The sequence below is a fragment of the Aegilops tauschii genome, chromosome 7, assembly GCF_002575655.3.
Source record: "Aegilops tauschii subsp. strangulata cultivar AL8/78 chromosome 7, Aet v6.0, whole genome shotgun sequence".
In the NCBI taxonomy this organism is placed as follows: Eukaryota; Viridiplantae; Streptophyta; class Magnoliopsida; order Poales; family Poaceae; genus Aegilops; species Aegilops tauschii.
The window spans coordinates 23,550,392-23,622,480 of NC_053041.3; the positions used below are offsets into that span (position 1 = coordinate 23,550,392).

The 72,089-nt window shown below is 45.7% G+C and overlaps 2 protein-coding genes and 1 long non-coding RNA gene across 3 annotated transcripts; 2 read left to right on the forward strand and 1 right to left on the reverse strand.

Annotated features, from left to right (window-relative positions):
- Positions 1–5,047: 5,047 nt before the first annotated feature.
- Positions 5,048–6,769, reverse strand: LOC109743935 (chloroplast protein FOR GROWTH AND FERTILITY 2). Its single transcript, XM_020303030.4, has 2 exons — positions 6,357–6,769; positions 5,048–6,221 (listed from the first exon to the last, which is right to left on the reverse strand). Exons 1-2 carry the CDS (start codon positions 6,762–6,764, stop codon positions 5,364–5,366), a joined length of 1,266 nt encoding a protein of 421 aa, XP_020158619.2. The 5' UTR covers positions 6,765–6,769; the 3' UTR covers positions 5,048–5,363.
- A 32,364-nt stretch (positions 6,770–39,133) lies between these two features.
- LOC120968238 (uncharacterized) lies at positions 39,134–40,826 on the forward strand. Its single transcript, XM_040394820.3, has 2 exons — positions 39,134–40,257; positions 40,514–40,826. Exons 1-2 carry the CDS (start codon positions 39,153–39,155, stop codon positions 40,543–40,545), a joined length of 1,137 nt encoding a protein of 378 aa, XP_040250754.2. The 5' UTR covers positions 39,134–39,152; the 3' UTR covers positions 40,546–40,826.
- A 612-nt stretch (positions 40,827–41,438) lies between these two features.
- On the forward strand, positions 41,439–42,021 carry LOC120968239 (uncharacterized). Its single transcript, XR_005762512.2, has 2 exons — positions 41,439–41,673; positions 41,770–42,021. It is a non-coding gene; the product is annotated as an uncharacterized lncRNA (long non-coding RNA).
- The last annotated feature ends 30,068 nt before the right edge of the window (positions 42,022–72,089 follow it).

The following is a 72,089-nucleotide window of genomic DNA, read 5'->3' on the forward strand; positions in this document are numbered from 1 at the left end:
GCTCCTTTTGCGCTATCCGGATAAAGGTTGAAGTTGGCTTCAAACCTTTTCCCTTGAGGTGCTTTGCGTCCCTGAGATTGCTGGTACAGCATAGCCAGATGCTTGGGCATTGTGCACTTTTTAGTAGAATGCGTGGAGCATCCACACTTGTTGCAAAGCTTAGATTTATCAAGCCTGGGCTTTGAAGTGCCCTTTCCCTTGCCTGGGTATCTAGATCTCCTGTTCCCATTGCGCTTTCGCTTATACTCGAAATTGGATTGTTTACCCCGAGGGGTACCATTAAACTTTTGTCTATTTGCAACATTCAGATGGACTTCAGGTAAAGGTTGTGCCCCAACTGGGCGCTGCTAGCCATTCTTAGCAAGTAGCTCATCATGCTTTTCAGCCTGAAGTAACATGTGAATAAGCTCGGAATAGACAGTGTAGTTACGAGCACGGTATTGTTGTTGGAGGATCCTATCTGAAGGGAGCATAATAGACAAAGTTTTCTCTATCTTCTCCCCCTTAGTAGGTTCCTTCTCACAAAAGCGCAGTCTGGAACATATCTTATGAACAACATGATTGTACTCACCGATGGACTTGAAATCCTGAAGACGGAGATGAGTCCAATCATGGAGTGCTTCTGGCAGGACTACTGCCTTCTGCTGTTCATACCTCGTTTTGAGGGCCAGAAACAGAGTACTAGGAGATTCCTCCTGTAAATACTCAGACTTGAGATCTGGATGAATATGGTGCCTAATGATGAATAAGGCAGCATAGTTCTGCTGTTCTGTCAGCGGCGTGGCCCCAGCCGGGAGAGGAGTCTCCGGGGGTTGTATTGCACGCGCTATCCCACGGGACGCAAGACTGATCTTGATGTCCATAGCCCATGTAGGGTAATTGTGGCCATTGAGGGCAAGCTCCTCAAACTCTTTGGCAGTCATCTTTGCCTACATGGGAAAACCAGAGATAATTAATTTACAGGTGGTAAATTAAAAACCATCATGGTTCTGTAATAAGAATGCAAAAATTTGATACTCAAGCGTAAACTTGAAAAATTCTCAACCTCAATTGTGTGAACATAACACTCTGAAGATCATTTAGATCTCACAGTAATAGGCTATATCGCCATTACCTTGTGTATGCTACAATTCAGATATAAGGAATACACGTTGGAGGTAATCGCTTGTCGAGAATGACAAAGCGTAGACCTCACAGTAAGAGGGGATAATCTGCAAATGAGCAGTAGATCCCAACTCATTACCTTGTGATTCCAAATATAATGAGGGAGAAAAATATTCAAAAATTTGCAAGTTTGGTGTGCGAGAGAAGATGATCTCGATCGCTAAAACATGTTCAAGAGAACTTGATATGTGGTAAACACATGGAACATGTCATACTTCCCAGATGAAATCCGGTACTTTATTTATATTATCAATCCATTACATAATATAAACACATTAATAATTACACAAGTCCTAGTCAGATGTAATCTAGAACAGGACTAGAATGTAAGTAGCAGTCAAACTAGGTACTAAACAGTACTAAACATAGTCTAAAACTGCACTAATACAATAATTAGTACTAATGATCAATGAAACAGAGAAAAAAAATCATAGCCACCACGAGGACCCGAATGCGCCTGGGCCTAGGCTTGCACGGCCTTTGGCCAGCCCATCCGCCGCCGCACCGCATAAAGCAGAGGGGAGAGAGCTGTTACGGATACGGGTCGGATACTCCGACCCCCCCCACTGCTCGATCCCCACCCTCTGGTCACAGCGCCGCCGCGGGGAGGAGTGGCCGCTGCCGCATCCCTTCTTCTCCAGTGGTTACCGGCGCAGCCCCGCCGAGCTCTCCTCGTCCGAAGATGAGGCAACGACGACGGGGTCCAGGCGGACTCCTGGAGGCGCGGTGCTGGCGAGGCCGAGGCTCGCCGGAGCCCACGAGCCGGTGCGGCGGCCGGGACGGTGGTTGAGGGCTGCTACAACGCGCCCGAATAGGCGGCCGAAGCGCTGCTCAGTGCGGCTGCTCGACCCCGCGGCCGTCTCCTGTTGAGGCGTGGCGGTGGCGTCAGCGTCCTCCATGCCTGCTCCAAGGCGGACGACTCCGGAGGCACCGGTCGGCGCGGAGACGAAGGCGAGCGCCTCCTCCTCGTTCACGACGGCGCGCATCGGCACGGGGCAGTATCCGGGCGGGCCGTCGGCCTCGGCGGCGGGCGTTGGCGTCGACGACGCGAGCCACGCGGCCGGCAGAGGAGGTGGTGGAGGCGGAGATCCAGGGGGCGGTGCAGGCGCGGCTGCAGCCCTGTGCACCATGGAGGCGCTCGGGCCGGCCGCTAGCCAGGGGTCGAACCCCATGGGCGCTGGGCCACGGGCGCCGGGAGCACCATCGTGGGTGCGTCCAGGGGCGAGGGGAGCACCGCGGGGGGCGCGTCCAGCGGCGCGGTGGCGGCCAGGAGCGCCATGTCCAGCGGCGCGGCGGCCGAATCGACGGATGGCTTGCATCCGGCGACGGAAACGCCGGAGTCCACCCACTCCATGGTAACGACGACGGTATCGACGACCATCCTCGCGGATCAGGCGGAGGAAGAAGGAAACGAGGTTAGGCATCTCACCGGCGGCGAGTGCTCCCTCTCTTCTCCTTTCTCTGATGTTTCTTTTGCTCTCGCTGGCTGTTCTACGTGCGTGATAACGTGTTTGAGATCGAAAGTGAAATCTCTGTCTTGATTGATGGTTACAGGCGCTACTTATACCATCTGGAGAGACGCGATCGAAGGGAGGCGTCAGTTCCAGGGGGCAGGAGCGAGAAGCCGTCTGTGCGGGACAAACCGCACGACGGTTTGGGCAAGGGGAGATTTTCCCCTAATTACAAATTGTAATTAATTCTAACAGTTTCTTTCACTATCTCGGGCATTCGCGAAAACATGAAGAATGGCTGGATGTTTATTTTCCTGTAAAAACGGAGGTGGGACAAACTTTTCAGAGGATAGATTAAGGTCTCCTCTGATTCAAAGGAATTTTATAGGATTTCTGAAGGATTGAAATTGATTTTTTCTATGTTGGTTCTTTAATTTATAGGATTGAATCTCATAGGAATTTTTTCTATGAAATCTTTTGTACTACATTTCATAGGGAATCTAACATCCACTCCAACCTCTTTTTACAATTTCTTTGTTTTTCCTGTGCCACCAAACACTCATTGCTAATCCTAGTGGCTCCAACCCTATACTTTTCCTATTCCTATATTTTCAAAATCCTACGAATCAAAGAGGCCCTAAGACAGATTCCTACATGCCGAACCGGATAGAAGGTGCCGATTCCTCAGGAACGCCTTTCCTTTGATTTTTCTCTGCTTTTCTTGCGTACCGAACAGGGCCTTAGTGTGCTTTTGTTTTGCGGAAAAAGTTTCAATCTATTCATATTCAATCACGGCAGTACAGTGAACACCAGAAATAATAAAAGTTACGTCCAGATCTGTATACCCCCTAACGACGACTACAAACACTGAAGCGAGCCGAAGGCGCGCTGCCGTCATCATTCCTCTCTCATCAGAGCCGGACAAACTTGTTGTAATAGACAGTCGGGAAATCGTCGTGCTAAGGCCCCATAGGGCTACCGCACTAGAACAACAACCGCTAACACTGAAGAGTAGCGTAGATTGGAAGGATCCAACCCGAAGACACACGAACGTAGACGGACTACGACCAGATCAGAGCAACCAAGGATAGATCCGCCGGAGACACACCTCCACACGCCCAGTGATGATGCTAGACGCACCACCGGGACAGGGCTAGACATGGAGAATCTTATTCCATCTCCAGGGATCCACCACTGTCTGGTCTTTCTGAACAGGACACAAACCCTAACAAAACTCGAAGTAACATCTAAAACGAAGCACTCCCGCTGGTAAGGGCCGGGATCCACCGCGCCACCATTGCCCTAAGGCCTAGAGACGAGGCTGACCGGCGGCGGCGCCGACGGGAGGCAGAGGATCCCTAGATTTGTTTGTGGTGGTGGTGGTGGCGGGGGGGGGGGGGGGGGGGGGGGTTGAGTGGGAGGGAGGCGTCCGTGTTTTTCTATTAATGCGCTTTTGCCTACGAGGGAAGTTCTAGTATTGTCAACCGTGTGGTGCTACCCTGCTAGCAATATTAAGAGCAATTTCATTTTACTATGAATCAAAGGTGTGTCATCTAATCGAATCAAAAGAAAGATGTGTCACTAGATCAAAGTCCCCGAAAAGGTATGTCATTTTATCAAATTGCTTCAATATTAAGAGTGAGTGCGTAGGTCTCAGTCAATTGATAATTAACTGATTTTTAGTCCATTTACATAAATTTGTCTATACAAATATCAGAAAACACTCAATGCGTTTAAAAAAACCGTCATTTAGTAAAAAATACTGCAGTGTTTGTTTCTAGAGCTCAACAAATATATAAACTCGCACGGATCTCAATGTTATCGATGGTTCCGTGTGTCACATCATAAAACGTGATGGATGGAACATACAACTTGCATGGGTCTCAACGTCAGTCGACTGAGAATTAGCAAATCTGTAAAATTAACCCAAATGATAAGTGCCATACATGTGGCACGAAGCACTCCAGCTCTGACGTTTTCTACAACTAAAGTTGCCATCTAGAAAAAACTCAAAAGAAAACTGAAACTTGCCATCTAAAAAGAAAGTTAACATCCTCACGACACTAAACTTGCCATCCTCGCGTCTCTAAACTTGCTATCAAAATCGTTTGGAGTTGCCGTGTGTTCGTGTCACACGTATGTCACTTATCAAGGTCCAAAACTAATGCTTATAAAAAGTGATGGAGGGAGTATAAATCATGACATCTGTACGAATTTTAACTCTGGCATTTTTTCGTTCCACCAAGCCTTTCTCCCTTTTCGTACCAGAGACAAGAGAAATGAAGCAAGTACAAATTTTAAGCTACCACAAACCTCTGAAATTTGAAGAATACTCTAGAAGCTAAGGCTACGTTCAGGAACAATGTGCTAAGGTTGGTCCATGAAAAACCTCGTCACGGTACAAAAACGACAATTAACCAGAAGCAACCATCACAATAGGAAACGGGGCATTTCCTTGATTTCTTCGGGCCAATCGCTCAAGTAAAGTTGGTAGTGCATCCAGAATTCCAGATCATCATAACAACAATGGCGGCAAATTGCCACTCGTCTCAGCAGCAGCTAAGCAAATTCTAACATAAGATTTCCTTTCTTGAATCGTAAACTACATCCTAGTCGCTGCTGCTCGATCTCAAGAGGAAGGGCATGACGTAGCAAAATTTCCATGGCGGGTTCATTCGTTCGATTCGAAGCAAGGCAATGTCGTCGTTGTTGTTGCAGGCGCAGGGGATGATGATGATGATCAGTGGTTCAGTACAAGCTCACCCCGAAGGACTCGCTGACGATGATGGCGACCCCCATGGAGATGGCGACGAGGGAGGCCGCCCAGGTGAGCTTCTCCGTGATCCGGGGCACCCTCTCCTTGAGCGCCTCGGTGCAGGTGCCGATGAGCACGGTGTAGCTGGCCATGGACAGCACGGTGCCGACGAGGAACATGCCGAGGAAGGCGGCCCCCGCGGCGCGCGACGGCATGGCCAGCGCCGGCAGGATGATCATGAGCGCGTCCGGCTGCAGCCCGTGCACGATCCCCGTCGCGAACGTCGCGAAGCTGATCTCCTTCTTCTTGCCGCCGGCGCCCAGCAGCGCCTTCTCCAGCGCGTCGCTGTTGTTGCCGCCGTGCTGGTGCGCGCCGCCCTCGAGCGCCGCGGCGACGCAGGGCGCCGCCTGCGTGGCCTCCCGGATGCCGATGGCGCCGATGACGAGCAGGGTGAGGCCGACGACGCGGGTGCCCCAGGTGCGGAGCACCTCGATGTGGAGCCGGTCCTTGAGGCCGAGGAAGAGCAGGCCGAACATGACCTGGCCGGCGTCGTGGCCGCAGCCCCAGAGCGCGCCCACCGCCGCGCTCTCCACCGGCGACCGCCCGATGGAGAGCGGCGCCAGCGCGGCCAGGTGGTCCGGGCCCGAGAGCGTGTGCAGGCAGCCGGCCAGGAACCCCGTCCACGCGCTGCCCAGCAGCTCCGACTTGAAGATGCTCCGGCCCGCCGTGACGGCCGCCGAGTGGGAGTGCCTGTGCAGCGTCGAGGCCAGCGCCGGCGGCACCATGGACGACGGCCCGACTGCCGCCACCACCAGCGCCGCTACCAAGGCGACTGCCGCGGCCAACGCGACCTGTGGAATATTCCCGGCAAGAACGTAAATTTCGCCGCCTTATCATCCATTCCACCTCTGGCTCATCGTTCGTTTGTGGCCGAGAATTCAGGTTCAGGGAATGAAGGGAACAAAGCAGAGCACTGGCGCACTGACCTTCTGGAAGAAACGTGTGACTCCGGTGGCCGGAGCCTGCGCAGAGGCGTCGGCGGCCTCGTCATCTTGTTCCGGTGGGGCGGGATTGACGGCGCGGGAGGAGGCGGATGCCGCGGCGAGGAGGGACTGGGGCGGCCTGGGGAGGAGCGGCGCCAGAGGGTGCAGCCTGAGGCCGTGGAGGGGCACGAAGGACCTTGGCGCGGCGGTGGCGGGGAGGAGGTGGTTGTGGCCGCCGGCGCGGGGCCTGGCCCTGGAGGCGGCGGAGGAGGATGGCGCGCGGGTGAGGTGGAGCGGCGAAGAGATAAGCCTGTCCATTGCGGCTGCTCGTGCTGGGGTTTCGGTGTGGCTCAACGGAAGACAGATAATAATAAGTTTCAAAATCAAAAATGAAATAAGAATTGAAGACATATTTGGGGGGCTTTGGACGGGCCGGGTTGGCCGGCCATGTCTAACTGTTGCTGGGCTGAGATGGGCCTTTTTGGCAGTAGAAACTAATTTTCAGTGTCTTCTTTGTGGGACAGGGAAATAAGACCTTCTAACAAAAAGTCCATAATGGCTTTACCCCCTAAAAAAAGTCCATAGTCCGTAAAAAAAGTCCATATTTGTCTAAAAAAAAGTCCACATGTTGCTAAAAAAAGGGTCCATTTATACCCATAAAAAAGTACATATACATATTACCCTAAAAAGAGTCCATATTAGTTTGTGCAATGTAACATTTAAGATTATTTTTAAAAGTGCATTGTAACCGGTTGAAAAATGTTACTCATTTTTTTGTTGGATTTCACTCCACCCATGGTTGGGAAATAGTAATTCCTTGGGTCTACAACGATTTTGGATGATTATTTCACATGAGCACTCTGCAATTTGTATCTGGAAGGCTCACTACGAATCATATTATTGCTGCTTATGAATGTCCACATTTCATGAAGATGTGGTTTCATTTTCTATTGTCCCGGCTAGCAGGCTCCGACGGGAAATATTGTCCCTCCCCCGACAGGTTTGCTCACTAGATGCTGCAAGGTGCAAGCAATCCAGTTCCATCGAAACACATAGGGGCCGTTTGGTTATCTCCCAGAGCAGCCTTGCCAACCAGGGCATGCCAATTATCAGCGGACAAACTGGGTGCCGCTAGCTCCCGGCTTCCATCCAAACAGACCCCGGCACAAGCAAAAAGAGATGCATAATTAGAAAATCATCTTGTGAATTATGACCACCATGAAGCGGCTAGGTGAAGTACAAGTATATCAAATGTCACTTTGCTACTTGTAAGTTGCGTTGGAATTTGCCCGAAAAGGAGAGGATGATGCAGTACAGTAGAGATAAATATTTCCCTCAGTTATGAAACCAAGGTTATCAATCCAGTAAGAGAACCAAGCAACACTATGTAAACATCACTTGCACACAAACAACAAATACTTGCAACCCAACGCGTAGAGGGGTTGTCAATCCCTCAACGGTTATGAGCGAGATTAAATTGTATAGCTTTTGATAGATAGATCTGACAAAAATACAAAATAAAATAAATAAAAGAAAATCGCAGCATGATATTTTTAGTTTTAATATATGATAAAAGATAGACCCGGGGGCCATAGTTTTCACTAGAGACTTATCTCGAGAAAATAGCATACAGTGGGTAAACAAATTACTGTTGGGCAATTGATAGAAAAGCAAATAATTATGACGATATCCAAGGCAATGATCATACATAGGCATCACATCCAAAATTAGTAGACCGACTTCTTCCTGCATCTACTACTATTACTCCATACATCGACCGCTATCTGATGTCTACTACACAACCTTCTTTTTGTAGACGTTGTTGGGCCTCCAAGTGCAGAGGTTTGTAGGACAGTAGCAAATTTCCCTCAAGTGGATGACCTAAGGTTTATCATTCCGTGGGAGGCGTAGGATGAAGATGGTCTCTCTCAAACAACTCTGCAACCAAATAACAAAGAGTCTCTTGTGTCCTCAACACACACAATACAATGGTAAATTGTATAGGTGCACTAGTTCGGCGAAGAGATGGTGATACAAGTGCAATATGGATGGCAGATATAGGTTTTTATAATCTGAAATTATAAAAACAGCAAGGTAACTAATGATAAAAGTGAGCGAAAACGGTATTGCAATGCGTTGAAACAAGGCCTAGGGTTCATACTTTCACTAGTGCAAGTTCTCTCAACAAGGATAACATAATTAGATCATATAACTATCCCTCAACATGCAACAAAGAGTCACTCCAAAGTTACTAATAGCGGACAACAAACGAAGAGACTATTGTAGGGTAAGAAACCACCTCAAAGTTATTCTTTCCGATCAATCCATTGGGCTATTCCTATAAGTGTCACAAACAGCCCTAGAGTTCGTAGTAAAATAACACCTTAAGACACAAATCAACCAAAACCCTAATGTCACCTAGATACTCCAATGTCACCTCAAGTATCCGCGGGTATGATTATACGATATGCATCACACAATCTCAGATTCATCTATTCAACCAACACAAAGAACTTCAAAGAGTGCCCCTAAGTTTCTACCGGAGAGTCAAGACGAAAACGTGTGCCAACCCCTATGCATAGATTCCCAAGGTCACGGAACCCGCAAGTTGATCACCAAAAGATACATCAAGTGAATCAATAGAATACCCCATTGTCACCACGGGTATCCCACGCAAGACATACATCAAGTGTTCTCAAATCCTTAAAGACTCAATCCGATAAGATAACTTCAGAGGGAAAACTCAATCCATTACAAGAAAGTAGAGGGGGAGAAACATCATAAGATCCAACTATAGTAGCAAAGCTCGCGGTACATCAAGATCGTGCCAAATCAAGAACACGAGAGAGAGAGAGAGAGAGAGAGAGAGAGAGAGAGAGAGAGAGAGAGAGAGAGAGAGAGATCAAACACATAGCTACTGGTAGATACCCTCAGCCCCGAGGGTGAACTACTCCCTCCTCGTCATGGAGAGCGTCGGGATGATGAAGATGGCCACCGGTGATGGATCCCCCCTCCAGCAGGGTGCCGAAACAGGGTCCCGATTGGTTTTTGGTGGCTACAGAGGCTTGCGGCGGCGAAACTCCCCATCTAGGTTTCTTTTCGGGGGTTTGTGTATTTATAGGAATTTTTGGCGTCGGTCTCACGTCAGGGGGGGGGGGGGGTCTTCGAGTCATCCACGAGGCAGGGGAGCGCGCCCTCCACCCTCGTGGATGGCTCGGGACTCTTCTGGCCCAACTGTTTTACTCCAGGGGCTTCTTTTGGTCCATAAAAAAACATCAAAAATTGGCATGTCAATTGGACTCCGTTTGGTAGTCCTTTTCTGTAAAACTCGAAAACAAGAAAAAAACAAAAACTGGCACTGGGCTCTAGGTTAATAGGTTAGTCCCAAAAATCATATAAAATAGCATATAAATGCATATAAAACATCCAAGATGGATAATATGATAGCATGGAACAATAAAAAATTATAGATACGTTGGAGACTGATGTCTACTACTCAACCTTCTTCTTGTAGACGTTGTTGGGCCTCCAAGTGCAGAGGTTTGTAGGACAGTAGCAAATTTCTCTCAAGTGGATGACCTAAGGTTTATCAATCCGTGAGAGGCGTAGGATGAAGATGGTCTCTCTCAAACAACCCTGCAACCAAATAACAAAGAGTCTCTTGTGTCCCCAACACACCCAATACAATGGTAAATTGTATAGGTGCACTAGTTCGGCGAAGAGATGATGATACAAGTGCAATATGGATGGTAGATATAAGTTTTTGTAACCTGAAAATATAAAAACAGCAAGGTAACAAGTAATAAAAGTGAGCGTAAATGGTATTGCAATGCTAGGAAGCAAGGCCTAGGGTTCATACTTTCACTAGTGCAAGTTCTCTCAACAATAATAACATAATTGGATCATATAACTATCCCTCAACATGCAACAAAGAGTCACTCCAAAGTCACTAATAGCAGAGAACAAACGAAGAGATTATTGTAGGGTACAAAACCACCTCAAAGTTATCCTTTCTGATCGATCTATTCAAGAGTCTATAGTAAAATAACAAGAAGCTATTCTTTCCGTTCGATCTATCCTAGAGTTCGTACTAGAATAACACCTTAAGACACAAATCAACCAAAACCCTAATGTCACCTAGATACTCCAATGTCACCTCAAGTATCCGTGGGTATGATTATACGATATGCATCAGACAATCTTAGATTCATCTATTCAAACCAACACAAAGAACTTCAAATAGTGCCCCAAAGTTTGTGCCAACCCCTATGCATAGATTCCCAAGGTCACGGAACCCGCAAGTTGATCACCAAAACATACATCAAGTGAATCAATACAAGACATACATCAAGTGTTCTCAAATCCTTAAAGACTCAATCCGATAAGATAACTTCGAAGGGAAAACTCAATCCATTACAAGAGAGTAGAGGGGGAGAAACATCATAAGATCCAACTATAATAGCAAAGCTCGCGATACATCAAGATCGTGCCAAATCAAGAACATGAGAGAGAGAGAGATCAAACACATAGCTACTAGTAGATACCCTCAGCCCCGAGGGTGAACTACTCCCTCCTCGTCATGGAGAGCGCCGAGATGATGAAGATGGCCACCGGTGAGGGATCCCCCCTCCGGCAGGGTGCCGGAACAGGGTCCCGATTGGTTTTTGGTGGCTAAAAAGGCTTGCGGCGGCGGAACTCCCAATCTAGGTTATGTTCTGGGGGGTTTCTGTATATATAAGAGGTTTTGGCGTCGGGAACAAGTCAGGGGGGTCTCCGAGGCGGCCACGAGGTAGGGGGTGCGCCCAAGGGGGTAGGGCGCGCCCCCCACCCTCGTGGTGGCCTCGGGACTCTTCTGGCCCATCTCCGGTACTCCGTGGGCTTCTTCTGGTCCAAAAATAATCTCCGTCAAATTTCAGGTCAATTGGACTCTGTTTGGTTTTCCTTTTCTGCAATACTCAAAACAAGGAAAAAACAGAAACTGGCATTGGGCTCTAGGTTAATAGGTTAGTCCCAAAAATCATATAAAATAGCATATAAATGCATATAAAACATCCTAGATGGATAATATAATAGCATGGAACAATCAAAAATTATAGATACGTTGGAGACGTATCAGAGACGTATCAAGCATCCCCAAGCTTCATTCCTTCTCGTCCCCGAGTAGGTAAATGATAAAAACAGAATTTTTGATGTGGAATGCTACCTAACATATTTATCAATGTAATCTTCTCTATTGTGGCAAGAATATTTAGATCCATAAGATTCAAAACAAAAGTTTAATATTGACATAAAAACAGTAATACTTCAAGCACACGAACAAAGCAATCATCTCTTCTCAAAATAACATGGCCAAAGAAAGCTATCCCTACAAAATCATATAGTCTGGCTATGCTCTATCTTCATCACACAAAATATTTAAATCATGCACAACCCCGGTTTCAGCCAAGCAATTATTTCATACTTTAGTATTCTCAAACTTTTTTCAACTTTCACGCAACACATGAGCGTGAGCCATGGACATAGCACTATAGGTGGAATAGAATTGTGGTTGTGGAGAAGATAGTCTCACATCAACTAGGCGTATCAATGGGCTATGGAGATGCCCATCAATAGATATCAATGTGAGTGAGTAGGGATTGCCATGCAACGGATGCACTAGAGCTATAAGTGTATGAAAGCTCAAAAAGAAACTAAGTGGGTGTGCATCCAACTTGCTTGCTCATGAAGACCTAGGGCATTTGAGGAAGCCCATCGTTGGAATATACAAGCCAAGTTCTATGATGGAAAATTCCCACTAGTATATGAAAGTGACAACACAAGAGGCTCTCTATTATGAAGATCATGGTGCTACTTTGAAGCACAAGTGTGGTAAAAGGATAGTAGCATTTCCCCTTCTCTCTTTTTCTCTCATTTTTTTGGGGGGCCTCTCTTTTTTTTGGCCTATTTTTTTTTCGTCCGGAGTCTCAACCCGACTTGTGGGGGAATCATAGTCTTCATCATCCTTTCCTCACTGGGGCAATGCTCTAATAATGATTATCATCACACTTTTATTTACTTACAACTCAAGAATTACAACTCAATACTTAGCACAAAATATGACTCTATATGAATGCCTCCGGCAGTGTACCAGGATGTGCAATGACTCAAGAGTGACATGTATGAAAGAATTATGAAAGGTGGCTTTGCCAAAAATACGATGTCAACTACATGATCATGCAAAGCAATATGACAATGATGAAGCGTGTCATAATAAACGGAACGGTGGAAAGTTGCATGGCAATATATCTCGGAATGGCTATGGAAATGCCATAATAGGTAGGTATGGTGGCTGTCTTGAGGAAGGTATATGGTGGGTGTATGGTACCGGCGAAAGTTGCGCGACACAAGAGAGGCTAGCAATGGTGGAAGGGTGAGAGTGCGTATAATCCATGGACTCAACATTAGTCATAAAGAACTCATATACTTATTGCAAAAATCTACAAGTCATCAAAACAAAGTACTACACGCATGCTCCTAGGGGAAGGGTTGGTAGGAGTTAACCATCGCGCGATCCCGGCCTCCACTCATAAGGAAGATAATCAATAAATACCTCATGCTCCAACTTCATCACATAACGGTTCACCATACGTGCATGCTACGGGAATCACAAACTTTAACACAAGTATCTCTCAAATTCACAACTACTCCACTAGCATGACTCTAATATCACCATCTTCATATCTCAAAACAATCATAAAGAATCAAACTTCTCATAGTATTCAATGCACTTTATATGAAAGTTTTTATATCCCTCTTGGATGCCTATCATATTAGGACTAAATTCATAACCTAAGCAAATTACCATGCTGTTTAAGACTCTCAAAATAATATAAGTGAAGCATGAGAGTTCATCAATTTCTTCAAAATAAAACCACCGTCGTGCTCTAAAAAGATATAAGTGAAGCACTAGAGCAAATGACAAACTACTTCGAAATATATAAGTGAAGATCAATGAGTAGTCGAATAATTATGCAACTATGTGAAGACTCTCTAACATTTAATAATTTCAGATCTTGGTATTTTATTCAAACATCAAGCAAAACAAAAGAAAATAAAATGACGCTCCAAGCAAAACACATATCATGTGGTGAATAAAAATATAGCTCCAAGTAACGTTACCAATGAACGAAGACGAAAGACGGGATGCCTTCCGGGGCATCCCCAAGCTTAGGCTCTTAGTTGTCCTTGAATATTACCTTGGGGTGCCTTGGGCATCCCCAAGCTTAGGCTCTTGCCACTCCTTATTCCATAGTCCATCGAATCTTTAGCCAAAACTTGAAAACTTCACAACACAAAACTCAACAGAAAACTCGTAAGCTCCGTTAGTATAAGGAAATAAAATCACCACTTTTGGTACTGTTGTGAACTCATTCTTTATTTATATTGGTGTAATATCTACTGTATTCCAACTTCTCTATGGTTCATACCCTCCGATACTACTCATAGATTCATCAAAATAAGCAAACAACACATAGAAAACAGAATCTGTCAAAAACAGAATAGTCTGTAGTAATCTGTAACTCTCGAATACTTCTGTAACTCCAAAAATTCTGAAATAAATTGGTGGACGTGAGGAATTTGTCTATCAATCTTCTGCAAAAAGAATCAACTTAAAAGCACTCTTCTGTCAAAATGATAGCTAATCTCGTGAGCGCAAAGTTTCTATTTTTTACAGCAAGATCACATTAACTTTCACCCAAGTCTTCCCAAAGGTTCTACTTGGCACTTTATTGAAACAAAAGCTATAAAACATGATTAATACAGTAGATTAATCATTTGTACACACAAAAACAGTAGGGTAAATATTGGATTGTCTCCCAACAAGTGCTTTTCTTTAATGCCTTTTTAGCTAGGCATGACGATTTCAATGATGCTCACATAAAAGATAAGAATTGAAACATAAAGAGAGCATCTGAAGAATATGACTAAGACATTTAAGCCTAACCCACTCCCTATGCATAGGGATTTTGTGATCAAACAATTTATGGGAACAATAATCAACTAGCATAGGAAGACAAAACAAGCATAACTTCAAAACTTTAAACACATAGAGAGGAAACTTGATATTATTGCAATTCCTACAAGCATATATTCCTCCCTCATAATAATTTTCAGTAGCATCATGAATAAATTCAACAATATAACCATTACATAAAGCATTCTTTTCATGAGCTACAAGCATAGAAAATTTACTACTCTCCACATAAGCAAAATTCTTCTCATTCGGAATAGTGGGAGTATCATAAGAAACTCGAATACTATAAATTGTTTCCACATTAAAAGAGTAAAGTTCAGAAAAAGGGTAATCATAATCATGACAAGTTTTATAAATATAATCATCACTACTTTTTATAGCATAAGTATCATCACAATAATTATCATAAGTAGCAACTTTGTTCTCATCATAATCGATTGAAACCTCTTCCAAGATAGTGGAATCATTACTAAATAAAGTCATGACCTCTCCAAATCCACTTTTATAATTATCACAATAAGATTCAACACCCTCCAAAATAGTGGTATCATTACTTCCTAAAGTTGGCACTCTTCCAAACCCACTTTCATTAATATAATCATCATAAGTACTCCCTCCGTTCCGAATTACTTGTCTTCGATTTGTCTAGATACGGGTGTATCTAGCACTAAAATGAGTCTAGATGCATCCGTATCTAGACAAATCTAAGACAACTAATTCGGAACGGAGGGAGTAGGAGGCATGCTATCATCATAATAAATTTGCATATCAAAACTTGGGAGACTAAAAATATAATATTCATTAAACATAGCATCCTAAAGCTTGGGAGAAACATTAATTGCAGCAAATAAATTCTCAAACATGTCATTCTCATCAAACATAGCATCCCCAAGCTTGGGCCTTTGCATATCATAAGCATAATCACTCTCATCATTAATAGTATGGATAGCACCAATAGTATAGAGGGATACCTTTTTACCTTTGCTTCTCCGTATTTTCTTTTTCTTCTTGACATTATGTGTGGGTTTAATCCTCTTTTTGGAGCTCCTTATTAATTTGATTGGTTGAATAGAAGGCTCCTCCTTGTTACCTGATTCAACATAAAAAATAATAGGAGGATATTGGGAAGTCTCTTCCCTTTCATTAGTATTCTCTTCATCTTCTATTTGTTTTCTTGTCTTTATGTAATTGGCAATATAACGATTTTCAATGCAATTCACCGCACAATACATATAAATTTCCTCTAGATCAATATCAAGAAATTTCTCAAGGTTATATTTTGGAATATCCTTAGTTATATGTTTCATTTCTTCATAACCCAAAAGCAAACTAAGTTCATTATGATGTGCAAGGGAAATCAAGTCATCATAATTTTTGGACACGATTCGATCATGAAACAATTTGCATTGGAGATTTAAATGATCACGTTCATTGCAAAGTTCAAAAGGATGGAAAAGAAATTTTAAATTTTTAGCACAAACATCTAGCCTCTCTTGCAACCATTTAGGTTCTAAATACTTATGCCTCTCGCAAAATCTATCTACCCTATTTGGTGTGTACTTGCAAACTCTATGCACTCCACAAAAGTTGACATGCTTATAAGAGACATTTTTATCATGACTAGTGCAATCATCATTAGTACTATGGATATTCAAAGAGTTCATACTAACAACATTGCAATCATGCTCAACATTCAAAGATCTAGTGCCAAACATTTTATTGCATTCTTCTTCTAAAGCTTTGGCACAATTATCAGAATCCTTAATTTCATGAAAGACATTAAAAAGATGGAGCATATGTGGCAACCTCAATTCCATTTTTTTGTAATTTCCTTTTATAAACTAAACTAGTGATAAAACAAGAAACTAAAAGATTCAATTGCAAGATCTAAAGATATACCTTCAAGCACTAACATCCCCGGCAACGGCGCCAGAAAAGAGCTTGATGTCTACTACACAACCTTCTTCTTGTAGACGTTGTTGGGCCTCCAAGTGCAAAGGTATGTAGGACAGTAGCGAATTTCCCTCAAGTGGATGACCTAAGGTTTATCAATCCGTCGGAGGCGTAGGATGAAGATGGTCTCTCTCAAACAACCCTGCAACCAAATAACAAAGAGTCTCTTGTGTCCCCAACACACCCAATACAATGGTAAATTGTATAGGTGCACTAGTTCGGCGAAGAGATGGTGATACAAGTGCAATATGGATGGTAGATATAGGTTTTTATAATCTAAAATTATAAAAACAGCAAGGTAACTAATGATAAAAGTGAGCGAAAACGGTATTGCAATGCGTTGAAACAAGGCCTAGGGTTCATACTTTCACTAGTGCAAGTTCTCTCAACAAGGATAACATAATTAGATCATATAGCTATCCCTCAACATGCAACAAAGAGTCACTCCAAAGTCACTAATAGCGGAGAACAAATGAAGAGATTATTGTAGGGTACGAAACCACCTCAAAGTTATTCTTTCTGATCAATCCATTGGGCTATTCCTATAAGTGTCACAAACAACCCTAGAGTTCGTAGTAAAATAACACCTTAAGACACAAATCAACCAAAACCCTAATGTCACCTAGAAACTCCAATGTCACCTCAAGTATCCGCGGGTATGATTATACGATATGCATCACACAGATTCATCTATTCAACCAACACAAAGAACTTCAAAGAGTGCCCCTAAGTTTCTACCTGAGAGTCAAGATGAAAACGTGTGCCAACCCCTATGCATAGATTCCCAAGGTCACGGAACCCGCAAGTTGATCACCAAAACATACATCAAGTGAATCAATAGAATACCCCATTTTCACCATGGGTATCCCACGCAAGACATACATCAAGTGTTCTCAAATCCTTAAAGACTCAATCCGATAAGATAACTTCAAAGGGAAAACTCGATCCATTACAAGAAAGTTGAGGGGGAGAAACATCATAAAATCCAACTATAGTAGCAAAGCTCACAGTACATCAAGATCCTGCCAAATCAAGAACACGAGAGAGAGAGAGAGAGAGATCAAACACATAGCTACTAGTACATACCCTCAGCCCCGAGGGTGAACTACTCCCTCCTCGTCATGGAGAGCGCCGGGATGATGAAGATGGCCACCGGTGATGGATCCCCCTTCGGTAGGGTGCCAGAACAGGGTCCCGATTGGTTTTTGGTGGCTACATAGGCTTGCGGCGGCGGAACTCCCCATCTAGGTTTCTTTTCTGGGAGTTTCTGTATTTATAGGAATTTTTGGCGTCGGTCTCACGTCAGGGGGTCTCCGAGCCATCCACGAGGCAGGGGGCGCGCCTAGGGGTCGTGGATGGCTCGGGACTCTTTTGGCCTAACTATTTTACTCTGGGGCTTCTTTTGGTCCATTAGAAATCATCAAAAATTGGCACGTCAATTGGACTCCGTTTGGTATTCCTTTTCTGTAAAACTCAAAAACAAGGAAAAAACAGAAACTGGCACTGGACTCTAGGTTAATAGGTTAGTCCCAAAAATCATATAAAATAGCATATCAATGCATATCAAACATCCAAGATGGATAATATAATAGCATGGAACAGTAAAAAAATTATAGATACATTGGAGACGTATCACTATCCAGCATGCATCTAGTGTATTAAGTCCATAGAAAAACGGAGTAATGCTTTAATGCTTTAAGCAAGATGACATGATGTAGACAAGATAAACTCACGTATGAATAAACCCCATCACATATTTCGTGGACTCCTTGGTAAGTTTCCTGAATTTAGAGTATTTAATTATTTATAGAGCGGAGTTAGGTCAAAAGGAGGCTTGTGGGCCCCATAATGTACCAGGGCGCGCCCCAAGCCCCAGTCGCACTCTGGTGCCCAGTGGGCCACTCCTTCATCTTCTCGTTCCTCCCTGAAGCTTCCAGGGTCTCTTATTGCCAGAAAAAAATCTCCAATTTTTTTTGTGGCATTTGGACTTCGTTTGGTATTGATATTCTGCAAAGTAAAAAACAAGCAAAAAGCTGGGCCCTAAGTTAGTAGTTTAGTCTCAAAAAATTATATAAAGTTGCTTGTAAATGTATATAAAACATCCAAGATTGATACTATAATAGTATGGAACAATCAAAAATTATAGATACGTTGGAGACGTATCAAGCATCCCCAAGCTTAATTCATGCTCGTCCTCGAGTAGGTAAATGATAAAAACACAATTTTTGATGTGGAATGCTACCTAACATATTCATCATACATTCTTTTCTTTGTAGCACGGACATTTATACTTGAATGATTCAAAGCAATAGTCTATAATTTGACATGAAAACATCAATACTCAAGCATATCAACAAGCAACCATGTCTTTCAAAATATCAATGCTAAAGAAAGCTATCCCTAGCCATTATGCTCAATCATTGATCCATTCATGAAACACACTCAAATATTAGCTACATCCAATGCACAAGTATGACAATAGTGTTCCCTAGTTGGTGCTTTATAAATGAAGATGGAGACTCAAAATAAAAATAAAAATTGCATAAAAGTTAATAGATAGGCCCTTCGCAGAGGCAAGCAGAGATTTGTAAAGGTGCCAGAGGCATACTTTATAAATTGAGAGATATAATTATTAGAGGCATGCTTTATAAATTGAGAGATATAATTATTTGAGAGGCATGCTTTTCCTGTCAATCAAAATGGCCGAATTTCAAATATCTTCCATGTTAGACAAATCATAGGCGGTTCCCAAACAGAAAGTAAAGTTTATTTCATTTCCACCATTCTTACACAATCCATGGCTAGCCGTATCCACGGGTGCCTTCCATACCAACACTTTCAAAGGAATTTATTATGAACAACATTTTTTTTTCATTTCGGGACTAGGCATCCCTATTACCTGCCACACTCTCGTGCAATGACAAGTGAATAAACACTCATCGGGAGAATAAAATACCTAACATGGAAAATATTGCCCACCCCCTGCCGCTTCATGAGCGGTACGTGCACAAAAACGGAAATTCATTTTGAAAATTAAAGTTGGCACATACAAATTTACTTGGAACAGCATGGAAATACCACATATAGGTAGGTATGGTGTACTCATTTGGCACAACTTTGGTTTAAGGAATTGGATGCACAAGCAGCATTCCCGCTTAGTACAAATGAAGGCTAGCAAATAGATTGAGAAGCGACCAACCAAAAATTGAAAACGGTCATAAACACACATTAAACATAACTAACACTGAATAATGCTCCACAAGTAGGATATAACTTCGTTGCATAACTATTGACTTTCGTGCTTGCATAGGGGATCACAAACCTTAACACCAATATTCTCACTAAAGCATAATTACTCACCAACATGAGTCACATATCACTATCTTCATATGCAAAACTATTGCAAGAAATCAAGTTTATAATATCCAATGATCTTCATGAAAGTTTTTATTATATCCCTCTTGAATATTCATCACTTTGGGACCAAATTCATATCTCGTGCAAATTACCATTACTATTATCAACTCTCAAAAGATTTAAGTGAAGCACGAGAGCATAAATATTTCTTTAAAATTTATCATATCAACTCTCAAAATAATATAAGTGGAGTATGAGAGCATATTTCTTCAAAATATAATCACCACCGTGCTAAAAAACAATTAAGTGAAGCACTAGAGCAATTGCCTAGCTCAAAATTTTAAGTGCAGCACATAGAGCAATTCTAACAAATCATGATAACAAATGGCTCTCTCAAATAGGTGTGCCCAGCAAGGATGATTGTGACAAACTAAAAAGAAAAACAAGCAAAGACTCATCTAGTACAAGACGCTCCAAGCAAAACTCATGATATGTGACGAATAAAAATATAGCTCCAAGTAAAATTACCAATGGTCGTTATAAGAAAGAGGGGATGCCTTCCGGGGCATCCCCAAGCTTAGTTGCTTGGGAGTCCTTGAGTATTACCTTGGGGTGCCTTGGGCATCCCCAAGCTTATGCTCTTTCCACTCCTTATTCCTTCATCCATCGTGATCTCACCCAAAACTTGAAAACTTCAATCATACAAAACTTAAAAAAACCTTCGTGAGATCCGTTAGTACAATAAAGCAAATCACCAATTTAAGTATTGTTTTAAACCCATTCATATTTTGTTATTATATTATACCTACTGTATTCTAACTTTACCATGGCTTATACCCCCGATACAATTCATAGATTCATCAAAATAAGCACACAATGCAACGAAAACATAATCTATCAAAAAACGGAACAATCTGTAGCAATATGAACAATGACCATACTTCTATAACTCTAAAAATTCTGAAAAAATACGACACCATGGGAAATTTGTATATCAATTATGTGTAAAATATTCATAGCAAAAGCACGTTTCTGTGAATTTATAAAATTCCAGAACTGGGCGCAAAAGTTTCTGTTTTTTAACAGAATCAAGTTAACTATCACCCAAACCATCCTAAAGGCTTTACTTGGCACAAACACTACTTAAAACATAAAAACCACAATCATAACAGTAGCATAATTGTGTGCTTATTGAAAACCAGAAAAAGATAACTATTGGGCTATCTCTCGATAAGCTCTTTCTTTATAGCCATGAAGATAGGCTTGAGATTTTATTGATGCTCACATGAAACATAGTAATTGAAACGCAAAGAGAGCATAATAAAACATGTGACAAACACATTTAAGTCTAACATACTTCCTATGCATAGGAATTTTATAAGCAAACAAATTATCAATACAAGAAATATCTAGCATATGCACAGGAGAGGAATAAAACATTGTCAATCTCAACATAACGAGAGGTAATTTAGTAACATGAAAATTTCTACAGCCATATTTTCCTCTCTCATAATTATTACATGTAGGATCTTAATCAAATTCAATAATATAGCTATCATACAAAATGTTCTCTTCATGATCCACATGCATAAACTGTTGGAAATATGCCCTAGAGGCAATAATAAAATGGTTATTATAATATTTCCTTGTTCATGATAATTGTCTATTGTTCATGCTATAATTGTGTTATCCGGAAATCCTAATACATGTGTGAATACATAGACCACAACATGTCCCTAGTGAGCCTCTAGTTGACTAGCTCGTTGATCAATAGATGGTTACGGTTTCCTGACCATGGACATTGGATGTCGTTGATAACGGGATTACATCATTAGGAGAATGATGTGATGGACAAGACCCAATCCTAAGCATAGCACAAGATCGTGTAGTTCGTCTGCTAAAGCTTTTCTAATGTCAAGTATCATTTCCTTAGACCATGAGATTGTGCAACTCCCGGATACCGTAGGAATGCTTTGGGTGTACCAAACGTCGCAACGTAACTGGTTGACTATAAAGGTGCACTACAGGTATCTCCGAAAGTGTCTGTTGGGTTGGCACGAATCGAGACTGGGATTTGTCACTCCATATGACGGAGAGGTGTCTCTGGGCCCACTCGGTAAGACATCATCGTAATGAGCTCAATGTGACTAAGGGGTTGGTCACGGGATGATGTGTTACGGAACGAGTAAAGAGACTTGCCGTAACGATATTGAACAAGGTATCGGTATATCGACGATCGAATCTCGGGCAAGTGTTATACCGGTAGACAAAGGGAATCGTATACGGGATTGATTGAATCCTTGACATCGTGGTTCATCCGATGAGATCATCGTGGAACATGTGGGAGCCAACATGGGTATCCAGATCCCGCTGTTGGTTATTGGCCGGAGAGATGTCTCGGTCATGTCTGCATAGTTCCCGAACCCGTAGGGTCTACACACTTAAGGTTCGATGACGCTAGGGTTATAGGGAATAGATGTACGTGGTTACCGAATGTTGTTCGGAGTCCCGGATGAGATCTCGGACGTCACGAGGATTTCCGGAATGGTCCGGAGGTGAAGATTTATATATGGGAAGTCCAGTTTCAGTCACCAGAAAGGTTTCGGGGTTTATCGGTATTGTACCGGGACCACCGAAGGGGTTCCGGGGGTCCACCGGGAGGGTCCACCTGCCCCGAAGGACCTAATGGGCTGTAGTTGGGTGGGAACCAGCCCCTTAGTGGGCTGGTGCGCCCCCCCCCCCAAGGGTCCAAGGCGCCTAGGGTTGGAAACCCTAGGGGGCCGCTGCCCCCCCGGGGGGCGGGCACCCCCCAGTTGGAAACCCTAAGGGGGCCACTGCCCCCCCGAGGGGCCGCCACCCCGGGGGCAGCCGCCCCTCCTCTAGATGGATCTAGGGGGCCGGCCCCCCTCCCCTTCCCCTATATATAGTGGGGGTTTTGGGGCTGCCAGAGACACGAGTCTCCCTCTCTCTTGGCGCAACCCTACCCCTCTCCCTCCTCGTCTCTCGCAGTGCTTGGCAAAGCCCTGCTAGAGTGCCACGCTCCTCCACCACCACCACGCCGTCGTGCTGCTGCTGGACGGAGTCTTCCCCAACCTCTCCCTCTCTCCTTGCTGGATCAAGGCGCGGGAGACGTCACCGGGCTGCACGTGTGTTGAACGCGGAGGCACCGTTGTTCGGTGCTTAGATTGGATTCGGCCGTGATCTGAATCGCTTCGTGTACGACTCCACCGACCGCGTTCTTGCAATGCTTCCGCATCGCGATCTTCAAAGGTATGAAGATGCACTCCCCTCTCGTTGCTAATAAGCTCCATAGATTGATCTTGGTGATGCGTAGAATTTTTTTAATTTCTGCAACGATCCCCAACAGTGGCATCATGAGCTAGGTCTATGCGTAGTTTCTATGCACGAGTAGAACACAAGTTGTTGTGGGCGTCGATTTTGTCAATTTACTTTCCGTTACTAGTCTTATCTTGATTCGGCGGCATCGTGGGATGAAGCGGCCCGGACCGACCTTACACGTACGCTTACGTGAGACAGGTTCCACCGACTGACATGCACTAGTTGCATAAGGTGGCTAGCGGGTGTCTGTCTCTCCCACTTTAGTCGGATCGGATTCGATGAAAAGGGTCCTTATGAAGGGTAAATAGAAATTGGCATATCATGTTGTGGTTTTGGCGTAGGTAAGAAACGTTCTTGCTAGAAACCTATAGCAGCCACGTAAAATTTGCAACAACAATTAGAGGACGTCTAACTTGTTCTTGCAGCATATGCCGTGTGATGTGATATGGCCAGAAGGATGTGATGAATGATATATGTGATGTATGAGATTGATCATGTTCTTGTAATAGGAATCACGACTTGCATGTCGATGAGCATGACAACCGGCAGGAGCCATAGGAGTTGTCTTAATTTATTGTATGACCTGCGTGTCAATGAAAACGCCATGTAATTACCTTACTTTATTGCTAACCATTAGCCATAGTAGTAGAAGTAATAATTGGCGAGACAACTTCATGAAGACACGATGATGGAGATCATGGTGTCATGCCGGTGACGATGATGATCATGGCGCCCCGAAGATGGAGATCAAAAGGAGCAAAATGATAATGGCCATATCATGTCACTATTTGATTGCATGTGATGTTTATCATGTTTTACATCTTATTTGCTTAGAACGACAGTAGCTTAAATAAGATGATCCCGCGCAATAATTTCAAGAAAGTGTTCCCCCTAACCGTGCACCGTTGCGAAGGTTCGTTGTTTCGAAGCACCACGTGATGATCGGGTGTGATAGATTCTAACGTTCGAATACAACGGGTGTAAGCCAGATTTACACACGCAATACACTTAGGTTGACTTGACGAGCCTAGCATGTACAGACATGGCCTCGGAACACGGAAGACCGAAAGGTCGAACATGAGTCGTATAGAAGATACGATCAACATGAAGATGTTCACCGATGATAACTAGTCCGTCTCACGTGATGATCGGACACGGCCTAGTTGACTCGGATCATGTATCACTTAGATGACTAGAGGGATGTCAATCTGAGTGGGAGTTCATTAAATAATTTGATTAGATGAACTTAATTTTCATGAACATAGTCTAAAAACTTTGCAATATGTCTTGTAGATCAAATGGCCCATGCTAATGTTGCCCTCAACTTCAACGCGTTCCTAGAGAAAACCAAGCTGAAAGACGATGGTAGCAACTACACGGACTGGGTCCGTAACCTGAGGATCATCCTCATAGCTACTAAGAAAGCATATGTCCTTGATGCACCGCTAGGTGAGGCACCTGTTTTCCCAGCAACTCAAGACGTTATGAACGCCTGGCAGTCACGTAGTGATGATTACTCCCTGGTTCAGTGCGACATGCTTTACAGCTTAGAACCGGGGCTCCAAAAGCGTTTTGAGCAACACAGAGCATATGAGATGTTCCAAGAGCTGAAAATGGTTTTCCAAGCTCATGCCCGAGTCGAGAGATATGAAGTCTCCGACAAGTTCTACAGTTGTAAGATGGAGGAGAATAGTTCTGTCAGCGAGCACATACTCAAAATGTCTGGGTTACACAACCGCTTGTCTCAGCTGGGAGTCAATCTCCCGGATGACGCGGTCGTTGACAGAATCCTTCAGTCGCTTCCACCTAGCTACAAGAGCTTTGTGATGAACTTCAATATGCAGGGGATGGAAAAGACCATTCCTGAGGTATATTCAATGCTGAAATCAGTGGAGGTGGAGATCAAAAAGGAACATCAAGTGTTGATGGTGAATAAAACCACTAAGTTCAAGAAAGGCAAGGGTAAAAAGAACTTCAAGAAGGACGGCAAGGGAGTTGCCGCGCCCGGTAAGCCAGCTGTCGGGAAGAAGCCAAAGAATGGACCCAAACCTGAGACTGAGTGCTTTTATTGCAAGGGAAACGGTCACTCGAAGCGGAGCTGCCCCAAGTCCTTAGCGGATAAGAAGGCCGACAATAACAAAGGTATATGTGATATACATGTTATTGATGTGTACCTAACCAGCGCTCATAGTAGCTCCTGGGTATTTGATACCGGTGCGGTTGCTCATATTTGTAACTCAAAACAGGAGTTCCGGAATAAGCGGAGACTGGCGAAGGACGAGGTGACGATGCGCGTCGGGAATGGTTCCAAGGTCGATGTGATCGCCGTCGGCACGCTACCTCTACATGTACCTACGGGATTAGTTTTAAACCTCAATAATTGTTATTTAGTGCCAGCTTTGAGCATGAACATTGTATCTGGATCTCGTTTAATGCGAGATGGCTACTCATTTAAATCTGAGAATAATGGTTGTTCTATTTATATGAGAGATATGTTTTGTGGTCATGCCCCGCTGGTCAATGGTTTATTCTTATTGAATCTCGAACGTGATGTTACACATATTTATAGTGTGAATGCCAAAAGATGTAAGGTTGATAATGACAACCAATTTATTATTGCCTCTAGGGCATATTTCCAACAGTCTCCCACTTGCACTAGAGTCAATAATCTAGTTCACATCACCATGTGATTAACACTCACTGGTCTCATCACCATGTGACCAACATCTAAAGAGTTTACTAGAGTTAACAATCTAGTTCACATCACTATGTGATTAACACTCAATGAGTTCTGGTTTGATCATGTTATGCTTGTGAGAGAGGTTATTAGTCAACGGGTCTGAACCTTTCAGAACCGTGTGCTTTACAAATATTTATGTCATCTTGTGGATGCCACCACGCGCTATTTGGAGCCATTTCAAACAACTGCTCTACTATACGAATCCAGTTTACTACTCAGAGTCATCCGGATTAGTGTCAAAGTTCGCATCGACGTAACCCTTTACGACGAACTCCTTTTCACCTCCATAATCGAGAAATTTCCTTAGTCCACTAGATACTAAGGATAAGTTCGACCGCTGTCATGTGATCCATTCCCGGATCACTATTGTACCCCTTGACCAACTCATGGCAAGGCAGACTTCATGTGCGGTATACAGCATAGCATACTGTAGAGCCTACGTCTAAAGCATAGGGGACGACATTCGTCCTTTCTCTCTCTTCTGCTGTGGTCAGGTCTTGAGTCTTACTCAATACTCACACCTTGTAACACAGCCAAGAACTCCTTCTTTGCTGATCTATTTTGAACTCTTTCAAAATCATGTCAAGGTGTGCGTTCTTTGAAAGTATCATCGAGCGTCTTGATCTATCTCTATAGATCTTGATGCCCAATATGTAAGCAGCTTTATCCAGGTCTTCCTTTGAAAAACTCCTTTCAAACAACCCTTTATGCTTTCCAGAAATTTTACATCATTTCGGATCAACAATATGTCATTCACATATACTTATCAGAAATGTTGTAGCGCTCCCACTCACTTTATTGTAAATACAAGTTTCTAACAAACTTTGTATAAACCCAAAAACTTTGATCACTCCATCAAAGCGTACATTCCAACTCCGAGATGCTTTCTCCAGTCCTTAGAAGGATTGCTGGAGGTTTGCACACTTGTTAGCATCTTTCAGGATTGACAAAAACCTTCTGGTTGTATCACATACAACCTTTCCTCAAGAAAATCTTCGAGGAAACAATGTTTTGACATCCTATCTGCAAGACTGCTAATACAATTCCAACAGACTCTTAGCATCGGCTACGAGTGAGAAAGTCTCATCGTAGTCAACTCTTTGAACTTGTCGGAAAACATCTTAATGACAAGCCGAGCTTTCTTAATGGTGACACTTACCATTATTGTCTGTCTTCCTTTTAAAATCCCTCTGCACCCAACAGCCTTACGACCATCAAGTACATGGATCCTCTCTCGGATTTTATGGCTTCTAACCATTTGTCAGAATATGGGCCCACCATCGCTTCTCCATAGCTCGTAGGTTCATTGTTGTCTAGCAACATGACTTCCAAGACAGGATCACGTACCACTCTGAAGTAGTACGCATCCTCGTCGTCCTACGAGGTTTGGTAGTGACTTGATCCGAAGTTTCATGATCACTATCATGAGCTTCCACTTCAATTGGTGTAGGTGCCACAGGAACAACTTCCTGTGCCCTGCTACACACTAGTTGAAGTGTCGGTTCAATAACCTTATCAAGTCTCCACCATCCTCCCACTCAATTCTTTCGGGAGAAACTTTTCCTCGAGAAAGGAACCGTTTCTAGAAGCAATTACTTTTGCTTCCAGATCTGAAATAGGAGGTATACCCAACTGTTTAGGGTATTCTATGAAGATGCATTTATCCGCTTTGGGTTCGAGCTTATCAGCCTGAAACATTTTCACACAAGCATCGCAGCCCCAAACTTTTAAGAAACGACAACTTAGGTTTCTCTAAACGGTGTCATCTCAACGGAATTGCGTGGTGCACCTTTTAAAGTGAATGCGTCTCTAATGCCTAACCCATAAACGATAGTGGTAATTCGATAAGAGACATCATGGTATGCACCATATCCAATAGGGTGCAGTTATGATGTTCGGACACACCATCACACTATGGTGTTCCAGGCGGTATTAATTGTGAAACACTTTCCACAATGTCTTAATTGTGTGCCAAACTCGTAACTCAGATATCTCTATGATCATATCATAGACATTTTATCCTCTTGTCACGACGATCTTCAACTTCACTCTGAAATTACTTGAACCTTTCAATAATTCAGACTTGTATTTCATCAAGTAAACACACTCAGCATCTACTCAAATCATCTGTGAAGTAAGAACATAACGATATCCACTGCATGCCTCAGCACTCATTGGACTGCATACATCAAAATGTATTACTTCCAATAAGTTGCTCTCTTGTTCCATCTTACTGAAAACGAGGCCTTTCAGTCATCTTGCCCATGCGGTATGATTTGCATGTCTCAAGTGATTCAAAATCAAGTGAGTCCAAACGATCCATCTGCATGGAGTTTCTTCATGTATATATACCAATAGACATGGCTCGCATGTCTCAATCTTTTCAAAAACGAGTGAGTCCAAAGATCCATCTACATGGAGCTTCTTCATGCGTTCTATACCAATATGACTCAAATGGCAGTGCCACAAGTATGTGGTACTATCATTACTATTTTATATCTTTTGACACGAACATGTGTATCACTGCGATCGAGATTCATTTTAGGTGCAAGACCATTGAAGGTATTATTGTGATAAACATAATCCAATCATGTTTATGCTCAACGCAAACACCAAATAACAATTATTTAGGTTTAACACCAATCTCGATGGTAGAGGGAGCATGCGACGCTTGATCACATCAACCTTGGAAACACTTCCAACACATATCGTCATCTCACCTTTAGCTAGTCTCCATTTATTCCGCAGCTTTTATTTCGAGTTACTAACACTTAGCAACCGAACCGGTATCTAATACCCTGGTGCTGCTAGGAGTACTAGTAAAGTACACATTCATATAATGTATACCCAATATACTTCTGTCGACCTTGCCTGCCTTCTCATCTACCAAGTATCTAGGGTAGTACTGCTTCAGTGACCGTTCCCCCCATTACAGAAGCACTTAGTCTCGGGTTTGGGTTCAACCTTGGGATTCTTCACTAGAGCAGCAAATGATTTGCTGTTTCATGAAGTATCCCTTTTGCCCTTGCCCTTCTAGAAACTAGTGGTTTTACCAACCATCAACAATTGATGCTCCTTCTTGATTTCTACTTTCGCGGTGTCAAACATCGCGAGTTGCTCAAGGATCATCTTCTATCCTTGATATGTTATAGTTCATCACGAAGCTCTAATAGCTTGGTGGCAGTGACTATGGAGAACCATCACTATCTCATCTGGAAGATTAACTCCCACTCGATTCAAGCGATTGTGGCACTCAGACAATCTGAGCACATGTTCAACGATTGAGCTTTTCTCCCTTAGTTTGCAGGCTTAAGAAACTTGTCAGAGGTCTCATACCTCTTGACGTGGGCACTGGTCTGAAATCCCAATTTCAGTCTTCGGAACATCTCATATGTTCTGCGACGTTTCAAAAACGTCTTTGGTGCCACAATTCTAAACCGTTAGCAATACGCACTGAACTATCACGTAGTCATCAAAACGTGTATGTCAGATGTTTCGTAACATCTACAGACGACGCTGAGGTTCAGCACACCGAGCGGTGCATTAAGGACATAAGCCTTCTGTGCAGCAATGAGGACAGTCCTCAGTTTACGGACCCAGTCCGCATAATTGCTACTATTAACTTTCAACTAAATTTTCTCTAGGAACATATCTTAAACAGTAGAACTAAAGCGCAAGCTATGACATAATTTGCAAAGACCTTTTGACTATGTTCATGATAATGAAGTTCATCTGATTATTGAACTCCCACTCAGATAGACATCCCTCTATTCATCTAAGTGATACATGATCCGAGTCAAACTAGGCCGTGTCCGATCATCACGTGAGACGGACTAGTCATCATCGGTGAACATCTCCATGTTGATCGTATCTGCTATACGACTCATGTTCGACCTTTCGGTCTCTTGTGTTCCGAGGCCATGTCTGTACATGCTAGGCTCGTCAAGTCAACCTAAGTGTTTCGCATGTGTTCCGAGGCCATGTCTGTACATGCTAGGCTCGTCAACACCCGTTGTATTCGAACGTTAGAATCTATCACACCCGATCATCACGTGGTGCTTCGAAACAACGAACCTTCGCAATGGTGCACAGTTAGGGGGAACACCTCTCTTGAAATTTTAGTGAGGGATCATCTTATTTATGCTACCGTCGTTCTAAGCAAATAAGATGTAAACATGACAAACATCACATGCAAATCATAAAGTGACGTGATATGGCCAATATCATCTTGCGCCTTTGATCTCCATCTTCGAGGCGCGGCATGATCACCTTCGTCACCGGCATGACACCATGATCTCCATCATCATGATCTCCATCATTGTGTCTTCATGAAGTTGTCTCGCCAACTATTACTTCTACTACTATGGCTAACGGTTAGCAATAAAGTAAAGTAATTACATGGCGTTTTCATTGACACGCAGGTCATACAATAAATTAAGACAACTCCTATGGCTCCTGCCGGTTGTCATACTCATCGACATGCAAGTCGTGATTCCTATTACAAGAATATGATCAATCTCATACATCACATATATCATTCATCACATCTTCTGGCCATATCACATCACAAGGCACATGCTGCAAAAACAAGTTAGACGTCCTCTAATTGTTGTTGCAAGTTTTTACGTGGCTTGTATAGGTTTCTAGCAAGAATGTTTCTTACCTACGTAAGACCACAACGTGATATGCCAATTTCTATTTACCCTTCATAAGGACCCTTTTCATCGAATCCGTTCCGACTAAAGTGGGAGAGACAGACACCCGCTAGCCACCTTATGCAACTAGTGCATGTCAGTCGGTGGAACCTGTCTCATGTAAGCGTACGTGTAAGGTCGGTCCGGGCCGCTTCATCCCACAATGCCGCCGAAACAAGATAAGACTAGTAGCGGCAAGAAGAATTGGCAAAATCTACGCCCACAACTGCTTTGTGTTCTACTCGTGCATAGAAACTACGCATAAACCTGGCTCATGATGCCACTGTTGGGGAACGTAGCAGAAATTCAAAATTTTCTACGCATCACCAAGATCAATCTATGGAGTAATCTAGCAACGAGGGGAAGGGGAGTGCATCTACATACCATTGTAGATCGCGATGCGGAAGCGTTGCAAGAACGCGGATGAAGGAGTCGTACTCGCAGCGATTCAGATCGCGGTTGGTTCCGATCTAAGCACCGAAGAACGGTGCCTCCGCGTTCAACACACGTGCAGCCCGGTGACGTCTCCCACGCCTTGATCCAGCAAGGAGAGAGGGAGAGGTTGGGGAAGACTCCATCCAGCAGCAGCACGACGGCGTGGTGGTGATGGAGGAGCGTGGCAATCCCGCAGGGCTTCGCCAAGCACCGCGGGAGAGGAGGAGGAAGAGAGGTAGGGCTGCGCCAAGAGAGACAGGAAAACTCATGTGTTGGGCAGCCCTAGACCTCAACTATATATAGGGGGGGGGGCTGCGCCCCCTCTAGGGTTCCCACCCTAAGGGGTGGCGGCCAGCCCTAGATCCCATCTAGGGGGGCGGCCAAGGGGAGGAGAGAGGGGGCGCCACTAGGGTGGGCCTTAAGGCCCATCTGGACCTAGGGTTTGCCCCCTCCCACTCTCCCATGCGCCTTGGGCCTTGGTGGGGGGCGCACTAGCCCACCTGGGGCTGGTCCCCTCCCACACTTGGCCCACGCAGCCTTCTGGGGCTGGTGGCCCCACTTGGTGGACCCCCGGGACCCTCCCGGTGGTCCCGGTACATTACCGATAGCACCCGAAACTTTTCCGGTGACCAAAACAGGACTTCCCATATATAAATCTTTACCTCCGGACCATTCCGGAACTCCTCGTGACGTCCGGGATCTCATCCGGGACTCCAAACAACATTCGGTAACCACGTATATCTATTCCCTATAACCCTAGCGTCATCGAACCTTAAGTGTGTAGACCCTACGGGTTCGGGAACCATGCAGACATGACCGAGACGTTCTCCGGTCAATAACCAACAGCGGGATCTGGATACCCATGTTGGCTCCCACATGTTCCACGATGATCTCATCGGATGAACCACGATGTCGGGGATTCAATCAATCCCGTATACAATTCCCTTTGTCTATCGGTATGTTACTTGCCCGAGATTCGATCGTCGGTATCCCGATACCTTGTTCAATCTCGTTACCAGCAAGTCTCTTTACTCGTTCCGTAACTCACATCATCCCGTGATCAACTCCTTGGTCACATTGTGCACATTATGATGATGTCCTACCGAGTGGGCCCAGAGATACCTCTCCGTTTACACGGAGTGACAAATCCCAGTCTCGATTCGTGCCAACCCAACAGACACTTTCGGAGATACCTGTAGTGCACCTTTATAGTCACCCAGTTACGTTGCGACGTTTGGTACACCCAAAGCATTCCTACGGTATCCGGGAGTTGCACAATCTCATGGTCTAAGGAAATGATACTTGACATTAGAAAATCTCTGAGCAGACGAACTACACGATCTTGTGCTAGGCTTAGGATTGGGTCTTGTCCATCACATCATTCTCCTAATGATGTGATCCCATTATCAACGACATCCAATGTCCATGGTCAGGAAACCGTAACCATCTATTGATCAACGAGCTAGTCAACTAGAGGCTTACTGGGGACATGGTGTTGTCTATGTATCCACACATGTATCTGAGTTTCCTATCAATACAATTCTAGCATGGATAATAAACGATTATCATGAACAATGAAATATAATAACAACCAATTTATTATTGCCTCTAGGGCATATTTCCAACACTTACAAAAAAGCACACAAGTGCAGAAGTCATAAAATAATTGAATGTTCCAACAACATAACTAGAGATGTGAATTCAAATATAAAATTTAACAAACAACATCCACTAGGGTTGGTCCGCAAGCACGACACCAATAAAAATGATCTAGAGAACACAAAACAACAAGGCATGGTTCCTTTGGCTGTTGAAATGACATGGGATATTATCCTTCGCCCACCATGAATGCAACAAGTCATCTCATGGGGATGTTGATCCAGGAAGCAATCACATTGTGGATATTCTGCAATGCAGAAATATGGAAAGGTATGTTCTAAAAAGAACATGGGAACCAGAGGGAAAGGGCGTCAAACATTTATGCAAAAAAGGGTTGAGATAAATGGCAATACATATAGCAATTTACCATGGAAAAAGGGCTGATGAAAAAGATAAAGAAGGGGTTAATTAACGAGAAATACATGTAAAGAAAGACAAGTAAAAAATGGATAATGGACATGTACTTTGTCCGCTGAGTATTCATACTCCCACACCACAACACCAAACGAAACATTTTGTATTGGTAAACAGGCCAAAGAAAAAGAGAAACAACCATGAAAAGAAACATGAATAGGATTAGGGGGGCTAACCTACACGAGGTAAAGGATTGCGTTCTACCTCAGGTCAACTCTCTTCTCCATGCACGAAAATCGTTCTGCTATCAAAATCCTGATCTGCCCCTCGAAAAAGGTATATTAAAAGCATGGTTGCCGACATAAAAGAATAAGTAAATCATATAAAAACCATTTTAAAAAATGTTTTAGATAAGAGAGCGTGAAAAAAAGGGTGAGATGGTACTGTTTAGATTATGACACAATTCTAGTACCATTACGAATAAATGATTATTGTTAAGTATTGAAAATAAGTTAATGCTAGATGACAAGTACTGACATACTAACTAAGGAATAACTAGGACCCTCTGATACAACAAACAATGAAATAACAAAGAATAAAGGAAACAAAAAGTGAAGAACAGTGACCGATGACTGAAGGATGAATCCCGAGAAACTAAAAAGTAATTGCACAAGAAGGAATGAGGAAAGAAAATGAAGACTAAAGTAGTTAAGTAAGACATGTAGAGACTGCAAACTATCCGAAGAAAAAACTGAGCAACTGAATATTGACAGAAGAAAGGGGCATACTTAAAACCAAGGAAGGGAAACTAAAGGCAAACACATAAGAAGAAATCAAAGAAAGAAAGACTGAAAAATTGACTAAAAAAATATTAAGCAAAGAAATGATCATATATAGAATAAAATGATTGACAAATGGAATAACGGGAAAAAAATGAACAAACATTGACTGAGAATTTACATTCTAAATGATCATTCATACCAATGAACGAACATTCAACCCTTGTACTAAAAATATGATAAGAAAACTATACCTTATAAATGATCATTATAGAACAGAAAATAATATGAGAACAATGAAAAAAAGAAAACTTAAACATGGAATAACTAAGGTTGCTTGAACATTGATGCATCAGTACGCCATATTGTTTTTACAGCACATTTGTACCACATCCATCCATAACTGAAAAAAATGTAGATGGAACAATCACTAGACTGTGTTGTACACATTGAATCCTAATAAGTTTCACCTATTTTTGTTTATCTGGCCAGCAAAATGAAGATAAAACCGAAAATGATGGAGAAACAAAGTACCAAAAACAAAAAAGTAAAATAAAAATGAAAACCTAAAATCCATTCTCTCCCTGCATCCGAAACACCACACTTCCGGGTCCCATTTACACATTCCACCACACGGATCTCGCTTGAATCCTTGAACCAACACAGAGCAAAGATCATTTGTGTACAAACAAATTTGTATGCATGCATGCACACACACGTAGCATGCGATTCGGCTCACTGGGTCAAATTGCAAAGGGCATCAGGCAAGGCGGTGAATCACCGAGGGAGCATATCAGAGCAAAAAAAATCGATGGAAAGGCCTGCTTGCAGGTCGACACAAAAATGAGGGTAGTTGGTGCTGTCGGTGCTCCGGCATGATGACTGATGTATGAGACGAGGAACTGAGTGGAGGGTGGAGGGGGGCGGATATTAGGAAAAGGACGAAGCTCGCTGTACATATATCGCTAGTGCTGCCCGGTGGTTTCGCCCTCGTGGATCACTCGCTCTTGGCAGGCTGGTGGGGGAGCCCCGCCGGCCTCCGCTCCATCTGTTGCCAACCTCCGTCGCCACCTCTTACCTTCCTCCACCGCCTCCCCCTCTCCTTCCCAAAGCTCTAGGACACAACAAACTTACCCGTTCCCCGGGTAATTCACCGCCTCATTTTCCCATGGCTTGGGAATCTGACCCGTTTTCCGTTTTTCCAGGGAGCGGTGGCCATTTGTTCACCCCGTTTGGCAACCCAACCCATTTTTCATTGTTGATGATGGGTCGGATTCCTAAACCAGATGAACAAAAGGCCACCCCGCAAAAAAAAAAAAAAAAAGGCCACCCAAAAACCCAAGCCAGCCCCTCCCCGACGGACGACACGCGCTGAGTGTCCAACGGACAACAACAATTCGACTGAGAGTGAAATCAAAATCCTGTCCACTGAAAATTATGGGACGGAGGGAGTAGTAAAAATGAATCCTAAACTTACGGAGTACGGGAAAAGCGCTGCTGCGCCGCGTGGGCGTCCGCACGCGGTCTCTGTTACGCCGATCCGATTTCATCGCCTGTTCCATCGTTGCAGCGATATAGCATACGGCAACCAATCCACAACCCCATTCCTCGGGTCCTCGCCACCGTGATCCTGTGTGCTCTGCTGCTCACAAGCCATATAATCTGCCGGGATGACCGACGGCGGCGACCCCGGCGTCTGCGACGAGTGCGTCGAGGCGTGCTGGCTGGCGTGCTGCTGCGCCTTTTTCCTGGACGCCATCGGCGGCAAGGCGCTCACCCGCGTCGCCTGCGCGCTCGTCGCCTTCGCCGTCCTCGCCGTCGGGGTCACGCTGCTCGCCCGCCACCACGTCTACCGCCCGCCCCTCGGGGTCACCGTCGAGGACGCCGCCCTCGCCCGCCTCGCCCTCGCCGACCGCAACGCCACGGACACGGCGCTCGCCTACGACGTCTCGCTCGCCGTCGCCCTGCACAACCACCACTGGCTCAGGCGCGCCCTGCACACCGCGCCGCTCGACGCCGAGCTGCTCTTCGCCGGCGCGCGCTTCGCCCGCGTCGAGCTGGCCGGCAAGGGGGCCGCGGTCCGGGCGGGGAACTCGGAGGCGTACCGCGCCGTGGCCGCGGCCGACAGGGCGGGCGTCGCGCTCGGGAGCGCGGGGGTGGCCGAGTTCGTCAGGGAGAGCACCGCGGGGGTGTTCCGGCTGGAGCTCAAGGTTGTCGGAGAGCTTAGGTTCCCGCCGGGCCGCCACCTGCAGAGACTGGACGCGGTTTGCCCGCTGGAGTTGCCTCTGTCAACGGCCACGTCGCCGGCCACGTTCAGAAAGATCAAGTGCGCCGTTTTTACTAGCTAGCTCCTCGATGACATCTCTTCATGCCAACCAATTTCTCTCTAAGAATAATAAGGTTCATATATGTAGCTAGCTGATCGATGACATTTCTTCTCGTGCTCGCCTCTAGCTAGAGTCATTACATTACATCCCCCCCCCCCCCCCCCCCCCCCCCCCTCTTTTTCTACTAGAACGATCAGATGGGCTAGCTAGTTAGCTAGTCTCTTTTCCTCTTTTTAATGAGGTTTTTAATTTGGAGGCGAATTAACTACGTTATTGGGATGACATTGTTTTCTTCTCGAGAATAATAAAGAAAGACCTTTTATATACACCATTTGTTTAGTGTAGGTTACCTAGATTTTCTTATGTCACCTAATTTTGAATATTGCTGCGTTATTTTTTTGCCAATCTATATTGCTACGTCTAAAACCGCACTTATCTAACATGTGCAACTTTGTAAGATAAACATGGTTAAATGTTGATCCAAAAGCTTAAAAAATATGTCCAAACCATAGTTTAAAATCGCCGGCGAAATTACAGCTATAGCGGCGATATCGTGGCTCAGAATCTTCCTTGCGATTCGCTTCCTTCCCAAAATCACGGGAGATCGCGCCTTCCTTCCTATAATTTCGCTGCCAAATTTCCTACCTCTAAACTCCTTTGCCCGCGATTTTAATCTATGGTCCAAACCAAAAAGAGGGATACCATAATTGATGAGCTACCCGACGGCCGATGTGCATTCGTACAAAGTAATTTAGTACAGACTATCGAAAGCATTGTCATTTTGCGATTTGAGTTCCGGAGATACACATCCTTTTAAGTAATTATTACTAGAAGATTCTTAAAAAAACTAATTACTAGAAGATAAAGATGTGTGTTGCCACGTCAGCTCCTCTATAGCTGACAATAGATGCACAGATAGTAGAGATGAAGAAAAAAAATATCACTGTCATTCCAACTCAATAGTTCAGCCACTCTTACAAGAACACATTTCACTATAGAGAAGTTAAAAAGGAGAGCACAAATATGTCATTTGTAGCAAATTGGAGAGTACATCACATGACAGAGAGGAAACATTGAAAAATGCTTTAGGTATGCATGTGCTCCGTACCAGTAATCCACATTTTCCATTGATCTAAGGCATTACTATATTAGACCAGCCCGTGGAGTGGGAAGTTGAGTATTTGAAATAACTTCCCTGTATAGAAGATCATACAAGAAAATGAGAGCACTTTGAGTAGTATGTTGAAGTAAATATTTTTGTGACAAAATTTAAACAAAGTTTAATCTCCAATTTGATAAGGTACAATATAGTAGAAAACAAAGTTTTATACCCAATTAGATAGGGTACAACATAGTAATCCCTCCGTTTCTTTTTACCCTACATATAAAAAATTGTTTGAAATCAAAATACGTAAAGTTTGACCAAATTTATCTTAAAAAATATCAACATTTACAATAGAAAAAAATATATAGTATGAAAAATAATTTCATGATGCATCTAATGATATTGATTTCATATTGTGTATGTTGATACTCTTTTCTTATATAGTTGGTCAAAATTTATGAAGTTTGACTTCTGGTAAATTTTTATATGCACAAAAAGGAAACGGAGGGAGTACAAAACATGTCAGAATACAAAACATGAGAAATCCTTTCAAGTAGGACATTCATAGATACACCCAAATATCTAGACCCAAGAGCCACCAAGGATCAACTGCCAACCACTGCCGTTTGTAATGACATCACTGACAGGAATTCAAGGATGCAAAATTGAATAGTAAAGAAAGCTTTGTTTGTAATGACATCACCGACATGAATTCAAGGATGCAAAATTGAACGGTAAAGAAAGCTTTGTTTGCAAAGACAACAATTGTAAGTTTCCGGAATTCATCTTTTGGAATTTTATTTTGGATGTTATTAAGAAACAAAAATCTTAAGGAGAAAATAAAAGAGTCAAGAACACCGGGGCAAATCAATAGAAGGTTTCGTGAGTCAACCAAAATTAATACATACGCATCACTAACTAAAGAGCGCTGCTATGCAGACGACGATGCGCGGACGATCTGTGCACGACGCTGCACATCAGGTCGTCCATGCATATCATCGAAGTCCAGTGGACGGCTGGATGTGGCATCGTCCAACTGTCGTGCGATCGATGCATCGTCTGCACGGCATTTTCGCTAACTAAAAGTATGAAGTCACTGTCATTATGCTTCCACTCTAGTCCAACAATCTGTAGGGCAAGGATAAAATAATTCATCTGGAAATGTGTGAATGCACTCCCTTGTATAACTATAATGCGAGTGGGAAAAGTCATAACTTGGGGGATAGAAAATGCATGCAGTGTCACCAAGAGAAGAAGCACGATAGCATAAGAGATGAACTTCTAATCCAAATGTAGTCCCAATGTTAAACGTATAACATCTGAGTCAGTACACAAACTGGAGGAAATACTCAACCAAAAACCAAGTTTCTATTCTTTAGTCATCCACTCATTCACAAATCGCAGAGGAAGTCTATGTTAGCATGGCTAGCTCTTATTCTGATACGCAAAGCGGCGAAACGCAAGCTGTTAGGGCTGGGTCGGCGACGGCTTCTCGAGGAAGAAGATGGACAGGGAATGGTCCGAGGAACAAGAAGGAAAAAATCATTCCTTTTTTTTTTGAACACGGAAATAATCATTCCTGATACAACGGCTAAGAGTCAAAATGATGGACAGGCTAGGCAGTCCCTGAATTTCTTTTTCTCGCTGGGTATGTTGATCGAGGAAGCGCTTGAGAGATACTAGATCGTGGCATTCGTAAGACGACGCGATGCACGGTGTGGTTGACCGCTAGCTCCGGCGGATGTACGTGACGTGAAGGCGGTGCATGGTCCGGGTAGTCGCAAATGGTGCCGCGTACGTGCGAGGGGGACGCGGTGGACGCCGGCCGGACTTCTGCAGTTGTGGAGCCGCCGTTAATTTAATTTTGGGTAGGCTTGGAAGAGAGCGTTGCCTGCGCATGCGTGCCTCGGATGTCGCGCGCGCCAGCGAGGGCCATTAATTAGCTGAGCCGAGCCCGAAGAGACAAGTCCTCACCCACCCACCGGCTCAAACTATTCCCCTCCCGAAACCCTCCCTCGCCTCCACAGTCCACACCGGCCGACCATGCCGCAGCTGCCGGACGAGCTCGTGGAGGAGATCTTCCTCCGCCTCCCCAAGGACGAGCCCGCGGCGCTCGTGCGGGCTTCCCTCGCCAGCAAGCCCTGGCTCGCCCTGCTCACCGGCCCCGCCTTCCGCGGCCGCTACCGCGAGTTCCACGACGCTCCCCCAATGCTGGGCTTCCTCTACAGCCGGGCCGACGGCTCCGGCCACAAGGGAGACCCCGCCCCACGCCTCGTCTCCACCTCCAAGTTCGGCGCGCGCATTCCGGACTTCGCCAGTACGGACCCGGACTTTGATTTGATTGCGTGGGACTGCCGCCATGGCCGGGTTCTCCTCGGGGATGCGTATTTCTCTCCTAGGCTGCTCGTGGTTTGGGACGCCATGACGGGCTGCACTCGGCAGCTGGTGGGGCTCGAATATTTCAACGAGATCGCGGTGCTCTGCGCGGTGAGCGGCTGTGACCACCGCTCGTGTCACGCCGGTCCCTTCAAGATGGTCGGCGTTGTCGTGAACATTAGTGTAGATGGTGGTTGTGTTGCACGCGTGTACGTGTCGTCGCCGGACATGGGTGACTCTGACGAGTGGAAGGAGCCGTGCCCTGGTCTTGATGTTGCAGCGGATGCATTATTCATCTATGATATACCCGCTGTCCTCCTCCACGACGCACCCCACTTCATACTTGGGTACCACGATGATAATGATCGTGTGGGAATTCTCAAGTACAGCTTGACCTCTGATTCTTTATCATTGATTGATGTGCCGTTTGCCGCTCATGCCGATATCCTCATGGCGATGAAGGATGGCAGTCTGGGGCTTGCACATGTGGACAGCAGGTTAACCCTCTACGTGTGGTCCAGACAAATAGATTCCAACGGAGTTGCGTCATGGACTCATGGTAGAGTCGTGGATCTCAAGAACCTTATCCCTATTAAAAATACCAAGAGAAGACCTATACCGATTGGATCTGTGGAGGGCAGAGATATCATTTTCGTGAAGACGGATCTTGGCGTCTACGAGATTGATCTCAAGAAACTAGAGTGGAAGGAGCGGATGAAGGGGGAAGACGTCTATTCTTTGATTCCGTACATGAGCTTGTACAATCCGCCAGGTATCTATATGTCTTTCTTCTTTTATGATTCATGAACAACTCTTAGCTAGGTAACTATTTATCAGTTAGTGGAGTCATCAAAACGTTGATGCCTAATCAGATTGAAAGTTGTGTTTGAAATTTGCTCCAACAAATTTCAATTCCAATGTAATAATTGAAGGTTACTATTTTTTATGCTTTCTTAATTGGCAATTTATACGATATAGTATCATGTCATATCCTCTGTCGAATCACATGGATAAAACTGTGTTTGCAGAAAGGATGATCCCTGGTGATGCGTCACGTTGAGAATGTGCGGTTGAGTATGCAGGATGCTACTACTCATCAACAAGAAACATGACAACTTGGAGGCATTACTTAGTAGACTTTCGGTGCAGTGGTGCCTGCGTGCTTTCTTATATTAGTGTTGGCTTTTGTCTGTTAGTTTGACAGTTTCTCCGTGTCTGTGGTGCGTAAGTGGGTGAATGGATTATCTTGTAGCAAACCTTTAATTTCTTGCATGCATGTGAACAGTTATTACATTTATGCATCTGCAAAGAGTGGCTTAGTTCTACAATTTGCTATCCCAACTTTTGATCTAGTCTCTAAATTCATCTCCCAAAAGGTGCATCTTTGGTGAGCAGATGCTGATGGCATGTCCAGAACTAGTGGCTCCCTGATATTTCTATCGATATAGATAATTTTGTTTGCACTACACCTACATTTCAAGTGCCAATGTGATGTTGCTGCAGTTCTGTTAGCAAGCGATGCTACTGAAGAGTATAGATTTAAACTGGTGTCTTGAGCTGTAAGTTTATAGAGATCTAACAGAGTGACATGATATGAGCTGTGTGACTGTATGGGGATCTAACAGAGTTCTCGTTTTAAAAAAACCGCATAGAGCTCTCACTTAATCCAGTAGCTCCATGGAACTGTTAGGCATTTGTTCGTTATTGGTTGCAATTTTTTGGTCTGTGAGTGGACATAACAGTACACTGCGCTGTCCATGTAGTGAGATGAAGATGTTTGGTCAGAGAACAAGGCTATAGTGATCAATGCAATTGTCTTGGTAGTATAATTTCCAGACTAACTCCACTGATTTTTCTTCTTACATAAGATTTGCTATTACTCGAAATCATGAGCACACATTTCTCTGTGCTTTCTCTAAGTCCATCCTTCATGGGCACAACGAATTGCATTTTAAGTTGGCTGATTTTCTGCATGTCATGTGAATGCCTTGGATTTACATGACCCGCCCGTCTCTCTTCCATTTTTATTTCAGATGTGGTTTCTTTACAGTAGGTTATATATTTTGATCTTTTTTGTATCCGATATTTTGATCTTATTTGTGCACAATGCTGCAGAATTCTCTAGTCAACAGGAAAGATGGTCACTAGGAGGCAACATGGAGCTTGCGATTAACTGTGTCACTAGCTGGTAGGTGTTTTTGGTGGTGCTTACTTTTCCATGCTGTTCTTGGCTGTTGTCAGTTTTCCGTTGTGTTCTTAGCTGCTATTTTTTGTCGTCGAGTAGATGTTGATGGCTTCTGCATGCTTCTACGTGTCTGAAACATGGACAAAACGGCAACTCTAGGAGATTTCGTTTCTTGGCTTCATGTTGAGTTGGTTGCATGTTGCACTCTTTGTATTGCTGCAACACAAACACCTGTCCTGTAAATTTCTAGACAAGTTAGGTTCAGTTTAATTTGTGGTCTGAATATGTAGGGCATGAGTTGGTTGTATGTAGAAGAAGCATTTTCGGTTTTTACTTTGGTTGGTACAATAACATCATCCGTAAGAACACCCCAATTTCACAGTACTTGACATGGCTGATGCGCAATGGTGGGGACCGGGTGGAGCTGAAGTCAGACCTTTCTTCTCTTGTACTGTTGTGCCATTAACAGCCTTAGTAGAAGCGAGTCTACATCTTTAACTCTGAAGTATTACCTCCATTCCATAATTCTTGTCGTGGTTTTAGTTCAAAGAATTATGGAACGGAGGGAGTAATAGTGTGGCATGCACATGCGCGCAGCGCGGGCATGGCCTGGGCTGTCATGTCTCAGGTGACTTAGAAATCTGACTGGGGTTTATCCTCCTTTTCTAAAAGAGAAATGTGATTCTGAAATCTGAATTGACCATGCACGGCTCAAGTGCTAATTTGGTGTCGAGCGGTACGGTTAATCTTGGCAACCGGTTAAACTAAACAAGTTGGTTTTGACGTCGGAGGTTATGGCACTGCTTATATTCCGGGAAGTGTAGCTTTCTTCATCGGCACTTGAAGAGTGAGGATCATCTAACAAGATTGTTGGGAAAGATACACAGTTCAGAAGTATGCAGAAAGGATAGTCCCCGGCAATGCGGCACACTGAGAATGTTGAATATGCAGGATGCTAATCATCAACAGGAGACATGACAACTTAGAGGCATATCGTGATGAATTATGTCACTATTTAGTAGCCCTTTTTGTGCAGTGGTGCCTGCATGTTTTCTCATATTAGTGTTGGCTTTTGTCGGTTAGTTTGACAGTTTGAATAAATGCATCCATTCATCTAGCCATCCATCTAAAGATCTAAACCTAAAAGTAAACACAGAGGAGAGGGAGGTGCTCACGGTTGGGGCGGGGCCAAGCAGGAGAGGGCGCGCGGTCGCCGGCCGGCGCGCGCGAGGAGGGCCTGGACACGGAAGGGCGGCCGCACGGGGAGGGCCTGGACAGGGGAGGGCAGCCGCGTGGGGAGGGCCGTCACGCGGTGACGAACGCTGAAGTAGTTAGAGTGAGAGTGAGAGTATGGAGAGTGAAGAGGGAGAGTGATGGGCACAATGGGATAGGGTCGCTTAGCATTAGCGCAGGTGACAGCACGGCTCTACTACTAACGGCAGTACCTGTAGCGAGGGCCGCAGCGCCCGCACTACTACTAAGTGAGGCCCACCAGCTGGCCTCGTAATACCAGTAGTGGTAGCGAGGGCCGCAGTGCCCCGCGCTACAGATACTGCATTTAGCAGTAGCGTGGGTAAGGGGCCAGCGTTGCTAATACGGCTCGACCCGGAGGTACCGTGGGGCCCACGTACCAGCAGCGTTGGGCGCTCCAGCCCACGTTACTACTAATATATATGTACCTGTAGCGTGGGGTATTGCCAACAGCAACAAATTGAGCTCTTTCCCATCATACTAATAAGAATCTACCTATAAGGTATTCCCTAGTAGTGCATCAATCCCTTGCACATTCCAGTTTTCGGAGTGATCGGCAAGGATGCCGGGAACGATTTGAGAACATAAAGTACGTCACTCCCACGAAGCAGAGGGAGCGTGTGCTAAGCATCCATTCCCCTGATTTTTCTTAATGATAGATCTCTTCCTCTCTCTAACATTACTTTCGGCATTAAAAATAGTTGGAGAATGTAGATATTTGAGAGCAGGATCAAGTTTACCTTCTAGATCTGAAGAGCACCCAACCTCCTCATCGGAATCCTCTCTAGCTAGCAACCGAAACCAATTGCCAGCCGGAGAGGCCCCTACTCCCTGTTTTGGGAGCGAGCGAGGCTGAGCAGGCACAGGGAGCGGCGTGGAAACCGCGGAGATGTCCGCAACACATAGGAGATCTGGGACTTATTCTTCCTTGTTGCCGATGCAGGCACCGCCATGGGCTCCTCAACAGGTTCCTCTATTGCAACCTCCTCCATCTCTGCATCTACCTCTGATTCGATCACCATCGGGCTCCCTGCCGATCCCGGGGCAGGTAGCCCCATTACTGTGCCCACCACAAACTCCGATGGTCCCGGCGGCGCATGGCGACGCGAACGGAATGCCTTACACTTCATCGCTTGCTTGGGGTCGCCTGACGCGGCCTCCTTCATTGCCCAAAAAAGCATCCTGAGAGACCCCACTGGCTCCCCCGTGGGCGTGAGATAGAGATCCTCTGCCTCCGTGAGCTTCCTGTAGGTCGCTGCCGCCTTGATGTCCTCCCCCTCTGCAAACCAGGAGAGAATCTCCCTCATCCGGTCCATCTTCAGCTCATCTCCGCTGGTGATCTCCAGCATCTTTGCCTCGAGATGTAGATTCCCAAACACAATGGATCGTCAGAAACTGTGGATGGCAACTCGAGTCAGAAACTGTCGATCAACATTAAAAGCCCTCCGACCATGGTGATCCCTCTCCTTGAATCTCACGTCGTGTCGCGTCTCCTCCACCGAGCCCTGCAATCTACCAACCAACGCAACGTGACAAGGGGAAAAAAAAATATGCACACCCTCACCGATCACCTCGTCGTCACGAGAATCTCGGGCGTCCACGCAAATCCCACGGTCATCCAGCAAAACCGACCACCACGATCGCGCCCGCCGGAGAAGCTTGCCTCGCCGGTAAGCCAACAGGGCAGGAGACCGGAGGTCGGAGAAGAGGTGCACCGCCCACCTATGATCGTGTGGGTCGCGCATCGTCATCCTCCTCCTATTTGTCATCCATGGATCCATATCCTACATTCTATGTGCAAGTGATCGATCGTGCCATACGAAAGAGAAAGACGACGTGATGCACGGTCCGATGGATCGCTCAGGCGGCCGTGAAGGTGATCTGGCGGTGCATGCATGGTTCGGGACACTGCGGACGGAGTACGTAGTTGGTGCACCGCCGCGTACGTCCGTAGTTGCTCGTGTACGTACGTACGGTGGATGCCGGACTTGTATGTACACCGCCGTGCCCCTCGCCGGCCGGCGGGCTGCGCGCATGCACCAGGCATTGACCAAGAGAACGTTGCGTGGATGCCATGGGAGACGTGACGACGCTCCAACTGCTACCAACTGTACAGCTGCTCGTCTTCACTGCTGCGCATGCGTGCTTTGGGTGTCGCGCCATTAATTACCTGAGTTGAACTTGAACCCGAACAGTCCACGCAAGATGGACATATATAGTGTACACTGGCCACCTCTCCCACCCCGCTCTGTCCCTGCCCACCAGTTCAACTTCGGACAACCCACAATGGGAGTAACATAGATAGTAACATCACACATATCTAGGTTAAATAGATGATGTAGCATGCAATAAATGAAGAAAGAGATGAAAGTGGTAACATAGCTAGTTACTACTAGTATGAGTAACATCACACATATCAAAGCAAGATGTGTCTATAGCCTAATAAATGAAGTGCTCCATATTACCACACATATGTTACTCCCCACTAGAGGTAGTAACATAGACTAGTAACATGGCATGTTACTAGTCTATGTTACTACCCATTGTGGCTAGTCTCAAACTCTTCCTCCCGAAACCCTCCCTTCGCCTCCTCCACCGGCCGACCAAGCCGGAGCTGCCGGACGAGCTCGTCGAGGAGATCTTCCCTAAGGACGAGCCCGTGGCGCTCGTGTGGGCCTCCCTCGACAGCAAGCCCTGGCTCGACGTCCTCACCGGCCCTACCTTCCGCAGCCGCTACCGCGAGTTCCATGGCGCTCCCCCATGCTGGGCTTCTTCTACGCCCGAACCATCGGCTTCGACCACCACGAGGATGACTCCGCCCCACTCTTCATTTCCACCACAAAATGTAATGTGCGCGTTCCACGTACGCTTCACCGAGCCCGCACACCAATGTTTGGATGCATGGGACAGCCGTCATGGCCGGGTTCTTCTTCTTGGGGAAAACTACCATTGTCCTGATGTGCTCGTCGTTTGGGACCCCATGACAGGCTGCACTCGGGAACTGTACGGGTACTGGGCCGGAATAGAGATGCCCATAGCTTTGGGGGTCGCGGTGCTCTGCGCCGTGAGCGGCTGCGACCACCGCGCGTGTCACGCGGCCCCTTTTAAGGTGGTCTTTGTCAGCGTGGACAGTATTTAACCAAAAACTACCACATTTCATGGAAACGTGTCCAGAAACTACAACTTTACAAATTCGTGCCGAAAACTATCATTTTTTTTGCTAATCTGTGACTAAAAATTACCATGTCGGGAAAGAGCCCGATTCGCCTCTTCTAATCACCTTTCTGACAGGATAGGCCCACAAATCAGGTTGACCATTAACTTTGACCGTTATTACAAATGGGGCCACACGTCAACCCTCTTCTTCCTCCTCTCTCCCTCTCTTTGGCATTTATACAAACACCTCGTGTGCACCTGCAAGCCACCTCGCCGCTGACCACTGCCGGCGCTCACTCACGCACGACGGCGCACACGCTTGCAGCGGCCGCGGCGGCTACGCGCACGGCTGCGCACGCACCCAAGCTAGCATGCAATGCACGCGAAGCTACGGCTGCATGCAGTGGGCAGTGATGTGCGGCAGCGGCGGGCGTGGCGAGCAGCGGCGCGGCGCGCGGCGGAACGGGCGAGCATCAGCGGGCGCGGCGAGCAGCAGTGGGCACGGCGAGCGACGTGCACGGCGAGCAACGAGGCGGGCTGGTTGCCGGCCGCCTCTAGCTGCCGCCACGGGCAGGAGATCGCCGCCGCGTTGGCTGGCTTCCGCGCCGACGGAAGGCCAGCGCGATAACCCGGCTTTGCATGCTAGCACGCCCGCAATGCTCCATTGGCCGGCCAGCATGCCCGCGACGCTGGCTTCGACCGAGGCCGACGACGTCGTCTGGGCCGACGCCGAGGACGACCTTGGCCCTCCCCCGCCAGCGCGTCGAGGTTGCCATGCTGTGCGTGCTTGATTCATGCTGATCGTGATGTGCATGCTTGATGTATGTGTGTGTGGTCTGTGCGTGCTGAACAACAAGAAGCGGCGGGAAGCAGCAGAAGTTGCGGCGGCAGCGGACAGTAGCAAGGGCCCGTGGCCAAGCAGGACGTCCCCGGCTTCCTCCGACGTGAGTTGCCCCTGCTCAAGGCGTCCCCGCCTCCCCGGCTGTCGCTCTGCTTCTCGCCGGAGCTGATGGCCACGGACGAGCAGCAGAGGCCGAGCGCCAAGGTCGGGCTGCACGCCGCGCGCCGCGCCTTGAACGGTTGTGCATCGGGGCCAGCCTCGGCCTCGAGCATGCGTCTGGCGCGGGCCAGCGCACAGCTGAGTTGCGAGTAGGCGGCGGTGCTTGGGCACATCCCGACGGCATACATCTCCAGGATCTCGGGCGAACTGCAGGTGCACACGAAGTGTCTGTAGAAATGCCAAAGAGGAAGAGAGGAGGAAGAAGAGGGTTGACGTGTGGGCCCCATTTGTAATAACGGTCAACATGACTTGTGGGCCCATCCTGTTAGAAAGGCGTTTAGAAGAGGCAAACGGGCACTTTCCCGACATGGTAGTTTTTAGTCACAGATTAGCAAAAAAGTGGTAGTTTTCAACACAAATTCGTAAAGTGGTAGTTTTTGGACATGTTTCCATGAAATGTGGTAGTTTTTGATTAAATACTCCAGCATGGACCACAGCGAAGAAGAGGATGAGTGGGTAGCGCTCACGCGTTTGTCGTCGCCGGACATGGGCGACTGGAGCAAGCCGTCTACTTCATCCTGATGAGTGGAATGGGCCGTGCCTTGGTCTTGATCTTGCAGCTGGTGCATTCATCTGGCCAATGCCCGCTGTCCTTGTCAATGACGCACTTCACTTCCTACTTGGCTACAACAATGATGATGATCGTGTAAAAATTCTCAAGTACAGCTTGAGCTCTGATTCTTTGTCATTGATTGATGCGCCACTTGCCGAGTCTGTCGTTTTTCGTGGCCCTATCCTCATGGCGATGAAGGATGGCAGTTTGGGCTTTGCACATGTGGACAGCAGGTTAACCCTCTGCGTGTGGTCTAAGCAGATACAGTTCGACGGAGTTGCGTCATGGACTCCTGTTAGAGTGGTGGATCTCAAGAGCCTTCTCCCTATTAAAAATCCCAAGAGAATACTTAGATTGATTGGATCTGTGGAGGGCAGTGATATCATTTTCGTGAACACGGATCTTGGCGTCTACGAGATTGATCTCCAAACACTAGAGTGGAAGGAGCGAATGAAGAGAGAAAACCTCCATTCTTTGATTCCGTACGTGAGCTTCTACAATCCGCCAGGTATATCTCTACGTGTCTTTCTTCTTTTATGATTCGTGAACAACTCTTCTCAGCGATAATTCGAAACGGTGCCCGGGCTCATCTACTCCCGGTGAATAGTAAATTCGAAAAAAATAGCAAACAAATTCAAAAAATCTGAACTTTTTACACGTGCAAGATGAGAGAATTTTCTAGGTGCGTGCAAATTTTCAAGGTGTTTGGACATTTGATGACCTCGTGGTGAAAAAAACAAAATTCGGTCTACACAGTGCACTTTTTGAAAGTTTTTTTGACAAGCCAAATTTGTTATTTTTGCCACGATCTTCTCAAATGTTCAAACAACTTGAAATTTGGCACGCACCTAGAATATACTCTTAACTTTCATGTGTAAAAATTTCAGACTTTTTTGAACATTTTTGCTAATTTTTCAATTTTACTGTTCATGGGCAGGTGCAGCTGAGCCTGGGTGCGGAAACGCTGCAGTAACTACTTAACACATAAGAAAACCTGCCTTGGGGTATGTTATGTTACTAGCTAACTTACTCCCACTATGACGAGCTAAGTAACAAAAAAATCAGTTAGCAGAATCATCAAAGCATTGAATGCCTAACCAGACTGAAAAATGTGTTTGAAATTTGCTCCAACAAATTTCATGCGCAATGCAAATAATTGAAAGTTACAATTAGTTATTCCTACTTAATTGCCAATTTATATAGTATCATGCCATCTCCTCTTTGGAATCACATTGATAAAACTATGTTTGCAGAAAGGGTGATCCTTGGTGGTGCGGCAAATTAAGAATGAACTGTTCAGTATGCATGATGCTACTCATCAGCAAGACATGGCAACTTGGAGGCATATCGTGTGATGAATTATGTCACTACTTGGTAGCCCTTTTGGTGCAGCGGTGCCTGCATGTTTTCTCATGTTAGGGTTGGCTTTTGTCTGTTAGTTGGCAGTTTCCCCGTGTCATTGTGTGAGTAAGTGGGTGAATGGATTATGTTGTTGTGAACCTTTAATTTCTTGCATCCATGTGAACCATTGTTAAATTTATGCATCTGCAAAGAGTGGCTTAATTCTACAATTTATTATCCCAACTTTGATCTAGTCTCTAAATTCATCTCCCAAAAGGAGTATCTTTGGTGAGCAGATGCTAATATGGCATGTCCAGAGCTAGGGGCTCTCTGATATTTCTTAATTGATCTAGTAGACAATTTTGTTTATGCTACACCTACATGTCAAGTGCCAACGTGATGTTACTGTAGTTTCTTTTAGCAAGCGATGCTACTGAAGAGTATTAAGATTTAAACTGGAATCTTGAGCTATATGTTTAGTGATATAACAGACTAACAGGATATGTGCTGCATGACCGCATGAAGATCTCATAGAGCTCTTAGTTGGTTAAAAAGAAGATCTCATAGAGCTCTCACTTAATTCAATGGCTCCACCAAAGGTTTAGGTATCTGTTCGTTATTTGTTGCATATTTTCGGTCTGTGAGCGGACATAACAGTACACTGCACTGTCCATGTAGTGAGATGAAGATATTTGATCAGGGCACAAGGCTATAGTGATCAATGCGCTTGTTTTGTTTTTTTTTTTCGAGATTGACTCCACTGATTTTCCATACTTCTTACATAAGATTGTTTACTCGAAATCATGAACACACATTTCTCTGTGTTTTCACCAAGTTAATACTTCATGTGCATAGTGTATTTCCGTTTGAGTAGCTTCACCGGAAGGTCTTGGCTGCTTCCCTCCCCGTGGTTGTCGGGGGCGATTTTAACCTCCTCCGCTTCGCTGAGGACAAGAGCAATGAGCATGTCAACTTTGCACGGATGCAAATGTTTAATGACTGCAATGCTGATCTTGGTCTCCGCAAGATAGATAGGGTTGGTGCCAGGTTCACCTGGACCAACCGGTAGGCTTCCCCGACCCAGTCCGTTCTGGACCGGGTCCTAGTTTCCCCCGAGTGGGATCTTCGTTGCCCCTTGGCTTCCCTTTGGGCCATCGCCCGGATCGGCTCCGATCACGTCCCCCTCCTTCTGTCCTCCACCGACGAGCCGTCGACCCCCCCCCCCCCCCCCCGCTTCCGGTTTGAGACATTCTGGTTGTCCCAAACTGGTTTCATTGTGGCTGTGGGCGCTCGCTGGGTGGAGGCGCGCGCCCACCCCCACCACCGTCCCCCCTCGGCCATTGACGTGTGGCAGTTCTGTGCCAAACATAGATGACAGTTCATGAAGGGTTGGGGCGCCAACCTGGGGCGTGATCTCCGCGAATGCAAGAAGGCCCTGTTGACTGCCTTCCAGGCCCTGGACTTGCGTCCGGATGCTACTGGCCTCTCCCCCGAGGAGTGGCTTTCCTGGTACGACTTAGCAGACCAACTTTCCGTCATCTACACCGATGAGGAGGCCTATTGGCTCTTACGTGGCTCCCAGAAATGGGTCTTGAAGGGTGACGCGAACACATCATACTTTCAGGCCATTGCAAACGGCCACCGTAGATGCAACACCATCCCACTCCTCTGGGATGGCGAGACCCTTCTTCAGTCCCCGGGTGACATTAGAGCCCACGTCGACGGGTTCTACCGGGCCTTATTTTCCTCTGCTCTTAGGAGCGGACTATCTCTAGCCCTCAATTGCTGGACTGGCAACCAACTTGTTTCCGCCGCGGAGAACGAGGCCCTCACGGCCCGGTTCTCTGAGGGTGAGGTCTGCTACCTCTTGAGCATGCGTTGGTTTTCCCTTGAAGATGCAGCAAAGTAGCGTAAGTATTTCCCTCAGTTTTGAGAACCAAGGTATCAATCCAGTAGGAGGATACACACAAGTCGCATTGTACCTACACAAACAAATAAGAACCTTGCAACCAACGCGATAATGGGGTTGTCAATCCCTTCATGGCCACTTGCAAAAGTGAGGTCTGAGAGAGATAATAAGATATTTTTTGGTATTTTTATGATATAGAATGGAAAGTAAAGAATGCAAAATAAAATAGATCGGAAACTTATATAATGGAAAATAGACCCGGGGGCCATAGGTTTCACTAGTGGCTTCTCTCAAGATAGCATAATTTACGGTGGGTGAACGAATTACTGTCGAGCAATTGATAGAAAAGCGCATAGTTATGAGAATATCTAGGCATGATCATGTATATAGGCATCACGTCCGCGACAAGTAGACCGAAACGATTATGTATCTACTACTATTACTCCAACATCGACCGCTATCCAGCATGCATCTAGAGTATTAAGTTCATAAGAACAGAGTAACGCATTAGGCAAGATGACATGATGTAGAGGGATAAACTCAAGCAATATGATATAAACCCCATCTTTTTATCCTCGATGGCAACAATACAATACGTGCCTTGCTGCCCCTGCTGTCACTGGGAAAGGACACCGCAAGATTGAACCCAAAGCTAAGCACTTCTCCCATTGCAAGAAATATCAATCTAGTAGGCCAAACCAAACTGATAATTCGAAACGACTTGCAAAGATAACAAATCATACATATAAGAAATCAGAGAAGAACCAAATATTGTTCATAGATAATCTTGATCATAAACCCACAATTCATCGGATCTCGACAAACACACTGCAAAAAGTATTACATCAAATAGATCTCCAAGAGAATCGAGGAGAACTTTGTATTGAGATCCAAAGAGAGAGAAGAAGCCATCTAGCTAATAACTATGGACCCGAAGGTCTGTGTAAACTATTCACACATCATCGGAGAGGCTATGGTGTTGATGTAGAAGCCCTTCGTGATCAATTCCCCCTCTGGCGGAGCGCCGGAAAAGGCCCCAAGATGGGATCTCACGGGTACAGAAGGTTTCGGCGGTGGAAATAGGGTTTTGTGGTGCTCTCGGATGTTTTCAGGGTATATGAGTATATATAGGCGAAAGAAGTAGGTCGGTGGAGCCACGAGGGGCCCACGAGGGTGGGGGGCGCGCCTACTGCCCCCCTGGGCGCGCCCTCCTACCTCATGTCCTCCTCGGTTCTTTCTTGACTTCCACTCCAAGTCTCCTGGACTGCGTTTGTCCCAAAAATAACTCTCCCGAAGGTTTCATTCCGTTTGGACTCCGTTTGATATTCCTTTTCTGCGAAACACTAAAATAGGCAAAAACAGCAATTTGCACTGGGCCTTCGGTTAATAGGTTAGTCCCAAAAATAATATAAAAGTGCATAATAAAGCCCATTAAACATCCAAAATAGATAATATAATAGCATGGAACAATAAAAAATTATAGATACGTTGGAGACGTATCAAGGTCTGGGCTGCCATTAGTTGCATGAACCCTACCTCGGCCCCTGGTCCGGATGGCCTTCCGGTCAAGTTCTTCCAGTTCTTCGGGAATGTGATTAAGCCCGAGATCATGGCCATCTTCGATGAGTTCTACGTTGGCTCCATCGACCTTGGGCGCCTCAACTATGGGATCATCTCGCTCATCCCCAAAGTGTCTGGGGCATCCGACATCCGCCAGTTCCGACCGATCACGGTTATCAACGTGATCTTCCGGATCCTGGCTAAAGGGTTCGCCAATAGGGTGACCCTGCTCGCCGACCACATTACCCACCCTAACCAGATCGCCTGCATCCAAGGGCGGTATATTCTGGATGGGGTGTTGGTCCTCAACGAAGTCCTCCATGGGGTTCGGTCTAAACACCTCAGGGCGGTCTTCCTTAAGATTGATTTCCATAAGGCGTATGACACTATCAGCTGGCCCTTCCTTCAGGAAGTTTTGCTCCGGAAGGGCTTCGACGACCGCTGGATCACCCGAGTGATGCAGATGGTGTCCTGCAGTCGCACTACCATGAACATCAATGGGGAGATTGGCCCTTACTTCCACACCCTATGTGGGGTTCGACAAGGCGATCCCTTCTCCCCATCCCTGTTCAACATGGTGGTGGATGCGCTTGCCGCCATCCTGGACAAGGCTAAGGCTGCGGGACATATTCGCGGCATCACTCCCCACCTGGCCGGCGACACCGTGATCTTCCTTCTCCAGTACGCCGACGACACCATCATCATGGTCGAAGGCTCGGAGACGGGTATCTCTAATCTTAAGTTCCTCCTCCTCTGCTTCCAGCAAATGTCAGGCCTCAAGATCAATTTCGACAAGAGTGATGTGATGGTGATGGGCTACTCTCTGGAGGAACGTCTGAGCACTGCCAACCGTCTTAACTGCCGCCTGGGCTCCTTTCCCACGACTTACTTGGGAACGCCCATTAGTGACTCTAGGCTCACCGTCGCTGACTTGCGTCCGACCATGGCCAAGCTGCAAACGCGCATAGAGCCCTGGCAGGGTAGGTGGCTTTCGAAGGCAGCCTGTACGATCCTCATCAACTCCTCCCTTTCTAGCCTCCTCTTGTTCCTCATGAGCTTCTACAGCCTTCACGAGACCATGCACCATGAGATCGCCAAAGTCCAGTCTCGTTTCTACTGGGCAGGCAACAATAATAAGCAGAAATACCATATGGTTAGCTGGCCTGACATATGCAAGCCTCGGGATCAAGGAGGACTCGGTATCATGTGCTCTAAGCGCATGAATATTGCCCTCTTATCCCGCTAGCTCTGGTGCATTTCGCAAGGGCATGGCGGCCTCTGGTTAGACATCATCCGGAACAAGTACTTGCGTGGACAATCCCTCGCTTTCTGTCAGCGCTCTGGCGGGTCCCAGTTATGGCAGTCAATAATCCAACTTCTCCCGGTCCTCCGCATTGGGACCTCTATCTCGGTTGGATCTGAGCTGCGACCTTGTTCTGGTTCCACCGGTGGGCCGGAGACTCCCCCTTCGTGATGTGTTTCCCCGCCCTCTTCTCCATCGCCGTTGACCCCTCCATCTCAGTAGAGAGGGCCCTTATTGACTTAGGGCGCCTCGCCTTCCGGAGGCCGTTCGGTCCGCCGGAGTCCGCCACTTGGTGTGAGTTACTAGATTGCGTCGCTCTCCACGAACCGGTAGTAGATGTGGGCCCGGACCAGGTTAGGAGGCGTCTTGAGCAGTCTGGCCAATTCTCCACCAAGTCCCTCTACCAGGCCATTGCCCCCTCCACCGCCCCTCCCCCTCCTAGCGGTGTGGTCCATCCGCCTGCCTTGAAGATACGGATCTTCATGTGGCAATGGATACGTGGACGGATCCCGTCTGGGGTGGAGGTTCGCAAGCGAAATGGCCCTGGGACTGGCCTCTGCCCGCTCTCCGGTGTTCCCGAAGACTCGAATCACATCTTCTTCTCTTGTGTGTCTGCTCAGTTTCTGTGGAGCTGCTTTAGAGAGGTGGTCGGTGGCAATTGGTGTCACACCAACTTCCCCGACCTATTCGCCGAACTCCAGAACTCCCCCTTGCCCTCTTGCCACATTAGGTGGCTTGAGATTGGGGCTCTAGCTTGGATCCTCTGGACGATCCGCAATAAACTCGTGATCCAGCGCATCTCTCTTCGACGGGCCACTGACGCTCTCTTCAAACTCTCTGGTTACTTGCAGCTCTGGCGGCCGCTTAGCCGCCCTTCGGACCGGGACGCCATCTCCGCCTTCATCGCCGACCTCCGCTCGATGGCCGTTCGTCTATCGCCGCCGCCCCCTCTGCCACCGCCGGAACCATATTAGGCGCCGACCTTGGTCTCCGTCTCCGGCTTCCCGTGTTTTTCCTTTTTGTTTGGGCTTGTTGAGCTGTGCCCTCAGCAGAACCTTTGTACTTCTTCCTGTGAGACTTGGGTGTGTGTGTTCTGGACTAGTGCTTGTATGTGTGCTCTTGGCGGTTTGCTTTATTTATAAAGCGGGGCGAAAGCCTTTCGGTATTTCCATTTGAGTTGGTTGATTTTCTGCATATGATGTAAATAGCTTGGATTTAAATGACCTGCCCATCTCTCTTTCAGATTTTGTTGATAGGTGCTTTCTTTACAGTGGGATATATTTGGGTCTCATTGGTGCACAATGCTGGAGAATTCTCCAGACAACAGGGAAAGATGGTCACTAGGAGGAGGCAACATGCGTCAGTAGCATGTTGTCCTTGATTTTTGTCAGTAAGTTACACCCTGCTCTAGTGTGGGCATGCCCAGAGCTGCTATTTTCTTGGCCCAATGGATGTTGATGGCTTCTGTATGAGAGTGGTTGACTGAACCAGTACTACTTTTCAAGTGTGATGCTACTTGCTATACTACAATAGTCTTTTTTCAGCAAAACAATGTTAATACAGCACACAACTTGTCAACTGAACCACTAAATGGAAGGATCACAGAAATATAGTACGTATTCAACAAGAGGCGCTGCATTTGGGTCTGTAATCACAGAAATGAAACTATCATTTGCTCTCTCATGCTTATGTTGCAAATCAGGTGGACGAACTAGGAAGAAATCAGTACTGACACTTATGTTGCTATATATGTAGTATGTGTCTGAAACATGGACAAATGGGCAATTCCAGGAGATTTCTCTTCTTGGCTTCATGTTGAGTTGGTTGCCTGTTGCACTGTTTGTATTGCTGTGGATTATTTGCAACACAAACACCTGTCCTGTAAATTTCTAGACATGTTACGTTCAGTTTACAATTTACATTGGGGTCTGAATATGCAGGGCATGAGACCTGTCAGTACGCATTTTCATATATGTATGTAGAAGCAGCATTTTATGTTTCTATTTTGGTTGGTAAGGTGACATGATCCGTTGGACCACCTCTACATGCGAGCGCTGAACTAGCACTACATGTCAAGTGATGTTGCTACTGCGGTACTAGTTCGCTATAGAAAGCAATTTTAATGCAGTACACAACTGTGCCTCTCATGGAGGCAAAAATTTGCTTCCGTGAGAAGCATAACCTATACTTCCATGAGAAGCATGTGGAACATCCATGAGAAGCACAGTTTGTCCTTCTAAAAAGGAAAAGGCACAGTTGTACTTCCGTAAAAAAAGCTACTTTACACCTAGCGACGGAGCCAATAGGGGGCGAGCTGGGGCCATGGCTCCCCCATGTTAAACAAAATCTTTAAATTATCTCTATATATACAGACATGCTTCCTCCTCCCGCAACGCTCCTGGGAGCGTCCGGGAGGATAACCCTAGTGATGCCACTCCCCTCTCATCCACCTCTCTCCTCTCCCTTGCTGCTGCCAAGGGGCGTGAGCGGGCGAAGCTTGGTCGGCGGCGGCAGTGGCGGGGCCACTTCATCTCCTCGCGCGGGGGATGCGGCGCGGGACGGCTCTCGAGTGCCGAGACGCAACGCTCGATGCCGGGCGTGGCGGCGCTCAGGTGCGGGGTCAGCCACGGTGGTGTGGCGTCCGCGCGACAGGCAATATAGTGGTGGTGAAGGCCGGCGGGTGGTGATGGCGACGGCTGCTTTACGGCAGCATTTCAGAGCCGCCTCAGGCGTTGTGGGTCGCGAGCGGCCCCTCTTGCCGTGGCACTGGTGGTGGGTGGGGGCAGCGATGGAGGTGGGTGTCCCCATCTAGTCGGGCCCTTGCAGATGGACGGCAGCGCTCGGCGCGGGAGGACCTCCCTGGTGGCCTCCCTTGGCTGCTGCCCACGACGGGTCTGCCATCCCTCCTCTTCGGGTTCGGGCAGGTCCAGACCTCCGGCTTCGAGGAGAAATAGGGTTTCGGGGGGGGGGGGGGGGGGGGAAGGCTGTTAGGAGGGACGGGTCTGCCATCGTGTGCCCTATTGCCGGCACAGGGGTGCCGGTCATGGCCATGTGCCGCTCCTCCCCCTTCCCGTTCCCCCGGCCATGTGCCAGTCTGGTCGCGGTTCTTCTCGAGGCAGGGTGATCGCCAGCGGTTCTGGAGGCGGTTGGGGGCATGGATCTGGTCAAAGTCGTGTCCTTTGGTGGCTCTCGCGGTGGTCTAGTGGCAGGGCGGCGGTCCTGGTGGTGGGAGGCGCGTTTGTCGTGGGCAGGCTGCGTGGCTTGGATGTGGGCGGGCAACCATGGCCTCTCGGGCAGCATGGCTACGGGTGGTTGGCGAAGCTGGGAGGCAACGGAGGGGTTGAAGCTCCGGGGTGCATCACTTGCCCAGTCCGTGCACTGGCCGATGGTGACGGCGTCCGCGGACGTCGTGCTCGTCCTTGCAAGCTCCGTCGTGGTGCTCCCACTCCTTCCATCTAGCTCCGGGTGAAAACTTGATCTTCGGATCTGACGGTGGCGACATTTGTGGCCATGCCCTTCTTGGAAGCATTGTCTTGGAGTCCTCGGGCCGACGTGGTCTGTCGCACATCTTCCCAGACGATCACACATCTTGGTGGTGGCCTTTGTCGGCTCTAAGCGGTTCTTTTTTGCACATCTTGTAGGTGCTTGATAATCGTTGAGGTTGTGTGTCGGTGCCCGGCATCCTTGTATTTTTCCTTGGGTGTGGTGTGCGTTTGAATCGATTGCTTGGATGTAAGTGTTGGTTGCTTTATAATATAAAGCGGGAACCCTTTTTCGTCAATTACCTCTATATATTGTGTCGATTTGCAGATTTAAGGCCTAAATGTTAATGTATGGGTATGGCCCCCTCCAATGATCATACATGTATCATTGCCCTCCTCTCATATGAAGTTCCTGGTTCCAGCCTTGTTTACACCCGACCGGACACTTTCCTGTCCCAATTCTTGCACGATTGTCTAGTGTGGCGCACTTTGTTTCATGGATAGATGGTTGGATATGTGGCATCTTCCCAAAAATGTGTGGAAACTATCGTGTATATAGCAGCGTTCAAAAGGGAAAAGCAGAGTCTAAGAAGTACAAATTTGCTTCCACGAGAACACATCATGTGTGCTTTCAAAAAGTGAAAACCACAACCTTGCTTCCTGGCTTCGGGATTTTTCTTCGGTTTGTTCAGTTGTTGAATTTTTTGGTTCCCTCGTTTTTCCTTGGATTTTTCGTGAAAAAAAAGTTTGTCAAAACCTATTAGCATGGAATTTAGTTTTAAAGATCTCGACATGAGAGTCCTACAATAAATATGGTTCGGTACTTGAACACACAGTTTATGAGATAAAATGCTTTGAATAAATGAATCTACGAAAAAGAGAAAAATCACAGTCGCGACAACCGACGCACTGTCACATGCAGTGCGTCGGTTGCCAGCACCTGAGAAGATAGAGAATGACCTTTCCAAGGGGTAACTCTTAATCAGTGGTTTAAAATTGTGATTGTGTAACACGATCACACTTGGGATGCAGACTGACAAGCAATCTCATAGAGCTCTCACTTGGTTCGAAAAAAATATCTCAGAGCTCTCACTTAATTCAATAGCTCCCAAAACTGTTAGGTATTTCTTCGTCATTTATTGCATATTCTTGTTCCGTGAGTGGACATATATGCAGTACACTGCGTTGTCCATGTAGCTTCTTACACTAGATGTAGGTGTTTGATCAGAGTGCAAGGCTATAGTGATCATTGCAATCATTTTTGTTTATCATAATTTCCCGACAGTGCTTTTCCTTACTTCTTACATAAGATCCTTCACTGAAAATCATGAAGACACATTTCTCTATGCTTTCTCTAAGTTCGGCACAATGAATTGTCGTTTGAGTTGGGCTCTTCTGCATGCCATGTTAATTATCTTGGATTTACATGACCTGCCCGTCTCTCTTTCATATTTTCTTCATGTGTGGTTCTCTATATAGCAAGGCATATATCTGGATCTTATTGGTGCAGATTGCTGAAGACCGGAGTATTTGTTTGGTATGTTGTCAGATTATGTTGAAGAGCAGGAATGCAAGATGCCTCTAGTCAACAGGAAAGATGGTCACTTGGAGGCAACATGAGACTTGTGATTAACCATGTCTTGATTGTTGGTGCTTTTGTTTTTTCAGAGTTTGCTCTAATGTGGGAATGCCATGTGTGTGGCTACTTCAGTATTCTTCTTAGGAAGCAATGTTAATGCAGTACACTTGGGTTTAGGAGGAGGGAAGAAGTAACTTGACGTTGCAAACTGGAGCACTAAACTTGAGATCATAAGCAGCAGAAACAAATGCAGTATTTCTCAAGAGCCATTGTATCTCAGTTTCGAATCACAGAAAAATGAATGCTGTACACATTGGTTTAGGAGTGAAATCAGTTGACGCTGTAAACTGGACCAATACAAATCGAAGGAACTTGAGATCACAAGTGGCCGCAACAAATGCAGTGTTCCAATCTGAAGAGGTTTCGAATCACAGAAAGATGAAACAATATGTCGTGTTTATGACTGAAACCATCATTGTTGTTTCATGCTTCGTATTCCAACTTGCAAACCAGACGGAGGAATTGTGAGTAACTGAGTACTGATGTTTGTGTTGCTAGTTTGCCACCTACAGAAACATGTCTGAAACATGTATAGGTCGGCATCTCCAGGACATTTCTCTTGGGGCACCTCCTGCAGCTTGCCTTGCACCAGTGGAGCCAGATGATCTAGTAGAAAAAGGGCCATTTGTCCCGGTTCGTAAGGCCCATTTGTCCCGGTTGGGGAACCGGGACTAAAGAGTCGGTACTAAAGCCCTATACCTTTAGTCCCGGTTCTTACACCAACCGGGACAGATGGGCCTCCACGTGGCCGCTGCGGCTTGCCCTGGCAGGGGGGCCCTTTGTCCTGGTTGGTAGCACCAACCGGGACCAATAAGCTACCACGTATCAGCAGTTCAATGGCTAGGGTTTTTGTTTTTTTTTCAGAGGGGGGGGGGGGGGGGTTTGGGGGTTTTGTAGGGTTAATTTAGGTGTTTCATATATTGTGTTAGCTAGCTAATTAATAAAGAGAAGTGTCATCTCTTATCTCTGTGCTTGGTCGACGCTACGTACTATACGTATAAAGAGGACTCGACACGCTAGCTAGTAAGCAAATGAAGGAAACCATTAAATACACAAGATCATCATAAACATATGCATACAGAGAGAAGTGATATCGACCTCTCCTTCTCCGAGAGATTGGTCGAACAACAAGTTTTCGTATATCTATCCGACGCTACTGGCTACATATATACAATATAAGATCTCTTACAATATAATCCCCTAATTATATATGAACTCAAGTTCCACATGGTATTCTCCGTCTTTATTGATCATGTGGTCAAGAAAGAATCCCGCTAATTCCTCTTGAATTGCTTGCATGCGATCTGGTGCTAGGAGTTCATCCCGCATCTGAAACATCTAATTTGAAGAAGGGGGTCAATACGTATATATGAATGAATGAAACTCAACACAAATGATGGTAATAAAATAAAATTGTGAATATTATTGCTTACACACTTCATATTGTTTTTTAGAGTAGCCCCGCTCACAGGTCGTGTGGCGGATGGACTCGCAAACGTAGTATCCACAGTAATTATTCCCGGATTCCTGCCACAACCACTTTACAAGAAATAGAGGTCAATCAAACTGATAAGCAAGCATGCTAAATGGTATTGATGAAACTAGCGCTTAAATCACTAGGAGATGCGCGGAACTAGCTAGTAGTACTTACTTTCGGGTGTTTAAATCGCAGCTTCCCCGGCAGTCCCGGAGCTTTTGCAGTGAGTTTTTTCCAAACCCTGCCAGACAAAGAAAACAATTACTTGATATCAGGAAATGAACAAAGTTGCCGATATGGTGCGATAATGATCGATTTAACTTATTTCTTGAGCATTTCAGTCATGTCCGCATACACCTGGGGATCTTTTCGTCTCGAGTCTAAGACGGTTACTTGTCCCTGCTCAAGCATAATCTCTAGGAAAATATAGTGGAAGCTGCGCACGCATGCATAACTCATCAATTACATTACTATAACCTCAACTAATAAGGGAAACCGAATATGCACAAGACAGTAATACTCACTTGAAGTTGTAAGGAAAGAGTATTATATCTTTGTTTTGATTTTTTACCAACAATCATAGCAAGTTGGCCTCGGTATCTTTGGCATGAAATTTAACCGTATATTCATCTATGAGATTTGTGTTAATGAACCCAATATCATCGATTTGTCTTTTCTTCAATTCGGCGATCTTCAATCTACATAATATAGTGAGGATAATTATATATACATGCAATGAAAGAGCTGAGCTATATATAGAGACTTAATGACAGAAGTAGTACTTACAGACAGTAGCAAGTGACGGTTAATTTATCGAGGGCCTTTTGATTGAAAAACTGGAAGAACTCCTCAAATGGAACAGACAACAACTCAATTCCAACGAGGTCATGCTCCTCTTTAACTCTCAGCGTCAAAGTATCCTTCCCCCCAGACTCTCTGCAGGTTTCCATGTACCAATCATGGAATCTTTGCATCATCGTTGTTAGAGATCTTTCATCCTTGAAGAGAGGCTTCCCATAATGGTATTTGTGTTCGTCCACCTCCAATGTATCATAATGTACATCGTCGGGCAGGTAATCTCCAAGATTGGTACCGGGCAAAATCTCCGAATGATTAGCGACGATATCGCTAGACACCTTGAGCGGGGGGCACGATTGGTTCGCTTGTTCGCCGAGCTGGGCAATTTTTTTCCCAGCTCGTCGTTCTGCTAACCTTCGATCACTGATAGTACTTCCCGTCCGCTCCGCTTCGTTATATGACCTTTGAATAATGCAATCATAGTTGCATTGCAGCGGAGACGGTGGTGGTTTCTTCAGGGCATCGATAGTGCGCTTTACTTTCACTGGATCTATCTTCTCCTCCGGAGGTGGATGTTTGTTTGCTTTCACCACATGAAAGAAGTCCCTCACTTCGTCTTCCACGATCTTCGCGGTTTCCTCCATGGTCCTCTCGTATGGTAACTTCTCTAGAGGCTTGAGAGATGGACCGAATCTGTATTGCCTCCCGCCTCTGGCTGTACTGCTAGACACCGGAGCAGACGGAGCGGCTGCGGCTGTCTTCTTTCCTTGCTTACAAGGCGGAGGAGAAGGACTGCGACGCGCCGGAGTAGCCGGAGCAGCGGCGGGTCTCTTCCGCCCTTGCTGACGAGGCGGAGAAGGAGGAGGCTGGCTGCTCGGGCACGCCGGCGCAGGTGGAGAAGGAGGCAGAGTGCCGCCACGCGCCGGAGAAGGAGGCGGAGTGCCCTGATCACTCGTCGGAGGAGGAGGCAGGCGGAATGCCCTGACTCGCCGGAGGAGGAGGAGGCGGAGGCATCCACTTCGGAAGGTTGATGAGCTCCTTCCGCCATAGGCATGGAGTCTTCAGAGGAGAACCCAGCCGAGTCTCCCCTTCACCGGTAGGGTGGTCAAGCTCGAGGTCCTCAAACCCCTCCGTTATTTCGTCCACCATCACCCTAGCATATCCTTCTGGAATCGGACGGCAGTGAAAAGTTGCGCCGGGTTCAGGAGGTCGAACAGAGCCGACAGCCGCCTTGACTTTGAATTGCTGCCATTGCGTCATAAGGTGGCAATGTTGAGACTCCGTGATAGCATCCACGAGGTAGCTAGCAGGAGCCGTCAAGACAGGCTCCTGAAGCAGCTCGGTGGAAGCCACGCTGCTTCTCCGCTGAGATGACGGGGTAGCTTCGGGGGAAGCTTCGGCAGGTCGCTTGCTGCGAACTGCTTCTCGTTCCTCTAGCACTTGTACCCTTGCGTGCAGCTTCTGCAGTTGGGTCTGCTCCACTTTCTTCTCCTCTCCTGGCATTTGTAACCGCCTGCTTCCGGAAACCCAGCCTTCCATGGAACGGATCCTGGCGTGCCTCATGTCTGTCCAGGGTGCTCAGGATTCCCGAGGGCCATTGTGAGCTCGTCGTTCTCTCTGTCGGGAACGAACGTCCCTTCCTGCGCTGCGGCGATATAGTCCTGAAGCTTCGTGACGGGTATTTGCAGTTGCTCGTTCGTCCAAACGCACTTCCCTGTTACAGGGTCCAAGGTTCCGCCAACCCCGAAGAACCAAGTCCGGCAACGGTCTGGCCAGTTCAATGTCTCTGGTTCGACCCCTTTATGAAGCAGGTCATTCTCAGCCTTGGCCCACAACGGCCGGGCTTTGAGGTAGCCACCTAACCCCGTGCGATGGTGATGCTCCTTCTTCACAGCATTTTTCTTGTTTCTCGCTGACATTTTCTTACTCTTGTCCGATGTCTTGTGGGCCACAAATGCGTCCCAGTGATCTCTGATCTTCTCATACCGGCCGGTGAATTCTGGAGTCTTGTTTTTGTCGACAAACGTTGTTTTCAGCTCAGTCTTCCACCTCCTGAATAGATCTGCCATCTTCTTAAGAGCATGAGCCTTGACCAATGGCTCTATAACTGGCTTCTCCGGATCCTCCTCTGGTGGTAGGGTGAAATTTGCCTTCAGCTCGGTCCAAAGATCATCTTTCTGCCTATCGTTGACATAAGACACCTCAGGGTCTTCCTACTTAGGCTTATACCATTGGTGGATGTTGATCGGAATGATGTCCCTAACAAGAACCCCGCACTAAGCAGAAAATGCTTCCTTGGTCCGGATGGGTGCAATCGGTTGGCCATCGCGCGCGATTTCTGTGATCGTGAACTTTTCATCCGAGCGCAACTTTTTCTTCTTTCGGGCCTTATCTCTTTACCAAAGTTGTGCTTGATCCGGAGGGCTAAAAAAGAAGAAAGACGAGACTTAATATGTGTGCATACCAAAACAATGAATGCATCTAGTCAGCACAGGCTTAATTAATATAAATACCTGGCCGGACTCTGTTCGGTCACCGGAGCCGTCATCACGGTGTCCTTCTTCCACCGTCATTCGGTCAACGGAGCCATCATAATCATGTCCCTCCTCCTCCATTGTTCGATCACCGTAGCCTGCTTCTTCACCCTGTCCTTCCAGACCATCGCTCGTTTCAGCTCCGGCTGCGATTATGTCCCCCAACACCTCTTCTGCTGCCTCGTCTCGTCCGTGCTCCATTGTTTCTGCAAATATTACAACATGGCAATTATTATACAAACATGACAGCAGGTGGATATATTAGTGGCAAACGTAGACCTAGCTACCTAATCACAACAAGGAATCATATTAGTGGCCTCGACGCTTTTCTAGGGTTTGGGGTGGCCTCGGCAACGCTTATAGGGTTCGGGGTGGCCTCGACGACAACGCTCTTTTAACTTGGTAAATTTGGGTGGCCTCGGCAGCGCTTCTAGGTTTTGGGCCGGACCGCCTCTCTCATGATTGTCCGACGTCCGGACCGACAAGGGATTTAACAAAATGGCGCCATTCTGGATGTGCGGAAAATTGTCTAGTGTCAAAGGATTCAAAAAAACCATGTCTTCATCATTAGGCGAAAGTAACAGGCGCATGGTGGTACGAAGTTCTCCAAAGTTGTTCTGGAACGGAGTCCCGGATAGGATAATTCATACAAAAAGATGAATTATCCTATCCGGGACTCCGTTCCATAATAACTATGGAGAGCTTCGTACCATCATGCCCGGTTACTTCCGGCTAATGATGAAGCCATGGATTTCTTCAATACTTTGACACTAGGCAACCTGTCGACCCCTCAGCGATCCTCGACCCTCGACCGCTCGGCGATCCACGACCCTCTACCCTAGTTCCCGACCCTCGACCCCCTCATGTCACGTTTGTCTAGTGTCAAAGGATTCAACAAAACCATGTCTTCATCATTAGGCGAAAGTAATAGGCGCATGATGGTACGAAGCTCTTCAAAGTTGTTCTGGAACGGAGTCCCAGATAGGATAATTCGCTTTTTGGTACAAAGTTCAGCAAGAGCCTTCCGAATATCGCTATTTGGAAGGCCTTTGCTGAAATTCGTACCAAAAGGCGAATCATCCTATCCGGGACTCCGTTCCAGAACAACTTTGCAGAACTTCGTACCAACATGCCCCGGTTACTTCCGGCTAATGATGTAGGCATGGATTTCTTCAATACTTTGACACTAGGCAACCTCTCGACCCCATGGCGATCCTCGACCCTCGACCCTCGAACCCTCGCCCCCTCGACGACCCTCGAACCCTCGACCCTCGACCCCTCGGCAACCCTCGACCCCTCGGTGACCCTCGACCCTCTACCCTAGCTAGTTCCCGACCTTCGACCCCTCGGCGATCCTCGACATCCTCGTTCCCGATAAAAAGAAGAAGAAGAATAAAAAGAGGAGAAGAAGAAAAAAAAGAGGAGAAGAAGAAGAAAAAAAATAGAAGAAAAAAAAGAGGAGAAGAAGAAGGAATAGAGGAGAAGAAGAAAAAAATAGAAAATTTCTATTTTTTATTCTTCTCCTCTATTCCTTCTTCTTCTCCTTTTTTTCTTCTACTTCCTCTTCTTATTTTTTCTCCTCTTCTTCTCCTTCTTCTTCTCCTTCTTCCTTCTTCCTCTTTTCTTCTTTTTCCTTATTTTCCTTCTTCCTCGACGACCCTAACCCTAAACAGTACAACTTCCTCGACGTCCCCGCCTCTCTCATGAACAAAAAAATCTATGAATAAAAAAACATCATATTCTATGAACAAAAAACATCATATTTCATCCACATCCATGCATACATCATATATATGATCATCTATGAACAAAAAACATCATATTCTATAAAAAAATCATCATATATATATGAACAAAAACAATTATGATAACAAGCATATATATCATCATATATATGAAAAAAAACAAGCATATATATGAAAAAAACAAGCATATATATCATCATATATATGAAAAAAAAACAAGGAGAGGGCGGGTGCCGGCCGGGCCAAGGTGAGGAGGGGCGCGGGGTCGACGGCGAGGACGGCGATGACGTCGACGGGACAGGGGGCGCGCGCTCGAGGCATGGGGCGACGGCCACAAAGGGGGCGGGGCAGGGTGACGGCGACGACGGGGGCGGGCCGGGGCGGCCCGCGTCGGGGCAGGGCCGGGGTGGCACGCGTCGGGTGAGGGGCGCGGGCGACGGCGACGGCGGGCGACGGCGAGGGCGTGGGCGACGGCGACGATGGGCACGGGCGACGGCGACGACGGGCGCGGGCGACGGCGACGGCGGGGGCGGTGGGCGGCGTCGGCCTGGCAGCGTCGATGTCGTCAGGGCGGCAACTGCGAGATGAGAAGTGAAATTTTCACAAGTGTTTGCTTATATACCAAAGCCTTTAGTCCCGGTTCGTGGAACCAACCGGTACCAATGCCCCCCTTTAGTCCCGGTTGGTACCACCAACCGGGACCAAAGGTCTCTTTTCAGCAGCCGAAAGGGCGGGAAGCAGAGACCTTTGGTCCCGGTTGGTGGCACCAACCGGGACAAAAGGGGGCATTGGTACCGGTTCGTGGCACCAACTGGGACCAATGCCACCCTTTAGTGCCGGTTGGTGCCACCAACCAGGACCAAAGGCCTTGTGCTGCCCGCGTCAAAAATTTAGTCCCACCTCCCTAGCTGAGGGAACTCGAGAGTGGTTTATAAGCGCTGCTGCGCCCACCCTCTCAAGCTCCTCTCAATTGCAGGCTTTCGGGCCTAACCTGTCACCGTGTGCCTGTGGGCCTACTGGGCCTGTTGCCGACCTGAATCCTGGCCCATGATTGGGTTTCTAGTCGTATTCAGGCCGTGCTGACCTAGTAGGTGGCACGTTTTTTATTTTCTTTGTTTCTTTATTTATTTTATTTTGTTTCTACTTACAACAAAATACTTACTGTTGCTATTTTATTTTATTTTGTTTCTACTTATTTATTAAATTTTATTTTGTTTCTACTTATTTATTTTATTTTCTTTCTACTTATTTATTTTATTTTGTTTCTACTTATTTATTTTATTTTCTTTTTTTATCGTAAAACAGTAAGGCAAATGCCTTACTGTATATCTTTTTCATATAATTGAATAGGAAGTAACATAGTCTTTACAATGGTTGTTGGGGAGACAACCAGGGGAGTTTATTGAAAATTACAAAAGAGTGAAAAGGAAAAAAAATTATATGTTATCAATCCAAGATGACATGCCCTCCTTTAGACTGGGTTTGGCTCTTAGCATTGTTAATTTGAAGGTATTGATAAATTCATATCTGCATTCATTGATAGAGCACGGGATTCCTTCAAATATCAGTCCATTTCTTTGATTCCATATACTCCAGCATCCTACTGTCATAATTTCCATGAAGTGATGATGGCGATATCTGTGTTGAGCTTCAATAATCATATCATGAATATTCAGATCTATGTTCCATTCAAGACCAATGTTCCACCAAAATCCCTGGCTGAAAGGACACGAAAATAGTAGAGGCATTCTGTCTTCAATATCTTCAGCATCACATAATACACATTGAGTGGAATCAAGTTGCATATTCTTCCCGGTCAGGAGATCACATGTGTTTATTCTATCATGAAGTAGAAGCCAGCAAAAGAATTTATGCTTTGGTAGGCAACATGATTTCCATATCCATTTGAAGGTCACTTCAGCATCCTCATTCCTCATTAAGAAATTATAAATTCTCTTGGTCATATTTATACTGCTACCCCATGGGAAACTCCATATATCATGTTCATTGTTGGATATGATGGTATGTAATTGATCAGCTAGATGATGAAATTGCCGGTGTGCAGTGATGGACAGTGGTAATTGGAATAAGTTGTAGAGATTTCTAGTACCTTTGGCTGTCCCAAATGATATATTCTCCTGAAGGCAAAAAGAGTGAAGTTCAAGGTATTTCAATTTCATGGCCTCTCCCTTCCAGTTATCATCCCAAAGATTGCAGGAGTTTCCTGCTTTGATCTCACATGATGTCATCTCTTTAAATAGATCAAACATTTTCATGCTGTCTCTCCACCAAAAAGATCCTTTGTTGGGGTTTGTGTGGGGAGCTTCATTATTCTGATAGTGTGCCTCCCAAATTAGCTTGACCCAAGGAATATCCATCTTATTGTAGAATTTGTAGAGATGTTTGATAAGTAGGGCTTTGTTCTGCATTCTCAAATTTAATACCCCAAGTCCACCTTGATTTTTTGGTTTGCAGATCATATCCCAGTTGGCAAGGCATTTACCTTTTCTGTTAATCTCCTGTCCATACCAAAGAAAGTTTCGGCTGGATTTGTCCGCATGATCCTATATGGTGTAATGAACTTTTAGAGAGCACATGGAAAAAACGGGCATGGAGGCAACAATAGAGTTAACATATGTGAGTCTGCCAGAATAATTCATGAATCTAGCCACTCCTGATAGTCTTTTGTCAATTTTGGATATGACAGGGATGAGATCCATAACATAAGGTTTGGTGGTGCCCATGGGTAAGCCCAGATAAGTGAATGGAAGACTTTCAACCTTACATCTGAATGTATTTGCAAGCAAAGTAACTGATTGCTGATCAATGTTGATGGGAATCATGGATGATTTGCTGTAATTGACAAATAGACCAGTGGAAAGACTGAATATGTTGAGCAAATATTTGAGGTGCATAATCTGGTCTTCATTAGCTGGCATAATCATTAGGGTGTCATCTGCATATTGGATAATAGGATAGTCCTGTCCATATGCATGGTTGATAGGTAGAGAGATTTCACCATTGGCCCAAGCAGCATTAACCACAAATTGTAAGAGATCAGCAGTGATGATATAAAGTAAAGGGGAATGTGGATCACCTTGTCTGACTCCTCTCTTACAAATAATCTTTTTGCCAGCCATTGCATTAAGTAGAACAGAAGTTGATGCAGAGTGAAGTATGTTTGTTACCCATTTTATCCATCTAGGTCCAAATCCTTTAGCCTTCAACATAGCAATAATGGTCTTATATTCAATCTTGTCAAAAGCCTTTTCGAAATCTGGTTTCAATATGATGATGGTTTTTTTATTGATGGCATAAATGGAGATATTCAAATGCATATCCCAGACAGTCTTGTATATTTCTACCTTTAATAAATCCATACTGGTTCTGGTGGATAATAGTAGTGATGATCTTTTGAGCTCTGTTGGCCATAAGTTTAGTAATAACTTTGAGTGGCAGACTGACCAATGAGATTGGTCTGAAATCATTCATGTTCTCTGGATTAGTAACCTTTGGGATGACAGTAATGAAAGCAGTGTTAATACTATGAATATCACAGTTCCCTTCAAAGAAATCCCAGATCATGGTGTAGAAGTCTTGTTTAATAATATCCCAACATTTTTTAAAAGGTGCCATTAAAACCATTAGGTCCAGGGGCTCTGTCAGTAGGAAATTCCTTGATAACTTGGTCAATCTCCTCTATTGTAAATTGTGCCTCAAGGTCTGACAGGTCATGTGGTTGAATAAGTTCCTCGAGATTGAAGAGCATGGGAGGGTCAATGGATGTGCCCAATCTGTCTTTGTAAGATTTCCAAATAATTGCAGCTTTATGGTCATGATTTTGGTAAGTATTTCCATCCTCTCCAACAATAGAAGTAATATAATTTTTCCTGTAGCTTTGGGTGGCCATGGCATGAAAATAAATCAGTGTTTTCATCATCCAGTTTCACACTTCTCATTTTAAATCTAGATTTCCAGTAGATCCTTTTAACTTCCAATAATTTGAGAATGTGCTGCTTCAGAATGTCCCTGAAGTTTGCTTCCATAGTACTCAGTGCTATTTGGTCTTCAATACCATCCATCATGGATAAGACATAATTACAAGCAGAGATATTAGTATTGAGCTTGGATAGGTTTTTGCTCCATTTCTTGAGTCCCATTCTGAGGCATTTGAATCTAGCAGTAATATCATTTGCAGAATTTAATATATGTTGGTTTCTGTTCCAGCATTGTAATACAGTATCATAAAATCCATCAAACTCAAGCCAATAATTTTCAAACCTGAATATAGAGGCTTTTGGAATATCACTGCCAATTTGAATATGAATTGGAATATGATCAGATGATACTCTAGCAAGAGGGTGGGCCAGAGTATTTGGGAAAGTTATGGTCCAGTTTGCTGAGGTAAATATCCAGTCTAGTTTTTCCAGTAATGGTGAGTCTTGCATATTGCTCCATGTGTAGTTTCTACCTTTGAGTGGAATTTCCACCAAGTCAAGTTGCTGTAGAAGGCTGTTGAATCTAAGCATATTGTTTGTATCTCCCCCAGGTCTATTCCTGTCATCTGGACTTCCGGTTAAGTTAAAATCTCCAATGAGAATCCAATGATCCATTTGAGAGGCATCAGTATTATCCAACCAGTCAAAGAAATCCAATATGTTTTCATTCTGGCATGGTCCATATATATTGCTGACATAGAAAATGTGGCTTGATAGATTGCATAATAGCTTGACTATGATCTGAAATGAGGATTGGCTAACAATTGAACCACTGAAAAGGCTGCCATTCCATATAGTTATCAGCCCACCAGACAGGCCCACTGAAGGGGTATATGCATATTGATTAAATCTTCTATGAGAGAAATTTCTGAGATAATATTCGTCGAAGTCATCTTTTTTTGTTTCTTGCAGGCATATAATACCACAATTGCTTTCATCAATTTTGTCCCTTAAATCATCCCATATGGTTTGGGAATTTATACCTCTGACATTCCAATTTAATATATTCCATGTTCTATTCATTGGGAAAACTTGGGGAAATGAGTCTACATAAAAATGACTTAATCATTTTATAATTATCAGGTCTCATCACAGTGGTGAGTGCAGACAAGCCATGCCAGTAACATATACATGCTTTCACAGAGAAACAATACTGACCATAACCAGGCAAACCATTCAGACTTCTTGGATAGCAAAATAAATGTAGCACAAGATCCCAGCAACATAAACAAATAATGGAGTTTGACTCCTTACAAACCAAGTTCATAGATAATGCAAAAGTAAATATCCTGAGCCAAGATAAAACTAAGGGAGGCATAAGGCCATAGTAGGTCTTGGCATAGCAAGGCCCTAAACAGATATAAAGACTCTTATTCATGAATAACTGGTGCCATCAACTTCTCCCCAGACACCTCCTCAGGAGGGATCAGACACTGCCTGACAGCGATTGCTTGGATAGTCTCGAGAGGCAGCTCAGGGGGTGGACCTGCTTCAGGGTTGCGGATCTCATGTTCAAATTCAGAGGATAAGTTCTTATTGCAGCGTGCCATCTCCTTGGCCTTGACTGCAGCAGATTCGTTCTTAAATCCCACACTTAGTCCCGCCAGTCGACGACTGCTGCGTAGATCATTAACATCCAGAGGAGCATTGATCTTCTTTCTCTTGTTAATAGCAGGGTTTGATTGGGCAGTGGGTATCATATTTGCAGGAACTTGTGGGTCCACTTCAGCTGGAGAGTTGTGGGTGCTGGCAATGAAATCAAGCATAGCAGGTGACTGATTATGATCTTCGGCTTGTGTGTTGCAGAGTTCAGAGTGGTCAGACAATTCCTCTATTTGAACAGTAGTGGCCACAGGTTCATATGGGTGCTCCGTACTGATGGTGAGCAGACACTTATTGATGGTGCCATGATCATCTTCCACATTAACCAGCTGGCATTTGGTACTGATCACCTTGGAGTCTGCAAGTTTTTCAAGTACTGCAGGTGCCGAGGCCATAATTTTTGACATCATGTCATGCAATGCCATGAAGGAATCAGCAGCTTCCATTCCAGGCTGGAAGGGCATGTCATGTCCATGTTCTGGGCTCTGAGGTGGAGTCTGGACCATGGGTTCAGCATCATTGCCTTCCTCGGGTGCATGGTGAGCAGCAGGTGCGGCAATTGGGTTGTGTCCATTGTTAACATCAGCATCGTGCCAAATACCACCGAATGGGGCAAATGGCATGGGGTGCATAACACCGTCAGGAGGGATTGGGTCCTCATCGCCCCCCATGGCACCAAGCAAATCAGCATGCAGAATGTAAACGGCACATGTCCAAGACTGTCCATGACCATAATCATCTAGACTTTCACAAATGACATGGCTAATAGGTATTTCAAGCAGATCAGGCACTCTGACTTTAACTAGGATACGTGCTCTGTTTAACATGTCTCTGTTCCAAACTAGGAATTTAGCAAAACCACTAACTGCTTCTCTAACTTTGTCTGGCCTCCATGCCTCAAGTGGGAAGTTCACCATCATAATCCAAGCATCATGGGTAAAAGTACAATCTCTGTGGTTGATACCTCGGTCATGGCGGATGATGCATAGAACGGAGTCGCCAACGAAGTAC

Bases quoted from the DNA above. Each gene is read 5' to 3' on its own strand.
- LOC109743935 (XM_020303030.4), bottom strand. From the start codon at position 6,764: ATGTCTTCAATTCTTATTTCATTTTTGATTTTGAAACTTATTATTATC. The intron at 6,222-6,356 runs GTCAGTGCGCCA...AATATTCCACAG, and splicing joins TCACACGTTTCTTCCAGAAG to GTCGCGTTGGCCGCGGCAGT.
- LOC120968238 (XM_040394820.3), top strand. From the start codon at position 39,153: ATGCCGCAGCTGCCGGACGAGCTCGTGGAGGAGATCTTCCTCCGCCTC. The intron at 40,258-40,513 runs GTATCTATATGT...CTGTGTTTGCAG, and splicing joins GAGCTTGTACAATCCGCCAG to AAAGGATGATCCCTGGTGAT.